A 70,778-nucleotide genomic window follows, 5' to 3' on the forward strand; every position below is an offset into this window, starting at 1 on the left:
GCGCGTGTGTTTGCATGGACACAGCAATGGAAGACAAATGGAAACAAATAAGGGTGAGAGCTCTTTAAGGGTTTGTTCCTCTAGAAAGGAAACAGTATCAGTTTCAAGAGAGCCAGAACTAAGGACACATGCCTCTCTGAAATCCCAACACTTCCAGGTTGAAGCAGGAGGATTACCATGTGTTCCACAACAGCCTAGGTTACACAGTGAGTTCCAAGTGAGCCTGGGCTATAAGGTGGGAACCTGCCTCAAAAAATATATCCAGTAAGTAGACTGGGCGTAGTGGCAGACACCTGTAATTCAAGCATCCTGGAGGTAGAGGCAGGGTGATCATGAGTAGAAACCAGTGAGTCCTGTCTCAAGGACAAAGAAGCAAAACCCCTCCTGCCTCACTAATCTGCCCATTTTCTCAGCACTATGGTCAGCTGGACCTTCGAGAACACTCCACAGCCAGTACTGGGGGGGAAAGCAAACGAATCAGACATGGTGCAAAACCTGTGTTTTCAAAGCTTGATGTTCCTTCTCATTGTGTCCTATGACGAAGCTACCATGGTGGTCTGGAAAGTCCTCTCCCTGTACAGTCTAGTTGTCTCTGCTCTTTCTTTTGTCCACAGTGCTGGGCTGAGTAGCAGTTCCGTCACCACTCAGGAAACCTTTCCTCTGATCTGCTCTGTCTATCAGAACTGTGTGTTTTCTCATCTTTGGAGACACGATAACAGCCAACAACACCATGCCAGTTTATCAATGATGGAAGGTCAGGGTTGAGGGCTTTCTCGTTGCTGGAAGGGTACTGGTTGACAGTCATGGCCCTTTATGACATCTTGTTTTCAAGACTGGGTAATCCTATAGTTGTGTTTTCTCACTGGTGGCTCAAAATAGGGGATGCTGTGGGAACACATTAGAAAAACCACAGTTTCTTTTGGAACTGCCAGTCAGTTTATAATTTGCAGCTAGACGGGCAGTCTTATCTAAAAGCATTTGATTATGAAAGTGGAGACGCTAATCAGAGACCAAAGTGTAGGTGCTTTTGTGCTCGCTGGGCAGTTGAGCCTGAGTCCTATGGGGCGATCACCTTTGTCCAGAAAGCTGATCATCTGACAGAAACCTGCAGACTGAATCCAGGGCATCAGAGTCTGCCATGGGGAGTGGCAGGTAGGGGGGGTTAGGGGCATGGGGGGACAGTTATGAGAAGGTGACACAGGGTGATTGGAAACAGAGACGTGGAGACCAAGTTCTAGAAAACAGAATGCAGATGCGCCAACAAATGCACTTCTTCACAGCAACTGTTTTTGAAAGGCGTGTCCCTGCACAACGTGGATGCTGCTCAAAGAGTCTATGAAATTATTTTTTAAGAATTGTCTTTAAATGCTAACCACCCCATTATATTTCTTTCTGTTTGTGTAAAAATGGATTTTTTTTTTTACTTAAGAAAAAATTTAACATAGACGAGAGTTTGTGTGCATGTGTATCTGTCTGCTTTGTCCATGCCTGAGTGACTCCAGAGGCCAGAAGAGGGTGTCAGGTCCCCTGGAACTAAAGTTAACAGTTTTGTTTGCTAGGAACCAAATGCTGGTCCTCTATGTGAGGAGGGGTAAGTGCTGAGCCACTCTCTGGCTCCCATTATTTCTAGTATTTGCAAAGGGTGGACTTACCCTGAGGGGCTGGTGTTTGGCAGTAACCGGGAGAGGCCTTGAGTATTGGACATGGTCTAAGCTGGTTTGCAGCCTGCACTGATATTTGTCGGTAGCGAGGCACATTGATTATCTGAAGCATTGGATCATTCATTCATTCATTCATTCATTCATTCTTTCATTCCCAAAGCCAATCATTTGGTCAGCCACAGTTGTGAAAGCTTCCAGAGAACCTGGGGTGAGTGCATGGAGGTGCTGGGGTGAAGGCAGCATCTCTCTCCCAATTTCTGTTCTCACCTAGCGATCACTATTTAAAACTATGAAGGTCATAGTCTAGGCATACCGTAGGATTAAGTAATGATGGTAGTTATCTATTGCTACAGAGATGTGACGAAATAGATGTCCATCCCAGGAAGGGAACCGCTGGCAGCCAAAGTAACGAATCCATGAAAGTCCAGATAGCTCCCCTGAGCTCAGTGGGAAATGGAGGATTGTTTCCCAGCAGGGCTTCCTCTTGTCTACCTTATCTGTGGAGACCAACCTCCACAGTCTACCTGAGAAAAAAATTATGAAATCCTTGATGGAAATCACAGGTTCAACTTCCTGGAACACCTCTCCATGCAAATGAAGTGTCCCCAGAACCTTCAATGTCATCCAAGGAGACTTCACCCTAAGAAGAACCCCTTTTCCACTCTCCAAGGTTTATATAGTCCTTGTTCACCCCAATAAAATGTATGTGCACAAGCTGTTTCGTTGAATACTTAGAGAACTGTTTCATTGATTGTCCCCTGAAAGAGCTATAACATTGAATAGCTTAACACTGAGATCTTCGGAGAAGACCTCCTCACTCCAGCATTCACTGCAGATCCAGGATCCTGTTGACCTACCTGTTCGTCTTCTCCCACAAAGTGTGCTTCAGTATCCAGACACCCTGAGGGGAGACTGGGACACCCTGGGGGAAGATTCGGACCCCGGACCTCTGCTCTGTCCTTCCCTGCTTGGTATGCAGGGACACCTGGGAATAGCAAGAGAAGAAGCCAAAAATGGAGCCACACTTCCTCACTCCCATCCTCTGTGAGCAAGGCTCGAATTATCAGTGGAAATACTGGCTCTTTGGAAAGTGCAAATGACATTTTTCCAGCCCCCTTCCTGAATCGGGATTACGGGGGGGGGGGGGGACTGTCACAGACACGGACATTAAAGAGCCTGGTGCTCTGATTTGAGGACTAGAGTCTGAGGTCAGTGCCCTCCATGTACCTTCAGAGAATTCCACCTTCCTATCAGTAAGAACCCACCTCTTCTCGTGCAGCTTCCGTGTGAAACACCAGCTTGGACCCTGGGTCTTGTCCTCTTAGCAAGCTTTACACACGCTTCTGTGCCAGCCCGAGTCACATCAGGGTCACAAGCCCGGCTACCTCTAACAGTTAGTTGATGGGAGCGTTAAGGGCCGCTGCTCGTGCCCCTTCCCTGTGAGAACACAGAGCCCGAGGGCTGGCCACCAAGAAGGAACCGTGAAAGGCACAGGGCTCAGAAAAGGAGTGTGTCCTTTGGCCTTTAGAGGGGTTAAGACTGCACTATGCTTACATGTGTCCTGGGCAGGACTTAGCAGAACTTGGTCACCAGGCCATCTCCCAGCACACAAATAGCCATTCCAAGCACAGCTAAGTGACGTCCTGCCACCCTGCTTTGATGCAGTGATAAATCTTCTTTGTCCTGTCAACTAGATTTAGAGTCACCTAGACCACTGAGACACACCCTGGGTATGCTGTGACAGCTTCTCTAGAGAGGATTAGCTGTCCAATGAAGACCCACTATGAACATAGTTTGATATAAAACCGTGAACTGGGAGCCTAGAAAGAGAGAAAGGAGAAAGCTGTCAGAGCTGGCATCCAGCACGGTCTGAGCTGAAGAGAGCCTTCTAGGGAAACCCTCTGGAGTCCTGAGCCAAGTGAGATAGGACTTCTTTTTCTTGGGTTGTTCCTGTCAGGTATATGGAGACTGCCTGCCGTGTTCGAGCACACACCTGAGTGTTGCTGCACACACCTGAGCTCTGCTGCGGGGGAAGTTCCAGTTTCTCAAGCCAGCCAGGCTGTTTTGTTGAAGCCACTCCAGCTTCCAGTGGTGTTGTTTATCAAATAGGACCAGAAGTCCCAAATCCTAAGTACTGTGGGGACAGTGGTACCAGACGGTCTCCCCGGGGGATGCTCCAGAAGGTCCTAGCTTCAGGCACAGCTGATTTCCAATGCTTAAGTAATGTCAGCAGCCCCCACCCCTTCTTTTCCTCTTATTTTCTATCCTTGCCTGTCATAACAACTCCCTTTAAATTATGGGAAAGAACCCCCACCAGTCAGCTCCCAGCAGGAGGAGACCCAGCCCTTGAGCTCCCAGCAGGAGGAGACCCAGCCCTTGAGCCCCTTGAGCAGGGTAGCCCCGATTTGTTGTATGTTAAGCTGAGGCCCCCTTCTTGGGCCATGTGTATGCCTCAAGATATGTCAAGGTCGGGCTGGTCATCTCTTGATACAAAGAGAGATGATATGAGAGAATTTAGGTGTCAAAAACAGTGATGTCTCTAATCCATAATAGTATGTTAGGGGGTAAAATGTTTGAGAGATGTGAATTTTCTCCTGTTAAAGTTGGCTGTGTCTAGTTCAATATTCACATGGTAGTTCTTTTTACATTGTTGCAACAAAATGCCTGAGAAAAGCATCTTGAGGGAAAGAATTCATTTTGTCTTGCTTGAGGGTGCAGTCCACAGGTGCGGTCTGCAGGTGCAATCCATCATGGTGCAGTCCACAGGTGTGATCCACAGGTATAGTTCACAGGTGGGGTCCACAGGTGTGGTCCACAGGTGCAGTTCACAGGTGTAGCCCATCATGGTTCTGGGGGTGTGGAGCATCTGTTCACAGTGTGTCCAGACAGGAGGCAGAGGGTGCTTAACCCCCTTTCTTCTTTTTATTTGTTGGAGCCCCCAGTCCAAGGAATGGTACTATCCATGTTTGAGGTGGATGTTCCCTACACACAATTAATCCCTGCACAGTCATACCCAAAGCTGTGTATCCTAGGGGAGTCTAAATTTAGTCAGACTGGCGGTGCAGATTAACTATCAATGTTAGATCAAAACATTTCTTTTGTTATTTGTTTGGTTTTGAGGTGGCGTTCATATAACCCAGGCTGGCCAGGAACTTGCTATGTATCTGGGGCTGGCCTTGGACTCCTTATTCTCATACCTCCTGCACTGTGACCAGCACTTTGCCAACCTTCTGAGGTGAGTATTGTCAGACCACACATCTCACCATGGGAAGCAGAGGCCGGGGGAATCTCACACCCAGCGTGGCTGACCCTGTGAGCTCAGTGACAGCCTCGAAAAGCAAGGTGGAGAGAGATTGGAGTATGCCTTCCACACACATGTGTACCTACTACTGCAGCTTCACTTGCACACACACCTACATACAGATGAACATGTACACGCACAAATGAATTTTAAAAGGACATTCACTTTCCCTCACTGAGGTGGGCAGTATGGGGTGACATTACTAAGAGTGCATAGTATCTCTTCATGGGGCTCATGGCTGACACTCCTCATCCCACCCTGGCACAATGGCAGGGAAATCTATGCCCAGAGCACTGTGTTCCCTTAGCATGAGCAACTGTTTATGCACATATAAATTAAATTTATGCCATCAAAACCCCAAGGCTTTCAGCTCAACTATAAGTGGAAATTAACAAGAGAAGTTTAGAATAAAAGATGCAGGTTTGAGCTACAGAGCTACAGGTTTTTTGTTTGTTTGTTTTTTAAAGACTACACACACACACACACACACACACACACACACACACACACACGCACACCCTATCTCCCAGGTATTACTGGTATCGTAACTATTACTGGAGCTTTAGATTTTGAGAAAATGATGGCTTATACACATTGGAACTTTCACGATTACCAGATAAACGACAGAACGTATTGTGGACTGGAACATGGAAATGCTGTGGTTCTGTACCTAAGGTCTGTGTTGGTTAAGGGAAATCTTGATGCTGTGTTCGTTGGGTACATATTCCAGAAGATCCCCCAGAGAAGAGCTTTCTCCACAGCCTTCCTTCATTAGCCTCCTTCTCAGCACTCGAACTGAAATATCTCCCTGGAGGGTGGGGGTGGGGTAGGGTGGGGGACAGTGGTGGGGGGAACAACACCAACCTAAGAGGTACAAAGGTTTATTTTTGTTCACTGTGTCAGAGGCCTCACCATGGTCACTGAGCCCTGTCACTTTGGGTCTGTTGTGGCAAAATCTACCATGACAAGAACTTGAGGTAGGCAGATACAGTTTCCCACACAATAAAATGTGAGGAAGGGCAGGGTCCCAGTATCTATGCCAAGGGCATACCCCAGGGACACAGCTTCCTCCCACTAAGCCTCACCTCCTACAGGCTCCACCATTTCCCAGTAGTGTCAAAGGTAAAAGACAAGGTCTGATACATGGACTTTTAAGGGACATTTAAGATTCAAGCCATAACAAGAGAAGCTCTGTATACTTCTATGTGGTTCCATTAGCCATTGGCTATTTTCCTTTCTGCCCCATTTCTTCAGAAAGAGGTGGCTCCACAAACTCATTTCCTTTCATTTCACGTGCACGAGTGTTTTGCCTACATGTATGAATGTGTACCACGTGTGTGAAGTGCCCAAGGATGCCTTCCCACAAGCTGGAGTTAAAAATAGGTATGAGATGCCCAACATGGGTCCTGGGAATTGAACCCAGGTTCTCTGCAAGAGCAGCAGGTTCTCTGTAAAAGTAGCTTTTGAGCCATCTCCATGGCCCTAGGGATGTACTGTTTAGTTTTTTGTCAACTTGACATAGGCTAAGGGTCATCTGGGAAGAGGAAACCCCAGCTGAGACAATGCCTCCATAGACTGCCCAGTGGGTGAGCCTGAGGGGTCTTTTCTTGAGTAAATATTTGGTGTGGATGTACCAGCTTACCAGGGAGTGGCACCTTCTCTGGGCAGGTGGTCCTGAGTTTTATTTAAACAAACTTTGTTTCTGTTTTTAGAAACAGAGTTTAGCAGCTGTGAGGAGCAAGCCAATAAGCAGCATTCCTCTAATGCTTCTGTTTCCCCACTGATACATTGTGGCCTGAGAGTTGCTAGATAAAATAACCCTTTCCTCCTCAGGCTGCTTTTGGAAGCCCTGTCTTACCAAGCTGTAGAAGCCCTAAGACAGCAACACTGACAGTGCGTTCCACAAACAAGTACTCTGCAGATTTCCCCAAACTCCCTTAAATCTGCGTCTTGAACTTACAAACCACCTGCTGCAGTCCCAGGCCCAACTAGGCCCACTAGGCCCAACTAGAAGCTGTGCTGTTAAGGAGGATCAGGAACTGATTACAGGTAATCTGTCGGCTCACTGTGATTTCTGTTAGATCCATGTCTGCTGGGCTGTCCATGTCAGTGGGAATCATGTTCTGTTTTAGTACCAGCTTTCGTCTGTCTCTTCTGGAATTTCTCAAAGTACCATGACTGCAACCCTGATGGTGGCCTTCCTGGGCTGTATTGAGCCCCGGGTAAGTGTAGCCCTGTTCTGGTCATCCTGAGTGGAAACTGAAAGTTTGCTTTGTTTTCTGACTTGCTGACTTTAATTCGTGGGCTGCATTTATCTCACTGGTGTACAGAAAAAGTGTAAGGCAAAAGCTGAGTCTCATTAAGACACTATTATAATAGCTTTCAAAGAGGGGTGGTGCACATCTGTGATCCCAGAGTTGATAGGTAGGGATAGGAGGATGAAGAAGTCAGGGTCTTCTGTGGATATCCAGCAAGTTTGAACCCAGTCGGGGCTGCTGGGACTCTCTCAGAATGCAGATGGGGACAAAGAGCTTTTAAAAACAAACGCACATTTGAGGTGTCATGAGTCGCTCGACCTCTCTATGAGCAATTGTTTCATTGTTAAGTTTTAATTAATGATTATTGTGTGCAGCCATGTGTATGATATGAGAGCCACACATTTAGAGGTCTGGGATTCAACTCTGAGGAGTCCGCACTCTTCCACTCTGGATCCTGGGGATCAAACTGAGGTCAGCAGGTTTTACCTGCTCAGTCACTCCACCGGCCAGGAACAATCATTTTGAAAGCAACTACCTCAATAAGAAAAAAAAAGCATTTTCTTTTTCTGTTCTGTTTATTTTTTTCCTCTTGCTGATTTTTTTCTTTCTTTCCTTCCTTTCTTCTTCCTTCCTTCCTCACTTCCTTTCTCCCTCCCAAATTACTTCTTTACTCCCTCTCTCCCTTCCTCCTTCCTACCTTCTTCCTCTCTCTCACCCTCCCTCCCTTCCTCCCATGCTCCCTCTCTTCCTCCCTCCCTCCCTTCCTTGTCAGTTGGATTACGGGATTTTTTTTTAAAAGCTCAATTTAACTTTTGTCAATGAGTCCACAGCTTTTAGTGTAGCCGAGCCCATCTTGGATTCAGTGATCTATTAATTAAACACATGCGGTTTCAGCATTCATCACTTTGTCTTGCACTTCCTGGAAACCAAAAAGCAAAGCAGGCTGGCATTCCCATCACACAGGCCCTGGGCGCCAGGTCCCCGTGTGTTGGCAGTTGGCGACCCCCCTCAGGTCCCCCTCAGAGGCTCCTGGCTCGCCCTTGTTTTCCACTTTTGCTCAGCCCAGTAACAGCAGATCAACAGCAGACCAGGCAGGCCCAGCACCGTAGCCCAGAGGCAGGCACCACCACGGGAACATGGGGCGAAAGCCGGGCCCGGGGGCTCAGGAGCTGGCAGAGGAGGAGGCAAGGACCTGTTGCGGCTGCCGCTTTCCGCTGCTGCTGGCGCTGCTGCAGCTGGCCCTGGGCATCGCGGTGACTGTGCTGGGCTTCCTCATGGCGAGCATCAGCCCCTCCCTGCTAGTCAGAGACACTCCGTTCTGGGCTGGGATCATTGTAAGCATCAAGTCTGTTCTTCAGTCTAAGCACCAGCGGGCATGCCAGCCGCATGGTGGAGTGGAGACTAACCCAGCTGCATGCGCCCCCACCCTGGCTGCACCCCTAACTGCTTGGAGACTGACTGTGGGCACACTTGGGCTCCCCCAATCAAGGCCGGGAGCAGGATTCTGGCCTTCTCTTGCCTGAGGCTTCTTGCTCCTCCCAGGGCCCTCACTCAATCTACTGGGGAGGCCCTGTGGACATCTTGCACAGCCTCAGTGACAACTGCAGGCCCACCCCGTGTGGCTTGGTCCTTGTCCCAGGCCCCACGCCTGCTTTCATAAGTAGCACAGAGTGAAGTTCATCCTTTGAAAAGCAGGGTAGGAAACCTTACGTTGGAGTTGACACACTGGTTTTGTTAAACTACAGTTCCTTGTAGGCTTTGTGAAATCACTTTCTAAGAGTGGGCCGGAGAATACAGAGAACACAGCCTTAATCCTCACAGTGTAACGCGGGCTAAAGCTTTTCTGGTTACAGCAGAGTGCATTTGGGATTATACTAACTCCAGACGTATGGTGCTCTGAGTTGTGTGTGTGTGTGAAACAGGTACGGCGGCATACAGAATACCTATTGTGTGCCCACCCTGCCAGAGATCTTCCCTGTGTTTGCACCTCCACATCTTATAGGACAGTCCTCAATTTAGAGAAACCAGGCTGGCCCCGCCCAAGGTCATGAGCTGGGAAAGCAATCAAAGGCCAGGCTGGCTTCTCTGTAGTCGAATTCTGGCTATTCTAATGCTTACTTTACTATTTAAAGCTAATGCCAAATTCTCAGGCTGTCTCATTTGATCCATGCAACGGTGGGGATTGTTATGCCTTTCTGGACATGAGGAGGTCCAGTAAGATACAGTAAATGCCGTCCTCAAGCCCAGAGGGTCAACGTGGCAGAGTCAGGAGACATGAGCATGAACCCTTGGCCTTCCATCTCACCTTGACCATTATAGTTGCTGACCACACACACACGGGCGCGCACACACAAACACACACACACACATGCACACACCCCACACACCCCACATACCACATACATGCCACATATATACACACCAGACATACCACACACATATACCACACACACCAGACTCACACACACATGCAAACACCACACATACACATACCACACACATACCACACACATACACCAAACACACACACACACACACCACACACCACACACCACACACACAACCACACACACAACCACACACACAACCACACACACAACCACACACACAACCATACACCACACATATACACACCAGACATACCACACACATACACCACACACACACGCGCGCACGCGCACACAAACACACACACACACATGCACACACCCCACACACCCCACATACCACATACATGCCACATATATACACACCAGACATACCACACACATACACCACACACACACATGCGCGCGCGCACACACAAACACACACACACGTACACACACCACACACATACACCAAACACGCACACACATACACCACACAACACACACAACCACACATACATACATACACCATACATACACATACCATACACACATACCTCACACACCACACATACACATACCACACACACACACACACACCAAACTAACTTTGCATAGGATAGAACTCGGAGTCACCTGATGCATATGCATAGGTGCAGATATTTTTAAATTACGATTATTTCAAACTCACAAACTCTTTGCAGAGTAATTTCAAATGTTTAATTTGTGTACTGAGAATTCCCTTGAAATTATCGTGATTGGAGTTTTCTAAGCCAAATGATTTTAAAAATAACCTCTCACTTAGACATACTGGATATTTTGGTCGCCTCGATGGTTGTCAACATACTCCAGGGGAGAATATCTGTCCTTGAAGGCCAGGACAAAGGGAACAGCAAGGAGAGAGATTGGCTTTGAATACCGGCTTTTATTTCAACTTCAGAAAGACCAGTTCCAAAGAAAGGAATTCATCAGGGGGACAAAATCGTGTCTTACTGTTTATGACTGACGCACAAACCCTGGAGCTTCAAGAGTCAAAAGCTCCAGCGAGCTTCCTGGTGGCTTTCTGGGTGTGGCATGAGGAGAGTTCACACAGTGGACAGCTCTCTTCTCCTGTTCCTTCTTTCCACTAGGGTTGATTTGAAGTTCACCCATAGAATGTGTCCTCCTTGGCTTTTCTTTCAGTAGAGAATCTGGGTAGAAAGGAGAGCTAGCAGAGACTGCCCCAAACACCCCTCCTCCTGGAATTTCTGAGAAGCCATGTGGGGCCATGTCTCATCTCAGCAGGATGAGGGCTGTGGGCAGTGTGTCCCTGTCTCTCAGACACAGGGTCCCTGTGTCTGTCCACACCACGTGGTTGGTCTCCGGACACTCTTCCTGGCTGTCAGGAAGGGAGAGACAGATGGTGAAGGCAGGTGTGTAAACACCGCACCTGGTGCTGAGTCCTGGCTTAGATGTTATTTGCTGAATAACTGTGGGCAAGTTATTTAAAGTCTCTAGGTTTCAATTTGGGGGTGGGGTGTGTGTGTGTGTGCGTGTGTGTGTGTTCGTGAGTATATTCATGTGCTGAGAAGGAAGGCATTGGGTTCACACCTATGAAGGTCAGAGGGCAACATTGTGGTGTCTCCCTCAAACACTTCTCCATATTTTTTTTTTTGTTTTTTGAGACAGTCTCTCACTAAACTAGTGGGCTAGCCCAGCTGGCCATGGAGCCCCCAGGGCATCCCTGTCTCTGCTTATGGAATGGTGAGGTCACAGACTCTTGTAGTAACGCTGATCTTTCCACCTGGCTACTGGCGACCAGAGCTCAAGTCCACATTATCTGTGTGTCAGGTGCTTCACCCTGAGCTGTCTCCCCAGCCCTGATTTTCGTTTCTTTATTGAGATAATACAGTAAGTTCCAGCCCTCAGGTTCAACAAGTTATTCTGTGTAAAGCCCTTGGCACAGTGCCAGCCCATAGTTAGCAGGTAGTGATCTACCTCTCTGCTTTAGCTGTTAGGGGAACAGTAACTGATGGTGGACTTCTTAAAGGTTGGAGCACCCTTGGCACCTCTCCCGGGTGGCAGAACAGTCCCTTTTAAAACTCTGTGTTTCACGGATCGCTTTGAACTCCAAAGGAGGCATCAGTCTGGCTATCTCGACTTTCTCTGTTCCCAGCCATGGCACCATTTAGCAACCTCAGCACTGTGACATCAGCCTAGTATGTTCTGAATCTCTCTGGAGATTGATGATAATGAACGTGCAGGGGAGGATCTCCCAGGGGTCATTTTTCCTCTTTGAGGAGTGATTCTAATTTGGTATATACTAGGGGACCCGGAGAAGTCGCCCTGTGAGGAGGGCACACTACCAAACCCTCTGCTGAACAGAGCCACGCCCACTTCCTGAATGTGGGCGGAGCCTCCCATGAGACTCTTCTCTTGGGGTCTGCTTCAGTTCTCAGACTTTCCTCTCCTTAACTTCAGGTGTGGATATTGGTATTTCCCTAACACAATTTGGATATCTGGGCAAATCCACACAGGTAGGCTTCTCTTTGATCGGATCCTGTGTAAGTTGCGCAGTGACCCCGTGCTTAGAGACTTAAGAGGGTGATTTATGCTCAGAGATTTTAGTCCAGTGGAATTGTGGGAAACCAAATAGGTTACCTCCGGTCCTCTACTGTATCTGGCCATAAACGTGACTCTACTTATCCTGAATCGGGCAAACGGCCGAAACCTTTTTACTTCAGTCACTAAGGATTTCTCTATAGGAAAGGGAAAAGTAGACTGGGACTGCAGTGGAGAACATGGCGTTGGTTCAGAGCCCTTTGTAGATGGCAGAGGTTATAAATCATCAATGTTAGTAAGAAGAGGAGCGTTCTCTCTGAGAAGAGGGCTGCGGGCAGAACACCTAGGAAAGAGATGCTCTTTCTTGGGCTTTTTAAAGCTGTTTAGTGTTTGAACCAGATCATCATTCTAGATTTTACTTTTATGTTTGGATTTTGAGGCCAGGTCTCATGTGTGAACTTTGAGTAGCCAAGTCTGGCCTCCCACTCCCAATCCTCCTTTCTCCATGTCTCACATGCCCGAGCTGTTTCAGTTCTTATGCTGTGAAGGGATCCAAGACTGTGGCACTTCTAAATTAGATGCCGTGGGCTTATTTTTCTCTGTTCAGCAACACTTGTTAGGGCTGTCTGCCTGAGTCTAAAATGACGTTTCCATAGCTGGGGGAGATCACCAGTTGCACAGTAATGAATACTGCCCATTAGAAAAGTAACTCTGGTGTTTTCAGATCCCCGCCAACCTCTCAGAGAGCCCAACAGTGGATTACTTCCTTTGGCATCTCTGTCTTGAAGTCAGTTTCAGAGCTTGCTGTCCCTCCTCACCTCCCCAAGGACTCTGTGATGTTCTTCTATCTAGGGCCCAGTTGGCCTGTTTGTATTTACCAGGTAGACCAGGCTGGGGAGAACTTACAATAATCTTCTGGCCTCCACCTCCTGAGGGCTGAGATTGCAGGTGGATGCTGCCACCGTCTGCCGAGTTCTTTAGCTTCTCACCTCATCTCTCCGCCCATCGTCCCCAAGTCCAGCCCACTGGAACCCAAACTCCTAGATGTGTGTCACAGTGATCGTGTCAGAGCGTTTAAGTCAAGAGCTTAAAAGGAAGGGAGCCATGTTTCCTGTATTCAACATCCATTACGAAACTCATAGTCTGAATCTGTAATGGCTGAAAGGCATAATCGGGTACTCTAAGAACAGTGCTGGGTGTTGGGGTACATGCCAGTCATTACAGCAGTGAGGAGGCTGATGCAGGAGGATTGCAAGTTCCAGGCCAGTCTAGAGAACACGGTGACATCCTGTCCCAAAATACATACACGAAGAATTTCAATATGACTTAAATTTCAATATTTCAATATCAAATTTCTCTGAGGGACTAGAAATACAGGTGCGTTCCGGAGTTTCAGATCTGGATGGAGACGAGGCAATGGCGTAGACAGGTCGACTGTCTATTTTCAGAGAGAACTTTCAGCACCAGAAGCACTAGAACACATAGCAAGTCAGGGTGAAGGTGTAGGTATCAGTTATGGTTTATAACTAGAGGAAGCCGGGAGAACAGAAGGCTGAAGTTTCCATCAAGTCAGAAAACGAAAGGAACTGCCGGTTTCCACATAAGCGTTTCGACATTTGAAAAATTAAATCCGGAATAATATTTTTAGGAACACCATGCACTCCAGTTCATTGCTTTTCATACTGGGACCTTTAATATGTGCTCCCGAACCCAACACAGCACCTCACGTCCCAGCGGGAAATATTCTTTTATTACACGACTGTCACAGGGCTGCTGGAGCTAAGGAATAATAATTACAGGGCTGATTCAATCCCCGTGGAACGCATACAACAGATGACTAGTAAGAAAATAACTTGGTACCACGTGAGGTTCTCGCATCAAATATAAAAATTAATTTTAATGAGAATGGCATGGGGTATTTGAGGATTCCAGGAGTAAGAGTGAGGTTAGGACTGACCAGAACCCTAAGATGTTCAGAATTGTGTGGGGGAAAGTTTTGCCTCTGCATCCAGCTTTACAGAGTTCAGCCTTGGTGGTGGTGGTGGTGGTGGTGGTGGTGGTGGTGGGAGGGCAGAGAGACAGAGAGAGAGGAGAGAGGGAGGGAGAGAGAGGGAGAGAGAAACAGAGAGAGCGAGGGCAAGAGAGCGCTAAAGATGAGTCCTCCAATAGCGAGAAGATGGTGATTCCGATCTCATGTGTGGCCATCTCACGTGTGCCCATGTGCCAATCAGAACGTCCACCCAGAAGGTTCGTCTCCAGAATCATCCGAATCATCTCAGTCTTGATGTCTTGGCAAGAGTAATTCTAGTACATAGACTTTTGGGGTAATCAGGATAAAAGGGAAGTAATGTGTTATTTGCCCACGGAGCTACTGTGTGTCCCCCAACACATAATACACGGCGACGACATCTGTTCCTCTCAAGTTTGTTATTTCTAAAGCGTCTATCTAAACTTGGATATGGCCATTTTAGAGTCACAGAGCTGGACACTGAAATACAGACAGATTTTATTTGCTATTCCTGCATCGTGGCTCAGGGCTCCAGGAATATTCAGAACGCTAACTCATCATCATCAAGTTGCTTTGTAGTGACCTGAGGCTGGAGGATGGCCTGGCTTGCTGCTCTTTCAGACGAGCAGAGTTTGGTTCCCAGCACCTAGGTCAGGGAGCCCATAACTGACTGTAACTCCAGATCCAGAAGTTCTGATACCTTCTTCTGGCTTCCTGAGGTACCTGCACATACAGTTGCACACTTGCATATGCATACACACATGCACACATACATGTACACATATACACATGCACAAACACACTTGTACACATGCACGAACACATGCACACACGCATACGCATACTCACATACACACACATGCATACACATGCACATGCACACATGCATACACACACATGCCCACACAGGCACACGCATTCACATACACATGCACACACATGTGCATGCACACACACACAATAAAATAAATCTTTAAAAAATATCCTAAGTAGCAATAGCAAACAGATGAATCCACCTGCCTTATTGGCCTCCACTAATAGACGAAATGACTCCTGGGTAGAAAACTCACTTGTGCTAAGCTCTCTGGGAGAGGAGCAATAGGGTCACTCTAATTCTTGGTGTAGCTGTTCACAGGTTTCCAATACGCTGGCTGTTCACTTCTACCTTGCTCTGAGGAAATGTCTGGGTGTTCTTACCTCGCCTCCCTCCACCCGCAGTGCTGTCCTTGCCATTTTAATTAAGATTGCTGTCTAATCAGCCCTGCTTGCTGGTGCTGCGTCTGGAGACAGCAGGCCAACATAGGGATGTATACAGGCCACACCAGAGCCAGCCTGCAAGTGACTTCAGGACAAGAGTGAAAACTAGTCACTGGACTTGAACTTGGTACCATTTCACTGGAAAGTATAGATTATTTTGGGAGCCTAGGTCATGTCAAACTGAAGTGCTAATCACAAAAGCCAGTCAGAATGTGGCGCTGGATGGGGTCTTCGAATGTCATGGCTGTTGTGTTATTCTCCCCATCCTGCTTTGCATGGGGGGTGTCTATGTGCACACACGTGTGTGTGTGTGTGTGTGTGTGTGTGTGTGTGTGTGTGTGTGTGTGCGCGCGCTCATGCCTTAGAGGAACATTTGGAGGATGTTGGGGTTTTTTTCTATGATTATATCATTTAGCCCATTACCTACCTTCCTTCCTCCCTTCCTCCCTTCCTCCCTTCCTCCCTTCCTCCCTTCCTCCCTTCCTCCCTTCCTCCCTTCCTCCCTTCCTCCCTTCCTCCCTCCCTTCCTTCCTTCCTTCCTTCTAATTCTTCCCATGGCCCCCCTCAAATTCCTGGCCTCGTCTCCTTTTATTGTTATTCTTACATACAGGTATATGTTTTGTGAACATGCGCATGATTGTATAAATACAATGTCTGTTGTTATTGTCCGTGTTCAGGTCCTGTTTAGGAAGCCATATTGTCTGGGTATCGTGGGTGATGCTTCCCAGTCATTTCTAGGAGACACACGGGAGTCATCGCAGATTTCTTGGTTCTCTTGCAGTTCTTCCGGTGCTCCCTGACACTTGGCTGCAGGCACTGTGTCATGGATGATGTATCCACAGGTCTGAGCACCCCAGGATTAGCTGTTCTCTGCATCTTAACTAGTCGTGGTTTTCTGCAATGGTCTCTGTGTGTTGCAAAAAGCTTCCTTGGAGAGGGGCAGAAGCTACACTTACAAAGGGCATAGCCCTAAGTACTTAGGATAGAGTTGGGGATTATGTTGCTTTGATGGCATGGTGGTCATAGGTTTGGGGAGCAGTTGGGTTTGGAGAGCGGTTGCTCTCAGTGCAGTTACCGATCACATCTTCGTCAAGTTTCTATTAAATTAAAAATCAAAGGGATCCAGCTCGTGAACATGGTCATGAGAGCAGCTGAAGGATCTCACCGGCTGCATAGCTCTCACAATGGAGCATGGGGGTGAGGGTAGGGGTGGGGCTGCAGCTCAACAGGGTCTGAAGTCATGTAGGAGATTGGCCTCTATGTCTACCTGGGTGGGGGATTATCTCGAATACCTTAATTGGAATGGGAAGACGACGGGCCCAATGTGGTTGGCACTGTTCCCTGGTTGGATCCTGAGCTGTGTGATATGGAGAAAGCTAGCTGAGAACCAGCATTTGTCTCTCTCTGCTTCTTGGCTAAGGATGTCATGTGACCAGTCCATGTGACCAGCCCATGTGACTGGTCCCTTCACTCTCCTGTTGTTATGACATCCCCGACATAATGGACTGTAATCCGAAACTATGAGCCAAAATAAACCCTTTCTCTTAAGTTGCTTTGGTCGGGGCATTTTATCACAGCAAAGGAAAATAAACTAGGGTGATCCTCAGTGTTCTGGAACTCAAGGGAATTCACCGCTCCACTCATCTTTACAACTTGCAGTTTTTGATGTAGATACTGAAAATCCCATCGGTATTTCGGTTTATACAATGTGGTGCAAGTCCTCAACTTGGTCTCCCTGCTGGACTTCATTGTATCCCAGCCTCCGGTCTGGGTGTACTTCTGGGTAGTGCCTGCTTAGATGTGAGTCCAAGGACATCTTGTGGGATTCTGTTTGTCCATCAGCAGCACGCCAAGCAGGTTTTGCTTTTCCTCTTTTGAGTGCTTGACAAGCCTGAGCCATCTCAACACAAAGCCATTCAGGGCAGTCGGCCCGGCTCTATTCCCAAGTCAGTTGCGAACAGGGGGCACAACCACTGCTGAGGTTCAAGGGCCTTCCTGTCTCCTTTGTGGTGTGCATGTGTGTGTGCGTGTGTGCATGTGTGCGTGCATGCGTGCGTGCGTGTGCAGTGCCAGAAGTTGACACTAAGTGTCTTATGCAGTCCTAATCTTTACTTTGCGAGACAGGGTCTCTGATCCTGAGGCTCACCAAATAGGCTAGATTGGCTGGCTAGTGAATCCTAGGGACCACTTTTCCTTAACTTGCCAGTTCTAGGATTAGGGACACGTGGCCTTAGGGACATGTGACCTTGCTGGGCTTTGTGGTGTATGTTGTGTGTTGGTTCTCATGCTTACATGCAAGCAACTTACTTACGGGGTCACCTCGACAGCCCTCTCCTTTGGTTTTCTGACCTAATGTTGATGTTCACCCATGTAATGTCTTCAAAGTCAAAGCTCTTAACTCTACCGAGGACAGGAATGCCCCTGAGCTGCCTTCCCTGAGGTGGCAAAAGGCCTATAGGTAACTGGTTATCAGCCGTAAAGGGTCCCCTGGAGTACTGTGAAGAACTCTGGGGTCTGTCAGTACAGAAACAAGCAACCGCCCCCTGGCTGGGCTACTCTCATTCTGAGAGCGGCTGTAAGAGCCCTGGATGAAGCCCTCGGTGACTTCTCACTCCAACACTGTTTTGAAGGTGTTTGATTCAGTGGTCACTGTCACATCACCGTTATCGACCCCTATATGATAAGCTGTGATCAAGGCCCTCTCTTGAGTGGGAGATGATAACAGGGAACAAGAGAAAGAGGAGAATTACTGTTGTGTTAGCCACTCTGATAACTAGGGGAGAATGTCACCCTTCTTCGGTGTCAGGACAGGGACTCTGATTGGACCACTGGGCCCAGGCTGCTGAACCTTATCTCCTGCTCAGCTGTGTAGTAAAAACTGAGGCCCTGTGAGGAGATTTGCTGGGGAGAGCAGGCAAAGGTGGGGAGGAGGGGAAGGCAGAGTGATGCTACCTTGGGATGGACACTCAAGGCTGCAAGAAAGGCAAGGGAAGGCGTCAAGAGAACTGCATGGAAGGCCGAGTTCTGACATTGTCCTCGGGAGCCCCGTCTCAGGGGACCCGGGTTCTTTTGCTGTCTGTCTGTCTGTCTGCCTGTCCTCTAGCCTGATTCTGAAATGGTCTAAACACTCCTGGAAAAGTAGTTTATTGGATGTCTGTTGAAGGCTTTTGGTCTTTGCTCATGGTTCCGAGAGACCAGCTATAATTTTTAAAATGAGCGTGCTTTGGGTAACCAAAGCAATTGTGTCCCAATAAATAATTGTGCCCTCAATAAATAATCCTCACTCAGTCATCAAATCTAGTGCGTCACAGATTTTTCCACGCCGAGACCTCCCCGAAGCCCTCGCTCCCCTTCTCTCTGCCTCACACCTACCTCACAAAAAGCCCTGTGTCTGGCTAGCCACGTTGTGGAGAGAGGCACGCAGGACAGACTGCCAGCTGCTGGGGACATTAACATCTTCACACTGAAAGATTCTCAAACACGGGGTTATCGAGGCTTAACGTCCACTTAACAACTAGCTCATGTTTTTAAGACGTTGTCAGTTAGAGAAGCCCCTTGAGAATATTTTAAAGATCAAACAAGGTGATTCTTATCGATTGACTCTACATGCCATATGTTGTTCTTTTGAGCGATTTTCCGTCAACTGTGCAGTTCTCACGTCTGAGCTCGGGAATGTCAGACCTTCAGTGCTGCGGTCAGGTCTTCATGCTCACAGGTCAGACACTTTGCTGACTGATGTATCACTCCAGCCTTATCGTTAGGGATTCCTATGGTTTGGGGTTTTGTTTGCAGGGCATGGACATAAGCACAAAAGTACAGGTGCTGGCCTTCATTGATACATTAACTCTTTGTGATACATTAACTGATTTCGGCTTGCCAGTTCAACTTCTAAGAGGCGTCAGCGATAACTCGGTCTGGCCTACTTGAATGTATCTTCCGTGTAGTTCGGTTTTACCCAGCATCCCAATGGTTTTATAAGCTTATATAACCTCTTCTCTCAGCACACTCATCACGAAGACCCAAGCAGACTCAAAAGAGACAATGAGCTTCTGTGTTTCTGCCACCCAGCTCTGAAAATTATCAACTCATATTTACCCCTGTTTGCTCTGTTTCTTCTCATGATCCACTATGTACCCCCTTAAAGTTATTTTGAAGTAAACCCCAGTCTTGACATCATTCTTTCCATAAATATTTTGCTATTTAGGTCAAACAGTAAAGATCATAACAGAATCAAATTCTAATATCACACAACAATTAATTTCTTTTTTTCGGAGCTGGGGACTGAACCCAGGGCCTTGCGCTTGCTAGGCAAGCGCTCTACCACTGAGCTAAATCCCCAACCCCAACAATTAATTTCTTAATAGGAATTAGCTTGTATTTCTTTACGGTTTGATAAAAACCGAGATCCAGTTGCAATTTGTCCATCTGATTTTTATGTCTCCTTTACTAAAAGATTTGCCCTTTATTTCCCGCATCCCATAATTTATTTATTGAAATTATCAAGTGTTAATCAAGGTCATTTTCATGTCCATTTTCGTAGGTTCCAGAATCATGCAAATAGTTTCAGAGACCCCACCCCGACCCAGGCCCCATCATCTGAGACTCAGTTCTGGGGCCTTCTGGGACTTGTAGTTAGCCATTTTGTAGACTTGCCAGGGTGTAGCCATGTTAAAGGCAAACCCGCCTGGCAGTCTTGGTTTCTTGGTTCTATCTTTATGCCTAAAAAGATGTTCAGACCCGCCACGACTGTGTGTTCAGACCCGCCATGACTGTATGTTCAGACCCTCCGTGACTGTATGTTCAGACCCGCCACGGCTGTGTGTTCAGACCTGCCACGGGTGTACATTCAGACCCGCCATGGTTGTATGTAACTATTAAAAGCAGTCTCTTCTCACCTGAGAATGGGCCACATCCTCCCCCACTAAGCACCACTTCTCTTTTTAATACCTTTGCTTCTCACAACTTTTGCTTCCTTGCTAGTTAATAGAGTGGATATTTGCTGTGTTTAATCCAGTATTTTAAGATGTTTTTAAGGAGTTCTCATGTAATTTAGTCTTTGGTATTATTAGACAAAATAGAACCTCTTGGTGCTTTTAAAATCTCTTTTGAATCAACTTTTAAATTTCAGATCTTTCTAAGTCACAGTTTTGTATAAAGGAATATAGTACTTCTTTTTTTTAAACTTACTGCATTTCTGGAAGCAAATGACCTAATATATAGAGTCAGGTCACTTTCTTTTTTGAGTAGAGAACTTAGCAGAACGTGGTTTAAATAATAAATGAGTAGGGTTGATTTTAGACAAAGGCATTGCTCTAACCCCAGCAGATAAGGAAAGAAAAGGACATTCTCACTCAAAGCTCTAGTTGCTGTCCCGTTGGCATTTAGCTCGCTTTATAGTCATCCCCTGTTCTGTTGCTTCAAGATCCTGTTGTCTGTATTTATTCAGTCTTTTGAGGATGTAATTGCAAAATTTCCCAGTAGTTCCCATGAAGTATGAACCTTCACCCAAACACACAAATCTGTGTTACACTGAGAGAAGACACCATGGGGAAGAGCTTCTGTGTGGAGGCTTCGGCTGTAGCCCAGACAGACTCTAGGATAGATGTGTATTTCTCAAGAAACACCCAGCCAGAGAGCCCGTCGGCTTAGAGCGATGAGTCACTTAAAATAGTTTTCAGACAAGGCTTTGAAACGTCCGTGCCGGGGCTACTGAGTCCTGGCTCAGTTCTCTAGCATCTCCCCAGTTGTCTTTTTTTTTTTTTTTTTTTAAACAGAAATCTCACTTTGGCAGAAGCATCAAGGAAAACTCAGAGTTTCCATAGATTTAGGGGACTCCCACTCCCCGATCCAGCCAGTGTTGCGCATTTCGTCTCGTCATTGTGAGCTCTGTAGGAATCACTGTGTACCATGTACAAAAGGCAAGTTATCTACCCACACAGTGCCGTGTGCTGGGAACAGGGTAGTGACTTGCTGAGCACATCTTCCTTCCCACTCGCAAGCTTGTGTAACAGATTTGGCTAAACACACACCAGCGTACATTTCAGAGCCTCCAGGGTGGAAAATACTAAAGAAAAAAAAAAAAACAGTTGTGCTTATTGGAGTGTCAAGTCATGATGAAGCCCATCTCTTTGAGTTGGACAGAGGTCCAGGGACTGGAAGTAGCAGGGGCAGCACTGGTTTTAAAGGTTCTCTTAGAGGCTATGAACTCATTCCCAGCCCCACAGAGCTTTGATCACATCAGAGTAGGTGACCCTTTGTTGCTGTCACTGTTTGGGCAATAATGCCTTAAGAATCACTCGGTTTAAAAAAATAAAATCTCAAAAAGTTTGTTCTCATGATTTGGTAAAGAGTTGTATGTCTAACAAATCTTTGGGTGGGGCCGGGTTGGCTTTTATATTTTAAGGAGATCGCCATATTATTAATCTCGGTTTAATGTCACCGTCTTTGCATGCTGATTTGTGGAAAGTGTGTGCAGTTATTGTAAGTCAGCCTTGTGTGTGTCACACAGACACTCTTAAGGCAAAAGGACAAGAACTAAAGGAGAGAAAGGGTTTCAAGCTGTCATGGCTGTCCTTCCGTCTTTTCTCTCTAGACCCTGAGAGGACTCGCTTAAGCTATTTGTCATGTAGACTGGCCTTCAGACAGAGACGTTTTGACCCATACCACTAATAGTTGCTTCTTTTAAATGTAAGGCACTATCTGGTGTGCTGGAGCACATCTATAATGCCAGCACTTGGGAGGTAGTGGCAGGCCAGAGGGTCAAGAGTTCAAGGCTACCCTCCACTACAAAGCGAGCTCCTTGCTAGCCTGTGCCTCATGAAACCTTGCCCACCTTACAAACTGAATATCGTAGCATCCCCAACTCTCCCCTGGAAGACTGGGAAAGGCAAAGCCAAGGGCCGTGGGCCACAACTCAGACTTTCATGAGAAATCAGAGATTTCTCTGCCAGGCTTCCCATGGACAGCGTCTGCTCCAAGGACAATTAAACAAAAAAAAACTTAGGAAAGATAAGGAATAAGATGGGTGCAGCCTAGAACTGCAGCTTCTGGAGGCAGATGACGGCATGACCCTCCCTCCGTCGTGTCCTTGTAAATGAGAGGCACCTTAGCGACCATTCCCGGCTGGATGGTTCTTTCACTATATAGATCTGTGTGATAGAAAGAACTCGCTATTCTGAGCCTGGTTTATGAAACTGAGACCTTTTATCCCAGGATTATAGTGAAAGCCCTGAGTTTAGTGCCCGTGCCTGATGCTTCCTGTATCTTTCTGTTTGGTTCAACCCTGAGCCGGCAGGCCAGATTTCAGCCCTTCTCTCTGTTCCCTGTCACCTCTGTCCTCTGCTAACAATGTCTTGTGCACTAAATTTGGCTGAAACTATTGTTTCCAAAAAACAGCAATACTGACTTTGGATCTAGTACAGCCAGAAACGATTTTTTTTCACTGAACAGTTGCTCTGTCTTTTAGCATTTATTCATGCCTTTATAGCATCATCACAGGGTCATCAGAAATTGCAAAACGCACTTCGGTCACTGAGCTCGGCATCTCTTGGGCACGTGTGGTAATAAACAGGCCTAGAGCCAAAACAGAACAAAGCAGAAAAGGAAGCTTCCCTCTCCAGATGTCTGCTAAATGTTCATGCCAGCGTTAAGGAGAGGTGTCTGAGAGGTGCCCGTTGCAGAAGGCCAGGTCACGACATGAATGGATTCATGTGTTCGCTTGACACTGTTCATCAGCTGCCTTGTGTGTGTTGGGTGTTACACTAAGCCCTTTCCGTATGCTGCCCCTTCAGTAGTGTAGGAAGCCAGCCTCACTGGTGTCTGAGACATGATAGAATTGCCAGACCTCCATGATAGAATTGCTAAGTCTCCATCTATAGCTGGGTGGCCCATCTTATCATGGATCCACGGGCGTTAACATTTCGTCCTGTGCCCTTGGTCCTTGCATGTCCCCCTGCGTGTCACATCTGTGGGTGTGAAGTCTCAGGTGGTTTGCAGTGGCTCTGTGCTGTTGAAGAAGGGGAGCTCAAAAGACCCTTGGAAGAAGCAACTCCACTGTCTCTGTGCCCACGCCAGGCCTGTGCAAGCTCTAGCGTTAATCTTGTTGAGGATTACCAGTTCTTTTGTTTTCCAGGAAAAACTATCGTTTAAAAATGAATGGCCTCTTTTATGTCCTGCTTGATGAGGAGGATGTTGAGGTGTTTGTTGTCTGTAGTTCTCGGCCACTGCCGCCTCGTGGGCCCCTCTACTCACTTAAGGACACCTCAGGACTATGGAGGTAGAGATCTGGGTCTTGACTCCTCACTGAGGATTTGCAAGCCTCCAGGAGTCCGTGGTGCATAATGGTGTCACAGTGCACACTGGCTAAACAGAGCGAGGCTGTGTCTAGGATGTGGTAGGGTGCTTTTGTTTATTTGCATATATTTTCCCTTTTCAGCTCAGACTTCAGGGTACGTTACTGGCAGAAACTGAGGTCACGTGAGATGGGAAGCGAAAAGAGTGCCTGCTGTGGTTCTAGGGAGTTACTTAGCAGTCTTTAAAACAGTTTATACCTTAGGCATTGACTTGGACCCCCCAGGGCTTCACACAGGGCTCAGCCATTCAGGGGAGGAGCAGGCTACACAGGTCCTCTCTGTGTCACTGGTTGCCAGGATTCCTCCAGGGAGATCCTGTCGCCCCTATGGTGGCAGGGACAGTTGGTGTGCTCTGCTGTTGGATTGGTGAAGTTGATTCCCGGGCTTCTCACTGAGTTTTCTGTTCCTTGTCTACAAAGCAGAACTACTAACAGTGATCTCCCAGACACTCGTGAATGTGAAGTAGAAGCCTGGTGTGGTGCACACTTGAGGACCCACCACTTGGGAGGCAGAGGCAGGAGGATCGGGAGCTCAAGGTCGTGTTCAGCTGCAGAGGGAGTTAGAGGCCAGCCTGGATTCTGCAAAACTCTCTGGAAAGCAACAATAAAACAAAACAAAATAATTTGCTTGCACAATTTGCTTACTGAGGTACCTGGCATTGAAATTGCTTGTTCTTAGCAGTGATTGTTAAATCATGCAGGCTTTTCCTAAATTAATATCAAGAGAATGGGCAGTGACCACTTACACAGATACTAATTAAAAGGCACAGTACTTGCAACCAACAGTGTCGACTTCGACCCTGGCTATCCCGGCAGTACATTCGGGACCTTTTAATAGACTTTAAACTTGATCTCTGACAGCCACAGTGATGATGGCATTAGTAATCACCAGCTGATGATATATCGGCGATCGATAGCGGCCTCAGGCTGTACAGAAGGATTACCCCAGGTGCCTTCTTTACATCCCTATTAGTCATCAGATTAACCATCACGACCAAGCATGCACTATTGCTTCCTTTTGCAGAGGGAGGAACTGGGAACGCGGAGAATGGGTTAGAGCCAGGCATGGTGGTGCATGCCTGCAGCCCTACTACTCAGGAGGTCAAGACAGGAAGGCCGGAGTTCAAAGCCAGTCCTAGCTACTTCCTAGTAGTGACTTCCTAGCCAGCCTGGGTTCCATGAGACTCTGGCTCAGACGAAGGTGGGGATTGTACTTCTCGAGCAAAGAGATGGAATAAAAATTGAAGCTCTTTCCCCCCCCCCATGCAATGCTGATACCACCCGTACAGTTCCATACTTGATTTTTAATTGAACCAGCAAATCAGTTCTCGCTTGTTGAAGGGACTCTGACTCAGGGTCTCGTGGTTTTGTCTGTTATTTTTTTTCTTCTTCTCTGTGTGTACTCATTAAGAAATATGAAGGACGTATTTCTGTGCCTTGTTATTTTGCATTTACCTAAATCTGTAGTGAGGAGTGAGGCTGTGCAAACAGACACAGAAGCTGCCCGTTGCGATCCCGTTGCTCTTACACCCCATTCTGTCAAGCCCAACAGCTGTATCTTCAACGGATGTACACATGTTTAAAAGATATGGCTGTTTCAGTGACTGTAACATTATGAAAGGGACAAAGGGTCCTGACATTAATTGGAAGGGAAGCACGGTTTTGGCTGTGCTTATTCCACAAAGGGATGTGGGTCATCCTGATATTCAGTGTTTCCATGGTGTATACGTTACCCACCCATTATCCACTTAGCAGAGGGGCAGGCTACCACATCAACTGTCATTTTTATTTACTAGTGGTCTTGGCATACTAGAATATCGACACTAATAATTTTATTAGAGTATATTGTTATAAGTGTTGTATTTTGTGATTACTATGATGTCATGCATATATATATATATATATATATATATCACATACATGAAGTATTTTCCATGCATAGATAGGTAGATGGATGGATAGATAGATAATGGATAGATAAGTAGATGATAGATAGATACATAGACAGACAGATAGATACTGTCTGCTGTCTGAAGCATCTAGGAGGGTCCTTATGTCTCTCAAAGACAAAGGTGAGCAGAGTGTTTAGTGGGGTTTCTCTTTGGCTCTCTCCTGTGTTCCGCTGTACTGAGTCTCTGCCGACCACAGAGATTCTGTACAGCTGGTAGAGCTTTATTTGCCGTATGTAGGAATAAACCAATCTCACTGGGCGAGCAGATGCTCCCATCAAAGCAGAGGCAGAAGATGTGGGAGCGGGTACAGGAGTAAGTCCAGCTGTCTCATGAGAACTGCGGACGGCCATGCCCCTCTGCTCAGCATGCCTCAGTTCAGCACTCTGGCATTTGCTCTGGCAGAGTTTACTGCATGGAAATGACTGCATGTGGTAAACAGCTCTGGGCCGTTGTTGGACTTTGCTGCCACACCCCTGAAGACATGGTCCAGTTTTGCAAAGGATTTTTTGCTTCGGTTGTGTGGGCGATAACCACTCCATGTTTCAGGGTGACTTGCCACACAGGATAATAATTCAGAGATGCTCCCAGAGCCTTCCGGAGGATGGAGGGTACAGGCTCTGGAGTGAGGTTGTGTTTAAGTAGCAATGAAGACAGAAGGGCTCTGCCTCCAATTTAAAGGGTTCTTACATTAGGAAGCACTAACTTGTCTCGTGGCGCCAACGCTTTTATTGTGTATACATTATGAATATTAAAAATTCATCTTGCAATAAATGTACGCCTAACCTTTTACATTCCAAAGTCTCAGAGGACGAGGGGGAAGAAATATATGTAAAGATTTCCACACTGGGCTGAACACACTGTAAGTGGCCATCGATAACAAATCTGTTTTCACGCCTCATAAGAAAGGGCTCGATACCGTGTCCCGCCATTCTGATAGATTCCACTCGGGCACTCAGGGAGCTGCTGTGTTTGTGCTTAGACCTGTTCTCAGGATGTGGCCCCAGGACCAGCAGCCTTGGGGTTCGTTAGGGATACAAATTCTGGGTCTCAACCCTAGATCTATTGAATCTTAAATTGTGAGGATGGCACAGCCCGTAAGATGATTCTGAACCTTCTCGGCCTTGTCTAATGAGGAAGGGGCAAGGAGAATGAGTAGAGAAAACCCTCCAACCATGTTGACGTGTCCCCTGCGATCCTGAAGTCTTGACTCTGTAAGCAATGTTAATGGCTCTCTTGCTGATTCGTATTATGTATTCTCCCGGCTCAGTATATGCTAACAGCTGTCTTGACTAAGGCCACATCATGCTGATAGACTACAATACATTTATCAGTTGTGGAAAATGACTCTGAGTAGTTTACCTTAGATCATGGATGCGGGTGGCCGGCTGTAGAGATTTTCTTCAAGAAGATGCAGCAGAGAGCAGTGCCTCTGCTCTCTGTGGTGGTCCGTTGGCTTCATGACCGTAGGCAGAGGTTAAGTTCCTCCTGTTACAATATTGATCGGATGAAAGCCCTCTGCATCCAAGAGTTACAGAAATAGAGTCACGTTTCCAGTTTACAAGTGATCGATGGGGCCGAGAAGGGAGGAGAGATAACGAACGGTATTTGGCAGGAGAAGGTTGTATCCCCCAATACCCCTGTGTAGCAACACTGTCAATGACGGGAAGAGGGAAACAAAGAGGTTGAGGTAGTGAGACTGTTACAAGGCCAGACTATACACATCGAGAGAGGGGAATGATAATAATTCCCGTTTTTGCAGACTATCTTGGAAAGTCATTTATACAAACATCTCACCGTGTTGGGTCTCCCTCCTGCTCACAGTTCCTTACCAGGCACCTCTGCAGTCCATTAGGTCAAATAATCAAAGCCACCGTGTAGCAAGACCCAGGACCCCTCCTCCCGGAAACAGACCTGACATTCAGAGACCAATCCAGCCCTACTTAGCTCTCCAGCTCACAAGAGGCAGTGCAGGCTTGACCACATACAGACAAAAAGGTCTTTCTATAGATGGGGAGGGGGGTTAGAAGCAAAGAACTTGTAGACACCACATATGTCTAAAATTAGATTAACGTGATTCCCTTTGCTCCCTTCCATTCAAAGGAACACTTCAAGATTTTCTTATCAATACAGTCGGTGATCTGGTCTCTCCAAGCGTTCGGAGACAAAGGCCCTCTTGCTTCTGGGCACTGATGTTCAGGCCCTGTGTCTTTGTGGGTTTTATATAGTGTGGTACCAGCTGGCCCACTTGGGCCTTGGTCTGGTCTGGTAACTTCTTAAACACCTCTGCTAATGTCTGCCTCGTGTTCTGTGGGCTTCCTCTCATAGATATGAGGGGAGCTCTGGCCCCAGTCCAGGAGATTCATGCATGAGCTTGCCCTTCTCTCTTTTGCCTGAAAGCCAGAGCACCCTGTCTTCTGTACATGCCTATACCCTGCCATCTCAGGAAGCAGGCCCTTCCTTCGGACTGGCAGGAGAACACTGTTTCCTTTCCCTGTGGCCATAAAGCTTTCTGCTTGAGGTAGTCAATAAATATGATTTTTCTAGAACATCCTTGTACATGCTACCAATAAAGAGATAAAAAAATTGTTAGTTGTGCTGTGGGTACAAACTCTCAGCCAGCTTATTAACATATGCTTAAGCCCTGTGATGACGTGATATGATGTACCAAAGTTAAAAGAAGTACATTTGAGGTACTTTTTGTCCAAAGTGGGTAACTTGGACTTTTTCTCCATTTTCACAAGGTTCTGTAGCCAGGCCAGTATTCCCTACAATTTTAACTGCTTCATGTAGGTGCATGACAAACACATCCTCAACCATCTTCCTCCCTGGAGCCTCTCTGTCAGGTCAGTTCCGCCACCTGCAACGCACGGCGGACATATTGTTCACACCTCCGCTGTACTGCAGCCTCTCTCTGGAAGGCTGGGTCAGCCTCGGAGTGAGCCTGTGGTCTTCATCTCTCAGTCTCCCAGAGTCAGAGAACAGTACGGCACAGACTGTGTAAGTCACTGAGTTCAGTGGTGGTCGAGGACAGGCAGTATGCTGTTGACCATGGCTGGACATTGCTATGCTACACTGTGCCTTGCTGGAGGTCAGGCCCAGTGAAGCAGACAGAGTGGCAGCTAAGGAAAAGAGGCTTTTCCGTTGGGGGTGGAGCAACTGTGATTACTTTTAAGATGCCGGTCAGTCAGTCTCGAACTTTTGAGTGCCCGCATCTCATAACAAGAAGGAGGGAACTCTCGGCAACTAAGATTTCTGTCCAGCAGCCTCCAGGGACAAAGACAGTTGCGTGGGGGAAACTCTTGATGCTGCTGACAGAAGCCGAGGAGAGAGCCCAGGCATGTGCTTCAGGATATGACAGAAGTAAGTTCAGAATGTTCTGTCTGGCTCGCCGCTGCCGAGCAAAACAAGGCCTTTGTTCCTTTGCTTTGGTTCCTCAGGCCCTCCGTGTGAGGATGCAGAGTGAACGGGTGCTCCATTGGCTTGTTTAAAAATGTATTTAAAGAATTGGAAATAGAAGCGGGGCTGGTTGGGAAGAGAAAGGAGGGTGTCACTGGAGTTGGGGGGCAGTGAGGGTAGAGGGTGATATGATTGAGCAATACCATTGTGTGTGTATAAAAACGTCATGATGAGACCTGCCATTGTGTGTTAGTAACTCACACCAGTGAAATAGTAATTTAAAAAGTTCCTTCAAGAATAACCTGCTCCCTGACTGAGAAACACAGGTGCACAGTGTCCGTCTCATCCAGAGTCACCATGTGGTACTGGACAGCAGGACTCACGTCTTCTGTGGTACAGCATCACCTCCTTGAGAACTGCTCTGGTTCCCATCCACATCTCTTCAGACCAGTGTGCTCATGATGTGTCTCTTTAGAGATGTCATCTGAGCTGGGTGTAGTGGCCCAGGTCTTTAATCCCAGCACTAGAGAGGAAAAGGCAGGCAGATCTCTGAGTTCGAGGCCAGCATGGTCTACAAAGCTAGTTCTAGGACAGCCAGGGCAAAACAGAGAAACACTGTCTAAATCAATCAATCAAGCAAGCAAGCAAGCAAGAAAACAAACTAACAAACAAAATGTCATCTGGACCTTACAGTGATCCTCCTGCCTCAGCTTCCAGAGTATTCAAATTACAGGCATGGACCACCACACCCAGAATCCTAATAGACTAATCTTGTTCAGACTGGTTGAATAGTATCACAGTACCCTTAACAAGTTATCAGACATCTCTACTTAGTTTCCTAAAATGTATCTGAGGCTATCCCACTCCCTGCTGGAGAGCCTGTATCTGAGGCTATCCCACTCCCTGCTGGAGAGTCTGAGGCCATCCCACTCCCTGCTGGAGAGTCTGTGTCTGAGGCTATCCCACTCCCTGCTGGAGAGCCTGTGTCTGAGGCTATCCCACTGCCTGCTGGAGAGCCTGTGTCTGAGGCCATCCTACTCCCTGCTGGAGAGTCTGTGTCTGAGGCTATCCCACTCCCTGCTGGAGAGTCTGTGTCTGAGGCTATCCTACTCCCTGCTGGAGAATCTGTGCCTGAAGCCATCCCATTCCCTGCTGGGGAGTCTGTGTCTGAGGCTATCCCACTCCCTGCTGGAGAGTCTGTGTCTGAGGCTATCCTACTCCCTCCTGGAGAGTCTGTGTCTGAAGCCATCCCATTCCCTGCTGGGGAGTCTGTGTCTGAGGCTATCCCACTCCCTGCTGGAGAGTCTGTGTCTGAGACTATCCTACTCCCTGCTGGAGAGCCTGTGTCTGAAGCTATCCCACTCCCTGCTGGAGAGCCTGTGTCTGAGACTATCCTACTCCCTGCCGGAGAGTCTGTGTCTGAAGTCATCCCATTCCCTGCTGGGGAGCCTGTGTCTGAAGCCATCCTACTGCCTGCTGGAGAGCCTGTGTCTGAGGCCATCCCATTCCCTGCTGGGGAGTCTGTGTCTGAGGCTATCCCACTCCCTGCTGGAGAGTCTGTGTCTGAGACTATCCTACTCCCTGTTGGAGAGCCTGTGTCTGAGGCCATCCCACTCCCTGCTGGAGAGTCTGTGTCTGAGACTATCCTACTCCCTGTTGGAGAGCCTGTGTCTGAGGCTATCCCACTCCCTGCTGGAGAGTCTGTGTCTGAGACTATCCTACTCCCTGTTGGAGAGCCTGTATCTGAGGCCATCCCACTCCCTGCTGGAGAGCCTGTGTCTGAGGCTATCCCACTGCCTGCTGGAGAGCCTGTGTCTGAGGCTATCCCACTCCCTGCTGGAGAGCCTGTGTCTGAGGTTATCCCACTCCCTGCTGGAGAGCCTGTGTCTGAGGCTATCCTACTCCCTGCTGGAGAGCCTGTGTCTGAGGCTATCCCACTCCCTGCTGGGGAGTCTGTGTCTGAGGCTATCCCACTCCTGCTGGAGAGTCTGTGTCTGAGACTATCCTACTCCCTGTTGGAGAGCCTGTGTCTGAGGCCATCCCATTCCCTGCTGGAGAGCCTGTGTCTGAGGCTATCCCACTGCCTGCTGGAGAGTCTGTGTCTGAGGCTAACCCACTCCCTGCTGGAGAGCCTGTGTCTGAGGCTATCCCATTCCCTGCTGGAGAGCCTGTGTCTGAGGTTATCCCACTCCCTGCTGGGGAGCCTGTGTCTGAGGCTATCCTACTGCCTGCTGGAGAGTCTGTGTCTGAGGCTATCCCACTCCCTGCTGGGGAGTCTGTGTCTGAGGCTATCCCACTCCCTGCTGGAGAGTCTGTGTCTGAGACTATCCTACTCCCTGTTGGAGAGCCTGTGTCTGAGGCCATCCCACTCCCTGCTAGAGAGCCTGTGTCTGAGGCTATCCCACTCCCTGCTGGAGAGCCTGTGTCTGAGGCTATCCCACTCCCTGCTGGAGAGTCTGTGTCTGAGACTATCCTACTCCCTGTTGGAGAGCCTGTGTCTGAGGCCATCCCACTCCCTGCTGGAGAGCCTGTGTCTGAGGCTATCCCACTCCCTGCTGGAGAGCCTGTGTCTGAGGCTATCCCACTCCCTGCTGGAGAGCCAAGCCACCTCTTTGTCACCCACCTGCTGTGTTTTGTATCTCCACCATGCCTTTTCTACTCTACACCTTGTTACAGTTCTACTGTGGGTCTGTTTGTCCCACTTAACCTACCTTATACGGCTCTATGACAATGGCATGAAGTTAGGTATGGAAAGCCCTTGAAGGAGCTCCAGCCTCTACAGGTGCCTCTTGCTGTTACTAGCAAGGGTCATTTCAAGCCTTCTTTTTAAGCAAATCCTCCATATTTCCCTATTAGCCTTAATTCCTTTTAGAATTCTCTGAGTGGCGTGTAGCCAATAGTGTCCTGCCTTAGAGTAGTGTGTGATTTTATTCTGGCCCTGATTGGACATACACTAATAGAATAGATTAGACTTTATTTATCATTGTATATGCTCTGAACTATCTTTTAGACTCTTGGGAATACAGAGGAACTTAATAAATACTGGTTAAGATGATGGCTTTACTATTTTAAAGCCACGTCCCATTGGGCTACAGAGACGGCTCTGTGGTTCCTTGTCTACTGCTCACCCACAGGACCTACCTGCGTGCAGTTTCTCACCCATGTTGGATGGTTTACAGCTGCCTGCAATGCCAGCTCTGAGGGATCTGACACCATCTCCAGGCCTCCGAGAACACTATGTTCATGTACATATACCCACACATGCACACACAAACACGCTCTCCGTTAAATGTAGCGAAAATGCATCTTTAAAGTTGTGCCTCACAGGTTGAGAGAAACACAAGTCACGAGCAAGAGAAAAGGTTCGGCAGCAGGGATGGCCCCTGTGGGAGACACTGACTGAGCCGTGTGTTGCTGGCATCCTCGTAACCCAGTCCTGTTTCTTTCCTGCGTCCCCTGCTGCAGGTCTGCGTGGTGGCCTACCTTGGACTGTTCATGCTTTGTGTCTCATACCAAGTTGACGAGAGGACGTGTGTCCAGTTTTCTATGAAGGTAAGTTGTTTCTCCTGTTTTCGGAAGCATCGCATAGAGAGGAATGTGACTGCAGACAAGAGGGAGCTTCTTAAGGTGCTACCTATCTGCTGACACCAGAAACTCCATTTACAGGCAGATAAAACATGTTCCGGGAGGGCGTTGGTCCAGACATAGAGGTAATGCTAGGATCTTTAATTAATTTCCATGAGTAGGGTTGGCCTACAGCATATGAAGTGGGACCTTTAATGACCCAGAACAAATGCTGAGCAGTGCAACCAAACACTATGCCAGGAAACAGTGTCTCTCTGGGTGCTCATTTTCATATCTTGGGGGTATTTGGAATATCCCAGCAATAAAACAGTCCGACTGTATGCCCCCTTGTAGGTGGGGTGCCAACACAGAAAGGGTTCACTGGGTGTGTCCGGCGGGCCCTGCTTATAGTCTGTGGGAAATGGCTAGGCTGTGCAAGGCTTGGCTGTCACGTGCTATGAACTTCCTGTCTGCCAGGGGAGTGCGTTTGATTGCAATCCTTTCAGGCACACAGCGCCGCACTGTGTAAAATGTCATCTCCAAGGAGAGGCTCGGACGGTCTCCCCTCAGAGGTGGGAAGAGGCTTGCACACTCCTCAGAGGTGGAGAACGTAAGGTCATAGGATAAACTGAGCACCCCTGGCTGGTGGCTTCACTTGGTGCCATAGTCCAGAATGAGAATGTCCTGTGTGTTTCTCTTGTCCGTCTGTAGTTGACTTCCCTCTTTGCTTCCTAAACCCGGGAGACATAAAGCCCAAGAATAAGTCAGTAATGTCATTTTAAAATCACAAAGGTAAAAAATAGGACGTGCTTAAAGTATGGAGATGTAGCTAGTGATGGCCCAGCATGGATGAAACCCCAGATCTGACCCCCAGCACCAAATCAATGGGGCATGGTAGCACATGACTGTGATCTCACCACTCAGGAAGTGGAAAGCGGGGAGATCAGAAATCCAAAAGTTCAAGGCCAGCCTCAACCGTATACTGAGTTGGAGGCCAGCAAAATTACATCATGGGATTCTGTCTGGAGGAGGAAGAGGTGGGAGAGGTGAGAGAGGAGAAGGAAGAGTTGTAGGAAGAAGAAAAGGAGGAGGAGAAGGAAAAGAAGGAGGAGGAGGAGGAGGAGGAGAAGGAGGAGGAGGAAGAGGAGGAGGAGGAGGAGGAGAAGGAGGAGGAGAAGAAGGAGAAGGAAAAGAAGGAGGAGGAGGAGGAGAAGGAGAAGAAGGAGAAGGAGAAGGAGGAGGAGGAGGAGAAGGAGAAGGAGAAGGAGGAGGAGGAGAAGGAGAAGAAGGAGAAGGAGAAGGAGGAGGAGGAGAAGGAGGAGGAGAAGGTGGTTGTATACTCCATGATAGTGGTATAAAAAACAATCTGCTCACACTTTTTAACAGATAACTGCGAGCCACCATGTGGGTGCTGGGAACTGAACCTGGGTGTTCTGGGAGAACAGCAAGAGCTCTCGACCCTTGGACCACTTCTCCAGCCCTGAAACTCACCTTTTTGATATGAGGTCTTGGTCTTTTTTTTTTTTAAGAAGAACAGACACCTGCTCAGACTCCTTTTCTGTGAGGTTGACCAAATAACAAGGTACGATGATGAGAAAAGAGAAAGAGAAAAGAAAAAGAAAGCCAAAAAAACCTCATAAGAAATAGCGTGCCAAGTCTCAGGGGCTTAATCCAGAAAGTAAAAACATCCTAACCTGGATTTTTCTGCAGTCACGGAAAGCACCCAGGCCTCCTTCCTTGCTTCACTTTCAGTGAGACCCCCAGCAGACCCTCCAACATCTGTACCATAAAATAAAATAAAATAAAATAAAATAAAATAAAATAAAGGAGATGGGGAAAGAAAAGATTGAAGCAAAGCAACCAGCAACTGTTGTCAGGGCCAGCAAGGCTGCAGATCCCCACTGGGAAGCCCTCCTTAGCTCTATCCTCTCTTTACCCATGACAGAGGCTGACAGACAAGAAACTCTTTCTCCTCTCCTCAAGGTGACCTTCTGCCAGGCTGCTGCCAGCAATCCCAGACATTCTCTGGCATCTTCAGTCCAAAAAGAGCTTCATCTGGGCTCCAACAGGGCATAGCGGATGTCCCCTGAGCTTCTCACAGCGTTTTAGGGGGGATGAAAGGGGCTTTTAGGCGGGACTCATCCCTGCATGGCTGCATTTTAGCCCCCACCCCTGGGCACCCTGGCCTAAGCTTTTTCTGAGAATGTATTGGGTACCTAGATAGACAGGGCAAGCCTGCGTGTTATGGTGATGGACTTTTCTGTTCTCTCTCTCTCTCTCTCTCTCTCTCTCTCTCTCTCTCTCTCTTTCTCTCTGTAACACACACACACACACACACACACACACACACACACACACACACACACACACAACCTGCTCGTAGACTCCAGAGACCACCAGCACTTTCCTGCTTTCTCCCTGGACTCTGCCTCTGGGCCTGGCAGGCCACTGGTGTGAACCCTCTTACCTGCCCTTCTGAGTGTCCCCCCTTTTCTGAGAGCTCTTGTGCAGTTGTGGAACCCCTGAAGGTCATGTGCCTGCGGACACCTTGCTGGCATTTCCCTGGGCTGCTCTGTGGCATCCACTTCCCAGCAGCAGCCAGGCCTCACCTTCTGGCCAAGGGGAGATCATTAAATCCAAACAGAACCCCCTCCTCCCAGAGCCACCAACTGGGAAAGCCACAGCGGGTTCCAATTACAGCAGGGCAGGAGAAAGCCTGGGGGTTACATAAGCACAGAGCTGGCCTCCAGAGATGTTCTGCAGGGACACCCACACTGGCTGCTGTCAAGGTCCCAAGGTGACTCCACATGCCTGCCTTCATTGTTTATTCTTGTCATGCGGGCAAAACAGAGCGCTTGGTTTTAAATTATGGGTTTTACTGCAGGAGCCTGTTGCTGTCAGACTTAACATCCTGAAAGGAAGGTGCCACCAGGTGCCACCAGCAGGCCTGAGTGTCTGTAACCTGACAGACAGGCAGCTTGCCTGATTCTGAGAGTCACTAAGTGTGAGCTGTCACTTGGCTAAGGGAGGTGGGTACTTTCCTTCTGTCCTGGAGCTGCTGGGTTCTGTAGTTAAGGATTGAGATTGTAATTAAGCAACCTCTGTGTGCCTTGCTAATGTTTACACCCTTCTGCAAGCCAAGTCTGCACTGCTCCTCTCACAGGACAGAGAGCAACCAGGCAGCAGGTCTCTGCTGAAGGATTCCTGGAACTGGCAGTGCCCCCCCCCCTTGCTGGTTTAATTCACAAATAGCCAGCTAGGGCTCCTGTGCCCTTCAAAGGTGGCAAGTCTGTATCCTTCTAATGACGATGTAAAGTCAGGGTTACAGGTATCATTCTGAATTTACAAGTAAAGAAATATTGCTTAACATGGCAATGGATTAGCTTCCCCCTTCCTCTACCCCTCCCCCCAGGAGCACTAGGGATGAGCTCCCCCCTTCCCCCAGGAGCTCTATGGATGAGTTCTCCCTCCCCCAGGAGCACTATGGATGAGCTTCCCCCTCCACCTCCCCCCAGGATCACTATGGATGAGCTTCCCCTGTCCCTTCCCCCACCCCAGGAGCACTATGGATGAGCCCGACATCCCCCTCCTGGAGCACTAGGGAGTGAAGCCTTATTTAGGTGGCCTGGCCTGCCGGTTCATGCTCTCATGGTTGTGCATTTGTTCCATGGTCTTTGGCAAAACAATATTTTGAGTCAAAATGTATCCTTTACATTTTTAAATTATACTTTATCACTCATTTATTTTTTGCGTGTCTCCATGCTATGATATGTGTATGTGGAGGTCAGGGGACATCTTTCAGGGAGTTGGCTCTTTCCTGGGTATTGAACTCAGGTCATCAGACTTGGTGGCAGGAGCCACCCATTGAGACCTCTTGCCAGCGCTGTTTTCTTTAAAATAGACAAACTTCTTGTTGACAGTAAGTGAACTTTCCCAGTGGTAGGTATTATGACTAGCTACAGTTTAAGGACACGTGTGTGCATCTGGGTGTGACTGTGCTTATGTGCATCTACGCAGTAGATGGGAGAGCAATCACATTGGTTGCCAAAACCCATAGCTAAAAATGCTGTGGTGAAAGTTCAGCTTGGGGCTCTTCTACTAAGAGATGACTACCCGGAGGGTAATGACACTTTAACTGGGTCTCTCCTGCTAGCAGTTGCCCGTGGCCAACACAAACCCGCTTTTCACACCGGGAACTTAAATCTCAAATGTTTCAGAAAAATCCATAGTACTTTCAATATTCTAACCCATTAGCCTTACACAGTAAATCAATATTTTAAAGTCCACTTTCACATGAAACATAGCCACTGAATGCTTTGGGGACAGGAGCAAAGCAGTCCTTTGAATATCGCAAATTACACAAATCCTTTCTAAATTTTATAATGCTGTCATTTTGCATTTATCTGATTCTTTCCCTCCAAAGAACATGAAATATGTCAAATACAGAATACTCCGGTTACGTTTCTAAGGCATAAGTTGTTTCATCCAGGCAAGGTAGCACCTGCCTGAAACCCCAGTACTTGAGGGGAGGAGGCAGGAGGATCGTGAGTTCAGGACTGGTCTCAGCCACACAGCAGAACTGCTGCTAGTAAGGGGTAGCTTTTTGTCTCCATTGCAGCATAAATCTTGCCCTACAAACTGTAGACAAGAGTTCCAATGTCTGTGGAACTGGTCTGTATCTGGACCTCACGTGGGGGAGCAGTCAGAGGTCTGTGAGCCCAGTCACAAGAGCATCTCTCTTGCTGTACGGTAGACCATATTGTGGCCATTGCCAGTGAGAACGTACAACTTTTGCTCACAGTGGTCCAGACGTCAGTGAACTAAGACAGAGATGTTTATGGAGAGTCCGCCATCCCTTGCAGTTAGAACTTTAACCAGTCACGTCCAGTCCCAGAGCTAACACGAGTCATCTACTTTTTACAGCCACGTTTTGTTTTCCTCCCAGAGGCCTCTTGGTTGGGGTTCTTGACTATCACCGCTGTAGAGCGCTGCCACGCTAAGCACGTCTGTTTTTCATTAACCCTTATTGTTAGTTGATCAATTTTTAACAATTTTGACCAGTGTGATGTTTTCATTACAGAAACCTGTTTTTTGCTTTCATATCTTGTCTCTACCCTGTGACTGACTTTTCCCAATTTTATAGATAAGTGTGGGGTGCCCTCTGGAAGAGAGGGCTTCTTTGGGATTCATTTGCGTTACTTGCTAAAGCTAGACATAAACAGTTCGCAGGCAAGCGAAGAGGTCGTTGCAATCCATAAGAAAGGCCGGCTCTGCATGATAAAGGGTTAAGGACTGTTTCCCAATAAATAAGTATAGAGCTGTCATGGCGGCACACATCTACAGTCCCAGCACTTGAGCGCTGGAGGCAGGAGGATTGGGAATTCAAGCCCTTCCTCAGCTTTAAAGATAGTACGGGTCAGCCTGGGGTACGGGAGCAAAAGCCGGTGATTTAACTGATCAGCGTGGGAGTAAGATCCGCGTCTTGGGTGTTATATTTTGAGAAGAGAATGGCCCGTGCCTCAGAGAGCTCAAACAGTGTTCACTGGTTTGCTTTGCAGTTGCTCTGGTAACAGGAAGCGCTTCTTCTCTCTTGCAGGTGTTTTATTTCCTGCTGAGTGCCCTCGGCCTGATGGTCTGCACGCTGGCCGTGGCCTTCGCCGCCCACCACTATTCCCTGCTTGCACAGTTTACCTGTGAAACCTCCCTGGATTCTTGCCAGTGCCGGCTGCCTTCCGCGGAGCCTCTCAGCAGGGCCTTTGTTTACAGGGATGTGACTGACTGTAGCAGCATCACTGGTACTTTCAAATTGTTCTTAGTCATCCAGATGGTTCTAAACCTGGTCTGTGGCCTGGTGTGCTTGCTGGCTTGCTTTGTGATGTGGAAACACAGGTACCAGGTCTTTTATGTGGGTGTTGGGCTGCGCTCCCTGATGGCTTCTGATGGCCAGCAACAAAAGGCCTAACAGGTTGGCTCCGTGGGAGACAAGCTCAGAAACAGCACACCCACCGGCCAGCCGAGGCGAAAACCACAATTTTTTAAAGGCAAACTTTTGACAACAAATACCTTTTCATTCTCTAAATGTGTATTTTTAGATTTTTTTTCCCGCAGAAAACAAAAAAAAAAAACTTATTTTTGGATCTCTATTGTACTTTAAAAAACAAAACAAAACAAAACAAAAAACTTTTTGTGAGGACAGGGGTGGAGAGACACGGCTCACAAGGGAAGAGGACTCACTGCTCTTGCAAAGGACTCGAGTTCAAGTTCAGTTCCAGAGCCCAAGTTGAGTGGCTCACAGCTACCTGTATCTCCAGTTCCAGGGACACTGGGTGCTGTGCGCATGCGCGCGCACATACGTAATTTTACAAGCCAACTTATTTTTAACGTTCTAATGAGAAACAAGATTCAAATTGACTTGGTGAACACCAAAAGGAAAAGAACAACAGACAAGGGACGAATGACCTTGAGCCGGTGCTAAGCTCTGGTGCTTATTTAGCCCTACGGCTCTCCCATCCCCGCCCTCCTCTGCCTTTGTGTCAGTCCAGTGCGATGGTGTGAACTGGCAACGCAGGCCATTCCCTAGACCCTAGATTCTTCTAGCTCTTTCTGCCGCCTGCCATTATCCCCTTGGTGTCTTGAGAAAGGTCTAAGGAAAGCCGGGTCTCAGTTGAGAGGTTTTATTTTTCACAGTGGAGATGTCTTCAAGGTATGAAATGGCTTTTTTAAAAAACCTAGTAGAACAAGAAGGCTCAGTGATTCTGAACACCTGGGCAGGGTGCAGCCTTCCGGTTGCCTTAGCTCTGATCCATGAGTGGGCTGCAGCCTCGAGAGGTCTGATTCACCATAATTGAAAGGTGGTGCTGTTGTATTCTTAACGACGTAGAAAGTTTAAAAATAATTATATTATGCCTCTAGACTGTCATCTAAAACAAATCATTAAGACTAATTTCCAGCTAATTGTTCATTAAAATTATGCTCAGGATTCTGTTTAATGAGCTCTGGCTGTTCTTAGGCAGCACCGCTGGTGTTAGGAAAAATTACAGCCACAAGGGAAGATGTCTGAAGATCTACTTTTCCTGGAAGATAACCACCACAAAAAAAGAAAAGAAAAGAACACTCAGGTTTAAAACACTCTCAGAGAAAAAAACAAGAGCATTTGTCATGGGAAATACTTCTATTAATAGCTCGTCTGTGATACATTGAGAAAAATCTCCCCTTGACCACTAAGTACCTTTAATGGGGATTGGGAACTACGGGTGAGTCCTGTCAAACACATGGACTTCCTGTGAAATCCTAGTGATGATGACTTTTACAGTTGACCTAGAGACAGAATGCCTCGAAGTCCTTGTTTGGGTGATATGTCCACAGTTAGGGCATTTAGGTTCAGTTTAGACTTAAGTCACAGTACTGGTTAAGACAGGCTTTGCTATGTAATTGGTACTACCCAGGGCAGACATGCATCTGTGGGTCTCAGCGAGTCCCAGGTCCCAGCTCAGCCAGGCTTGCCCCCACTCTGCCTATCCATATACTTTCCTGTCACAAAATTCCCCCCTAGAGAACACATACCCTTTTGCCTTTGAGGACTTTATATGATGCTGATAATGGAATCAGTCCTTCATGATCCACACACCCTACCTGAAGGAAAGGGATCACCACTGACTCTTATTCCTGATTAACAGATGCTTAAACTTTTTGCATTCTGACTTGCTTCCCGATCACTCGATCACTCGATCACTCGGGTCAAGGCAGCCCATCAGAGAGGATGGTGAGTAAAATTCCATCAGAGGAACAGGGGTGGGGCGGGGGTGGGGCAGGGGGCTGGTACATATCTTTAATCCCAGCACTTGGAAGGTAGAAGGAGATGGATTTCTGTGAGTTCAGAGCCAGCCTGGTCTACAAAGAAAGTTTCTAGGACAGCCAGAGCAGACAGAGAAACCTTGTCTTGAAAAAAACCAAAACCAACCAAACAAAAACAAGGGAAAAAAAAAAAAAAAAAGGACTGATCTCAGACAAAATTGCATGAACACAGCACGAAGTTTCCTGATACCAACCTGGGATACCTTTAGTGTTTGTTAAGAATAACCAGCTCTGGGCTCTGAAGATAGTTCAGTAACCTAAGTCCTTGCCATTCCAGTAAGAACTTGATCCCTTATAGAAAGGCCAGGCATAGTGGCGTGGAGGAAGAGAAGGCCACATCCCTGGGGCTTCCTCAACAGCCATCTCTTTTTTTTTTTTTTTTGGTTCTTTTTTTCGGAGATGGGGGGACCGAACTCAGGGCCTTGCGCTTCCTAGGTAAGCGCTCTACCACTGAGCTAAATCCCCAGCCCCAACAGCCATCTTTAATTTAGCATTTGAATTCTGGGTCCATGATGAGAGAGTTTGTCTCAAGGGAAAACAAACAAACTGAAAATAACCCAGAGTGGATAGCTGACCTCTGGCCTCACACAGTTAAGAGGAACCAAATTCACATTGACCTGGGATAGTGTCTATAGAAGCAGGAATGTGGTAGAGGATCCAGGATGTCACGGGCTGTCCTTTCAAAGTGAAGCTATCCTCCAGTCCGTTTCTGTGCACCCAGCCCGGCTGAAAGCACACACAGAATGCCTTTGTCCAACAAACTCAGCAGGGTTTTGTTTTTGTTTTCTCAATGAGAAAATGAAGATTCCCCGCCCAGTTAAGTTGCGCTATGATTTGCAAACGACTCACGGGGTGGTGGGGGTGGGTGGGCATTTTAAAGGGTAGAATAATTTTAGCCTGCGGGTTCCTACTTTCTAACACAACCAAGAGTTGGGGTGGTTTCAGCTCATGATACGACGTCTGCGCAGAATGGGGGATTTTACTGTTATGATCAGATATCCTTAACTCCCCAGAGAGGGGAAACGTTGTAAGTGAAGAGAAGGAGCAGAGCCCGATGATGGGGCCCTTCGCTGGAAGCTTGCTATATGCTGGGATGTGTAAGGATTGGGTTGCATGAAAAACAAATGGCTTTGGGCTGGATTTGGAGTATTTTGACGTTATGTTTTGCAAATATTGAAGCTTCAGTAAGGGCAACAGAGAAGGAGCAGGCACACAGCTTCTCACTTAGCAAAATGTTACACTTCAAATCTGTCGCAGAGCCAGGACGGTGACTGTGCCTTCCAAACTGTAGAGCAGTGAGCTTTGAGCAGCTCCCCCCTCCCCCAGCCTCCTTCAGGAGGATTAAATGAATCAAGACTTTTCCAAGAGGAGAAATGGCCAGGGCTTGGGATAGGAATACGGCCACCTGGGTTTACAGACTGTAACTGAGCCCACTCAACGGGTCTGCGCCTTTACGGTGACTGCCATCTGTGGCTCCAAACTCCATCCAAATTGGTGTAGGCAGCACCTTGGAGCCGTGCCTAAACCGTAGCTACTCAAAAGCCCTAGAAACTGTAGTCAAGTAACAGGCATCACATGCCCCTATTTGGATGCAGAACTTAGATATTCTCTTTCGACCGCCTTCCAATGTGTTCCTACAGTGGAATTCCATTCTATATTACTTTTATCCATGTCCAAGACCTGAGGATCTCCTGATACTTCTTCACTCATGTCTCTGTGCATTATATCTGGGGCATATTTATGAAACTGCCTTGATAAAAGCGACCCAAGGGGTGTCAGGAGGGGCAACTCTGAAGGGGCTACTTAAAGACGATCAGAAATGAACTTGAAAGCTGTCCATCACTTGCAAACATGAACTGTGTCTTGATATTTCCTGATGACTGTCTCTGAACTATTACCGTGTGATCACCTCTGTATAAATATGCCACTGGATTTTACTCTTGTTAACCCAGAATGTGCTTTAGCTGTGTAGTGTAAGTTCAGCCTATCTGACGGCCAACTGCTTAGTGTTGAAGTCACTGAAAAGAACTCACGTCTTCTAATTTTCTTGTCTCAAGTGAGCACTGCCTCTTTCAGAGCCATGGGTCTGCATTACGGGGCTGTAATCTCCTTTCCTGGCCTTGATCAAATCAAGAGTAGAAGATGGAGTGTTTCTATACACTTGAGGTGGTTATTTTTAAAGGGTGTGTGTTTCCTTTCTTAATAAACTTTTCATAATCCACAAAGACATGGTGTTGAATACGTTTTATATTGACCAGGTGGTGTGTGTGAACTTGTATATGTAAACTCTCTCTGGTTAGTGTTTGCTTCAGAAACACGGCTTGGAAACCTCAGATCATTATGTTAAGTGAAATAAAGCCAGGTTCAGTAAAACCAGTATTGCGCGTTTTCTCACGGACATGGAGACTAGAACATGTGTGTGTGTGTGTGTGTGTGTGTGTGTGTGTGTGTGTGTGTGAGAGAGAGAGAGAGAGTAGCTCATTAAACTTCAAAGAGGACTATAAGGGAGGAGGGAGAGATCTTAATGAGGAGGGTGAGGGGAAGGGAGGGGATGAACATGGTGACTGGAAATTAATTATCGCAGTGAAACACATTCTATGCTAACTTTAAGAAATGTGATTTAGGGGCTAGAGAGATGGCTCAGTGGTTAAGAGCACTGACTGCTCTTCCAGAGGTCCTGAATTCAATTCCCAGCAACCACATGGTCGCTCACAACCATCTGTAATGGGATCTTCTGATGTGCCTGAAGATAGCAACAGTGCACTCACATAACTAAAAATAAATAAATCTTAAAAAAAAAGAAATGTGATTTGGAAAAAAATTAAAGAATGAAAAGAAAAAAAAAAAAAACCAACCTGTCTTGGGAATAGAGAAGAAGCGAGGCAGTAATACCGATTTGGCCCAGGCGGTCCGTATGCCACGCTCTACACTAGGGTAGAGGTCAGCGTTGTAATTGGTCCCCAGGTAGAACTCGAGCTGGAGGGAATCTTGGAGGGGCACCTGGGATGCTGATTCCTATTTTTTTATTTTTATTTTTTTTTATTTTCTTTTTATCGGAGCTGGGGACCGAACCCAGGGCCTTGCGCTTGCTAGGCAAGCGCTCTACCACTGAGGTAAATCCCCAACCCCGGGATGCTGATTCCTAATTTCTATCAATCAATGTCAAATAAAGCTGACTGGCTCTGAGAATGGGATAGGCACTCATAAATCTTCCACATTGATATGTGTGCGCCTACGTGGAGGTCTTCTCCTCAGATCTGGATGCAAGGGCCTCCTCTTACCAACTAAGCAGCATCGTAAGAGGCCCTCACACTATGCGTGCAACCCTTATTGATTAGTTCGGGAGGCATCTGAAATAAAAAAAAGCAGGAGATAAGTAAGGCTGTGTATCCCGAGCTGTGTATTCCTGGTGTTAAGGCCCCCAGGGTTAGGAGCCTGACCGCCATTTATTGCCCTAAGGTTGAACAGCCATTTGGTTTTTAGTTTCTGCATAGGTGGTTTTCAATTTCTTACCTAAGAGACTTCAGTGCATGCTTTCTTCCTTCTGTGTTGACATAGCCTATGGTACCCTTCGATGACGCCATACTTGTTCCCCACGAAGCTGGTCATTGTGAGGTACGGGACGTGTAGTGCCATGTCGTTTCAAAAATTCACAGTGCAAGCAGAAGTCGGGACATCTGCAGACGGCAGTTCTGTACAACAACTCATTCACATCTGTCCGGTAGATATTTATACATGTGTGGTCTGGTCCCTTAAAAAGTCTGGGAACTTAAAGGTTGCCCTTTTCGTTGGGGAAGATCATTAGGATTCTTAACCTGAGGGACTATGACATACAATCACATGACGGTTGGAGGACAGTAGAAGGTATATCATCATTTCAAAAGTGAAGGTTCCAGGGACCCTCAAGCTTTGGTGGGGCCATCCATTCCCTGTGTCTGCAGATGGCTTTGTAGGCCTACAGTCTCATCTGTGCAGCGCAAGGCTGGTCCTTAATACCGAGACAAGAGACCAAGGAACAAGAGACGAGAGGTTCCGTGGACTCTGGACCTAAAAACATGGGACGACTGCTCTCTAGGTGAGATGTCTCCGTACTCGGTTGAACTTCCTTCCAGAACTTTCTCCCCATAAATGGACATAGTGTTGTCTCTGTCCAATCAGGTGTGGCTCTTGACAAGAGGCTGACTCAAGGACCCAGTGCTGTGACCAGAGATGACTTTTTTTCTTGTGAATCCACAGCTGTCCCCTCCGCCTTCCTAGACGTGAGTCTCTCAGACCAGTGGTGTCTAAGTGGTGAAGTAGGCAGGCACACTATTAGACTCAGAAAAGCCAGAGGGGAAAGTGTGTAACTGGAGTTATTTTAAGTTCTTCCAGCCGGGTAGAGCCCATATGCTCTTACAAAAGGGCTGTGTCTTCTTGGGCAGGCAGCCTCTTACTATGTCTTTCATCTTTCGGTAATGTTTAGATTGCAGCAAAATGACAAAAAGGTAGAAAATAATTCTCCAGGGAGAGAAGACTTCCTGCATTTAAATATGGGGAACTTAGAATTTCAAACATTGAGTTTGGCCAGGAAAAAAAAGTGTGGGGGCATGATATCTTGGGCATATTTGGGGGCTGGGTGAGGGAACCACAGAGAAACCTGGATTCCGTCTGGCCTGGTTTGGGTTAGAGCAAAAGCAATGTCCCTGGAACAAATTTTCCATCCACCCAGCCTGCAGTGTCAAAAGCTACTCCAGATAACTCTGGGGGAAATGACCAAGGTGATTATTTTTCCTTGAGGTTTCATTCCCTCTTCCCCATGGGCTTTCTGCATTCTAGAGATTTTTGTGCATATCACACACATGTGAAACACACACACACACACACACACACGCGCGCGCGCGCACATACACATGCACGCTGCCCCCCCCCACACACACACACCAGAGCAAACCTGCCTCTCCTTTCTCTGATAAAGTATTTCGAACTAAAATATTAGTGGCTGACATAGAGATTCCCGTGAATGCAAGTTGCACATTAATAGTTATTCTCTCTCTCTCTCTCTCTCTCTCTCTCTCTCTCTCTCTCTCTCTCTCTCTAAAGACTAACAAATTTTTCAGATCTAGAGAAGGGACTCATGATGCCAGAAAGTGGAGACCTGGCCAGCTGCTTTAAACCCAGCCATGTAGGTAGCCACCTACTCTGTCTGGCCAGGATTTTGACAGAGCTCCGGGGTTGGTGGGACACGGAGACTATTTCCCATCAGCCTTGGCTGTGCTATCAGCCCGCAGCCTAAGTGGCTGCAGGTTATAAGGCTGACATATTGAGAGGAGGCTACCAGAAAACGAAGGGGAAGGGGTCGCTCCTCACTCCACTGCAGAGGGCTTTTACTGTGAAGGGAGGGTGAACGAACAGAAGGGGAGAATTCACACAGTAGCTCCTGGCCTGTCTAGTTCCAGGAGCATTGCTGAAAGCACACCAAGGTTGACTAACTTCTCAGACCCCAGGGCTTCTCCTTGTCTCCCACAGAACACCCCCAGACGCTGGCCTGGCTCCACACCAGCCCAGAGGAGGATGCCAGCCAATAAGTGGGAAAAACTCCCAAATTGTAACTTAACAGAGTGATCTTTTTTTTTTTTTTAAATTCCCCAAATGTGTTTTCCCCAGTCGGTGAGCACAGACCTGTGGTTTTCTTCTCCCCTGGCTTTACAGCCTCTGCCTCAAGCCAAGAGACTTGGCTCCGCTTCCCCCTGAGTCAGAGTCTCGGCTGGTAGCTGAACCCAGGAAGCCCCGGCCCCCACATCTCTCCCTAGAACCACCAGACCACACCGCCTCCTGAGCTAGGTCCTCTTGGCTGGGCGCGCTGCCTCCTCTTTGTTTGGAAAGCGCCATCTTACGTAACTCCAGAACCTACTAAATGCTCCATTGTTTTCTACTTGGGAGCACTCAGAACAACCTATTACTGACTTATGACTTATCACCAAGATAGAATCTTTTGCCCACATCTCCTCAGCCCTTGGAACCGGCCTCACCTGCCTCACAGGAATCAATGGCCAGGCTTAAGACTTGTGGTCTTTGGGGAATCACAGGTTCGGAGGAAGGTGCAGGGAATACAAAGGCAGGTTCACCCATAGGTCATGGTGGTTCGCTCCCCTCAGGCCCCACGGGGAAGCCATTTGTAACTCAAGGCCGAGGCGCGCATAAACAATTCTGATCTGATTATTCCCTTATAATCTGATTTTGATAAGTAGCTGATGAAACGGGAGGTGTCTTGGCCCTAGGAGAAGAGATACCCAGGCGATATAATCAGGTTCTCTTATCTCGCCAGGCGGGGGTTGATTTCAAGACTCCTATTAATAGCTCAGGATGGCAAGACCTGCGACCTCTGCCCTGGATCTTCCGAGCCTTGAGAGCAAAGCAGCGACAGCAGCCGATTGGATAAGGTCTCTTCGTCCATCTTTATTTTCTACGAATCTCTGATTGGCCCTGTTGGGGATTCTAGTAATTACTGTAAGCTGGCACCTCCAGAAGAAGAAAAGAAAAAGACCTCTTAGGATTCAATTAAAAATTAAAGGGACCTTTGTGTGTGGTTACCAAGGAGCTTTCACAGCACAGGCGGGATGTGACCTGCATGGATCAGACACCCGCAGGTGACATTTCCACCGGGTTCTGCTGCCTCAGCAGCCCGAGGAAGAGGGGTTGGTGAGGTCAGGGGAGAATGGGCTGCCGCTCTCTCTCTTCCCCCACAGACCTGCGGTCCTCTAGGACCGCAGGCCTCCGTTCTTTCTTTCTCTTGTGGGACCAGCTAGCTGTGTGACCAGGTTCAGGCAGAAGGGTGCTTCTTTTCTTTGCTAATGACAGGGAACCTCAGGCAAGTCTTTCAGGGCGGGTGGGGTGGGCTGAGGTTTTTTTGGGGTGGGGGGAGTGCTTCAGCTTGTCCTGTTTATTTACTGAGTTTCAAAACCTTAGAAGCTGGAGACATGGTTCAGAGTCAAGGGTGCTGTCTGCTTTCTCAGAGGTCCAGACTTGGTTCCCAGCATTTGTACCTGGTGGCCCTTGGGGAATCCAGTGCCCTCTTCTGGCCTCAACAGGCGTCCAAACGCATATACCTGTAGACAGACACACTCCTAAATAAAAATATTTTTTAAATAAAAATACTTTTAAATAAAAATAAATAAATAAAAATAAAATAAAAGTATTTTTAAGTAAAATAATTTTAAAATAAAAATATTGGAGACCTGTTCAACAATTGTTAGGCAGAAGCTTCTCGCAGGAACTACCCTCGTGTCTTGCAAGGGGAAATTTTAGAGCATCTACTTGGAAATGCCTACCCTGTAAAATAGGAGGAAATCTGCTGATTCTGATACCTTCTTTCCTGCTGACAGGTTGAAGTTCACTCACCAGGAGGAAGTTAGGTTGTTTGGTTTTGGTTGAAAACAACTTGCATTCCTGGACGTGCGAGGGCTGCTTCGGCGGACAGGTACACGCAGAGCTGCCCGTGGCTTGAGAGGTTATTAGAGACCTGCTCCTCATTGCTTTCTGTCTGGCCATGACGGGGTCCGCAGACATGGGTGGGAAGCTCCTGAATGAATGCGTGTGGCATGGGAGAAACCCTTACAGGGACCTGGGGAATGTTTCTGTCTGGAGGATAGACGCCATCCTCTGAACGCCCTTCACACCGCACACAGCTCTCTCTGTAGCTGCTTCCTTCGCACGGCACCCAAGAGCTGTGAAAACATCTACTGCTGAAAATCAGGGAAATGACAAGCTAACAGAGACCTTAGCTGTCCCTACTGTCCCCGTTTTAAAATTTGTTTTCTATTGCATATGTGTGGGTGTGTCCCCTGCATGTGTACCTGTGCACCCTGCGAAGGCAGTGTGTCATGACAGAGGGCAGAGAAGGACATTGCATCCCCTAACGAGCTACAGAAGGTTGTGAGCGGCCATGTGGGTGCTGGGAAATGAACCCAGTCCTCTGAACAGCAGCCAGTGCTCTTAACTACTGATCCATCTCTCTAGACCCTGTCCCTCTTCTCAGACCCTGTCCCACAGCTTCTTCTTATCTCAAAAGCTTAGGGAATAGTGAAAGACAAGATCAAAAATGGATTTAAGGGACTTTAGTAAAAGACTAAAATTGGATTACCAAGTATCACTTCAATGGAACAATGAAAATTTAAAGTAGTGAGTCACCTAGTAATAGTCTACACATGTATACATATGTATGTTATATACATGCATATACACATATATACATACATATGTACATGTTCTTTTTTTTTCCAAGACAGGGTTTCCCTGTGTAGCACTGGCTATCCTGGAACTCACTCTGTAGACCAGGCTAGCTTCAAACGCAACGATCCTCCTGTCTCTGCCTCCTGAGTGCTGGGATTAAAGGAGTGTGCCACCCCCTTGCCATATAGCCTGCATATCTTAACACATAAAAATAACATACAAAAGCTTGTTTCTCTTTAGCTAGTCTTAGGAAAGCCACAGATGGTGTTTGGAGGTTCTCTTCTCTGTGTATGAGCGTAAGAGGGCATCCCTGACAGTTGAGAAATGTTCTGAGATAATTCTGGAATCAAACTGTCTGCGTCTGAATCCCCATGGGAGCTTAGGCAGACGACCTCCTCTTTGGGCCTCATCTGAAGGGAGATGAAGATGGCTTGGAATCGTGCCCGCAGCCAGCACGGTGTGAAGGATGTTGATGAAGGTGGTAGAGTTGGTGATGGAGACGCTGCCGCTGATAGCGACTGTGAAGACCAGCTGTCAGCTTGATCTGGAATCAACTAAAACTCCTGGGAGAGGTTTTCTTGATCATATTATCTGAGGTGGTAAGACTCACCCTAAGTGCGGGTGTCGACTTCCTCTGGCAGTCCAGATAGAAGAATGTGGAGGGAGGAAACTGCTTTTCGCCTGCTGGCCCTCATCCTTACTGTTGGCAAGGTCATCTATCCTGCTGCCGAGGAATTCCCTCCGTCACCAGAATCAGAGCCAAACTCTTCATTTCTTTCTTCTTGTTAAGTTACAGTGGCATTTAAAATTTTTATTTATTTCTATTTCATGCACATTGGCATTTTGCCTACATTCATGTCGTGTGAAGGCATTGGATCCCTTGGAACTAGAGTTATAGACAGTTGGAAATTGTCATTTGGGTGCTAGGAATTGAACTCCGGTCCTCTGGAAGAACAGCCAGTGTTCTTAATCACTGAGCCATCTCTCCCTAGAATCTAGAGCCCAACTCTTATGGGTTCCAATACAGACTGAAGATCGGCAGCTCTAGGAATCCTCTCTAGGCCTTCAGTACCATTCTAGGATTTCTGAGGCATCCAGTCACATGGCCCAAGAAACTACAGGACTCTTATCCTCTCCAGTGAGAGCCAGCCATTGTTGGATTAGCTGGACCATATTATGTAAGCCACTGTACAGTGTGTGTGTGTGTGTGTGTGTGTGTGTGTGTGTGTGTGTGTGTGTGTGTGTGTGTTGTTGGTTCTTCCCTTAGAGCTCTCTGGCTAATACAGTGATGGTGGGTAATAGAGAGATGTGTGGTAACCATGTCCATGTTGAAATTACAGACATAGTGGGAATCCAGAGAAGCCATTTTAGCTCTTGAAGGTCCTCTAGCAAAGCACTCACCCACCACAAGCAGGGTTAGTTATTGTTGATAACCGATCCCTGCAAACACTGCATGGAGTTCTGATGATTGTCTTGGGCCCCTTCTACAGACATGCCTTCTAATCAGTGAAGAAAGTGAAGTGAAGCTTCCAAGCCGTGGCATCTGGAAGCCCCGAGGCTTGGTGCCCTTGGGGAGCAATGCCACGCCAGATGCGCGCAGGCTGTCAGATAAGCAACCCCGAAGGCCTTTCAGGGAGTGAAGAGATAAGTGCTTGGAAGGACGGCTGGGCCACCTTTGCTCTGGAGGCCCTGGCAGGTCTATGAAGAATTTGCATGGATTCATACGGGCCTTTCTCTTCAAACCCAGCTGGGAATATTATGGTCTGGATGTGAAATGTCGTCCACAGGCTCAGATGTTTAAACACTTGGTCCCAGTTGATGATGCTGTTTTAGGAGACTGTGGACCCGTACGAGGTACAGCCTCTCTGAAGGAAGTAGGTCATGGGGGCGGGGCTTAAGGGTTCCTAGCCGTGACCCATTTCCTGCCCACTCTTGGGTCCAGACTCCTGAGTTCCTGGGACCAGCTGCCTCATGTTCTAGTTACCTTGCCTTCCTACCCTGACGACTCTGTCCCTACCTAAAGCATGAGTCAAAGTAAATTCTCCAGTCTTTAGTCACACTCATCTGTCACAGCGACAGAAGAGTGACTGATACACGGTCACTCTCTGTTTACTCATTGTTGTCTCTGTCCCTGAACCCCACACAGCAGTTGTAATTCAGATCCCATAGTGGGGCAGCTCTTTGTAAAAGCCCTACTAAGGACCCTTCTGGGCAAACCAGCATTCCTGGGCTCTGCAGTCTCCCATCTAGACAGTCAAGGTCAGCTCTGGAATCCAAGAGCCCCTTTCTAAAGCTTTGCTTAAGGCCACACTGCCTGTCCCGAGGCACTGCGGCTTGGAGCAGGAGACAAACTATGCCGGCCCTGTTTGTCAGAATCTAAAGGTAGAGGGCTGTGCATTTACTTCCTGTGGACTCCGAGGAGCTAAAACAGATCAGTCATAGATTTTCCACTCCAAACCTCTGCCCCTCCCACTCCAAGGGAGCTTGCTGCCTTCGTTTTCTTTTAAAAACCAAACTACAGAGGAGGGTCCATGGAGGGTCCACAGTGCGAAAACCCTTAGACACCCGCACACAAGCATTTTATGCTTGTTTCTCCCGGAACACAGCAGCGGTTTCTGATTGAGAAAGTGTGGAAGGGTCTGTCAGGTTCCTCCCCGCTTCCCCCGTTTCTATTGTAGCATGACTCCGTGCCTCTCATCAACATCTTCAAAGAAGAGAGGTTTGTTTTAATTCCTGATTTCAGAGATGTTAGATGCCACAGTCAACTCTATCAGTTCTGGACCCGGGTTGAGGCACAACACTGTGGTTGTAGGATTGTGTGACAGGAATCACATGATGGACAGGAAGCAAGGAAATGTGGAAAAGGCCAGGGCAGGATCTAGTCCCTAAGAGCACACTGTTGTTCACCGATTCTCTTTCTCCAAGGGGGCCCCGCCTCCTGCTCCCCAACCCCTTACATCACATTGTGAACCTGTTAAGGCATCAGCTCATCGATTAAGTCAGAGACCCTAGGGCCCAATCACATCTCCAAATCCATCAGTTGGCAATCAACCTTGATGACAGGAGCCTGTGGATAGCTTTCATCTTCAACCGTAATAGAAGGCCACACGAAAGAACGCGTGTGGCACTTCCACAGCGCACTCTGGATTTCCTAAAGGGGTCACAAGTTGCATTGCAAGAGGGGCTCCTGGTGGGGTCTAATGAAACTACTGGACTTTAATACATATATTTTAGAGACTTTTTTTACACCCCGCATTCATATATGAGGGGTACTGCTTGGACCTTGACATAAAGCAAAAAAGAATTTTTTCTGCCAAGTTTTTTTTTTTTTTTATGTTTGGGTCTTGTTTCTAAGAGTCAAAGATTGCTTTTTATAAGCTGTTTGCTTTGAGAAAAAAATACAAAACCAAAAGGAAATATTATTATATTTTTTTTCTTTTTTCGGAGCTGGGGACCGAACCCAGGGCCTTGCCCTTGCTAGGCAAGCGCTCTACCACTGAGCTAAATCCCCAACGCCTATAATTTCTTTAGCAAGTTTCTACACCATTTTTCTTAAGTGGGGAAAGATTCTTCTCAGTCAGATACCAAGGGGGTAAAGCAAGAAGACTCTTAGCCTGACACGCTCGTTTTACACAAGATCAAGCAGGAGAGAGTGGAGATTGTCTGCCCAGGGTCATCCAGCTGCAGCCTCACCCTGTGTAGACTTATGCTAAACACTGGCAGGATTTTCCTTTCCTTTATTTTTATTTTACCTTGGGAATTTAAAGTGTCTTCCTCTTGGTCTGGGAGCTAAATTAGACACAACCAATCTCAGTAAGCTCAGAAGTCCTGGTCTGGGTTCCCGGGACACGGGCTCAGCCTTCCAAGGACACGACGGTTCTTCTACATGGATTCTAGTCATTTGTCCACAGGTATTTCTCCACCTTTATTTCCTTTTTCTTTTTAAATAAAAGCAAGTGAAGGACTTTCCCATCTTGTTCCGGCCCCAGTGCTTTAGAGTAGAAGTTAGGAAAGATGGTGAGATATTGAAACATCTACTACCGAAGCAAAGCATCACCGGGGCTAAGAGGCAGCATCTGACGCCTTACATTGGCTCCGCCACGTTACTCTGCCACGTGACTCCATCACCACCACGTGACCCCGCCCCCAGCATGCTTCTCTTCTGCTTCGCTGTGGTTCTATGGTCTCCCTCAGTGCATTTCCAAGGCCCTTGTCTAGGCTTTGATGCCGTTTTCCGGCTATTTACAGTTGAACAAACTCCCCAACTACCCCACCTAAGTCCCCTCACTCATCAAAGGAGAGGGTTGCGACAGAAGTATTAGTGCTTTGTGAGTGCCTGGGGGTCTTACACGGGCTACCATCTGCCCCCCGCAGGAAGGAGCATCTGGAACATCCTAAGAGTGCAAATTATGTTGATTATCACCATCCCCTTACTAGTCTTGTTTCCCACCCCATATTTGAATCTGGATTGGGTTCAGAGATGAAGAAGAGAGGAGGATTCCGTTGTGATGAATGATGGGAACCAAATTGGTATAGCATCATAGTCCTTTTTTCTTCTATCTGAATCCCATGCACACAACTCAGATGTGCTTACATTTAATATAGGGAACAATTTCAGGGGATGGAGAGATGATTCCATAATTAAAGTACTGGCCTTGTACGCGGGAGTTGAGTGTGATATCCCAGAATCCATGGCTTAAGCAAAACAACCAGCCAAAGTGGTGTGTGCTTATAACCCCCGTGCTGGGGAGACTTAGACAGGCAGACCCTTGGGCTCACTTGTAGGCCAGCCTGGTCTACTCAACAAGGCTGAGACTAGTGAGAGACCTGTCTCATGAAGCAGGGGAGGCAGTGCCTAAGGAACAGCATTTGAAGTTGCCCTCTGGCTTCTACACGGCACTGACAAACGCATGTCCATGCACACCTGCACTCACATGAATATACCCCCTCATTAAATAGCAGTATCTAGAGCACCGTGCCTCAGAAGCACATCTGGATGTCTTCAGCCTTTGAAAAATCTATGCTCTGGCTGTCGTGACCCTTCCTGAAGCCAGTGCGTCCCGCTGTTCTCACTGGGGCAGAGCTGTGACAAGGGATGACGATTCTCCTCCCTATCTACCTGCACAAGGAGGGGTAGCTTTTAGCCTTTGGTCATGCTGCCAGTAGGCATTGGATCCTCCTGCCTCACTGTGCCTCTGGTGGTCTTGTTGTCCAAGTTAAATGTCCTCTAGGTGATAATGCATGCGGACTTCCAAGGAGCTCTGGGGTGCCCAAGCCAACCTTTCTCAGCCGTGTGAAGAGGCTGAGTGGGAAAACAAGAAGTGCGTCTGCTGTAGCCATCCTCCTGCCTTGTGTGGATCACTCCGGAGGCACCACTTGGAGTCAGACAATTAAAAAGGCAGACGAGAGACTGCCTTAGTTAGGGCTTCTATTGTGAAGAGACACCGTAACCACGGCATCTCTTATAAAGGAGGACATTTAATTGGGGCTGGCTTACAGTTTCAGAGGCTCAGTCCATTATCGTCCCGGTGTCATACTGGCAGACATGGCGCTGGGGAAGGGGCTGAGAGTTCTACATCTTGGTCCACAGGCAGTGGGAAGAGACAAATGATTAAGAAGCCCACCCCCTAGTGACACACTTCCTCCCGGAAGTCCATGCCTATTCCAACACGGCCACACCTCCAATGGTGCCAATCTTCAGTCTACAGGGGGTGGGGGATGGGGCATTCCTGTTCAAACCACTACAGGGATCTAGACAAAATTTCCAAAGACAGTCAACTGAACTGACACGGATACATTCTGAGGGCCATTTAATGCCAAAAAGGAAAAGAAACATCAAGGGTCCCTAGATTTGTGCTGCAGAATACACCTGTTGGGCTCTGATTTTATTGTCTCTCTGTTTTACAACCACCCCAGGGCAGCATAGCCAACATGACTGGAAAATGGAGGTCTGTGTTCATTGTACAAACTCAAAAAATCAGATCTTTTCCCTCCCCAGTATTTCCAGGGAGGAGCCAAACAAGCAAGCTACAACACCAGACTTTGGAGCCAGAAGAGAGATGAGTACCACCATTGACTGTCGTTGGCCATCATTGGCTGTCATCGGCTGTCACTGACTGTCCCTCCAGAACAGCTAAGAACATTCTTCACCTGTTCAGCTTAAAAATAAATTTAAAAAATACTTGGCTCCAGCTTATCTTAGCAAGTGACTCATGTGGGCTCAGCTGGGAGGCTGACTGTGGCCTGGGAGTCTCTCCGCCACTCCGCACTGGGCCTTTGACAACAGGACAGGAGGCCACAGGGGCTGGGCGAGGCTGGACCCAAGGAGAGGGAAAAATGGTATGAAATTCAATGCAGCTGTTGAGATTTCCTTTCATTAACTTAAATTATATCAATTTCTCGACTTCAAGTATCTATTGAAAGGCGAACAAGAAAAGCACTAAGGAGGACAATCTAACTGCTTTTACCCTAACTCAAATTGGACAATAATGGAAGTAATTCAGTCTGGGGCTGAGATGGGACCCCGGCTCCTGCTGTTCTCCTGTCTCCTTTCCTGCCTAGCTAGTTTCTATTTCAGCTCTCTGCTTCTGAGGCAGGAAAAAATCGGAGCCAAGGAAGCTGTCCCCAGGACTGTGTCTCTGGCCTTGCCTCACCCTTTACCCAGAATGACTCACTGAAGTAGTCCCTCACAGAGCGTCTCTGTAGGAGTGAGTGCCATATCGCCGTTATAGCCTGCTTAGTCACACTGCCCAAAAACTCTTTTATTACACATCAGCACTAGTGCCTGGACTGCTCAATTATTCATGCGTTTCCCATTCCAAGTATATGTTGTGGGAAGAGCTGATCAAAACGATGTACCCTAGCTGTACTAGGCCAGTGGAGACTGAGGTGGGTGGAAGGAAGCGGGAGCAGAAGCTGTTAGTTAGCCCACAGTCTCACGTCAGTCCTGCTGCTCACTGCAAGGCTGGCACAGAAGTTTCTTACGGAAGAGGTGAGAGGTGAGAGAAACTGGCAGGGGGCGGGTCTCTCGTAAGAGCTGGCCAATGATTTGTAACCACAGCCCTTCAGCTAGAAGTGATGGGGAATGCACCGGAAGTGAGGTAATAGGGGAGAAAGCCATGAGGTTCCTGAACCAGAGCACCATGGTCAGTGGTTTGGGTACCGCTCATATGTCTGAAAGCTGTGTGGAGGGCCACAGAGCTCATTTCCTGTGCGTCGTAATACATGTCATACACACATGTGCATGTACACACCAGCACGTGTGCGCGCACGTGCGTGTAAACACACATACACACGCACGCGCGCGGAATATGAGTTGGTTCTTCTCTGTCAAGTTGGCTGGATCTTAGCCTCACCTAGGAGACATACCTCCGTGCACGTGTCTGTAAAGTTATGTGGGAAGGGAAGAGCTAGACTGAACAAAGTGGAGACAGAACTAGAGTGTGAGACTAGACCCAGTGTCCACCTCTCTTTGTGTCTGTAAATAGCGCCTCCTGCTCCGACCACTACTCCTTCTTACCCACAAAAACCCTTAAGTCACAATCCAAAATTAACCCTTCGCTCCCTAAGTCGAATTTGTTGAGAGTTTTGGCACAGCAACCAGAAGAATGAATAGTACAGGTTGGGAAGATATGTTTTCATAATTGACTGTGTTAGCTTTGTATCATTGTGATTAAAAAAATATCATTTTACAAGCAACTTGATGGAGGAAAGCCTTATTTTAGTTCATGGTTCCAGAGGTTTCTGCCTATGACCCGCTTTCTGTTTCTTTTCTATAAAGCCTGATTATTTTGTGTCTATGGGCGTTTGCCTGCAGGTATGTCTGTGCACATCCTACTTGTACTGATCATGGAGTTAGTAAGAGGACACTGGGGCTCTGGGACGGAACTTACAGGGGGTTGTGAGCCATCACGTGGGCATGGGGAATCACACCCGGGTCCTCTGGAGGGCAGCCTGTGGTCTTCACGACTGGGCACTCTCTCTAGCCTCTCTCTTGGTTGCTTTTAGGTAAAACATCATGACAAAGAGTATGCAGTAGGGTGGGGCTGCTCAGCTTTTGGTGACTGAGAGGCAGAGAGGTGAGGAGCAGGGGCCAGGCACAAGGTACTCTAGGCATGCATCAGTGTCTCCTTTCCCCCATCCAGGCCCATAACATGAGTCACAGTAGGAAAAAAATCTGACATGCTTTCCCATCGAATACACACATACACACACACACACACACACACACACACACACACACACACACACCAGGCTTCTACTGTTTCCCAACAAAACCCCCCAAAGCACGAATCCATGATGGGCTATTCCTCTGACTTTGTCAGAACACCCATGATCCAATCACTTACCCCAAGTCTACCTCTGAGCATTTCCATCCCTGAGCCTTCTGGGAACATTCTCTATCGCTGGTGATTGCTTCAAAATTGACATTTAGAGGGATGGATACTTTCTCAGAAGTATGAAAGGATGGGCTGGGTTGGAAAACCATGTGAGCATTTCTTTGAATCCCTTAATAAAAATTAATGCTTAAATGGAAGAGCACTGAACATACCACACTTGACACTGACCTTTCAAAGCCAACCTTTAAGATTCATGTCATGGGTCACAGTAGGAAAAAAATATGACATGCTTTCCCACCGAATACACACACACACACACACACACACACACACACACACACACACAGAGGCACACAGGCACACAGACACAGGCACACAGGCACACACATACATGCACACACACACACAGAGGCACATACCACACACACATACACACACATACACAGTTGCACAGGCACACATAGGGACATACAGGCACACAGACAAACACACAGGAGCACACATACACACACACACACAGACATATACACAGGTATACAGACATATGCATACATACAAATACACACAGGCACACAAGCACACACACACAGGCACACATATACACACAGGCACACACACATGCACATACACACACTCATGCAGACACATACACATGCACAGTTGCACACACACACACACACACACACACACACACTTACCTGGTAAGAGATGACACAGCTTGGCTTGGAGAAGCAAAACCTTGGAATCACCACTGGCATGGCTGTCTATGATTGCTCAGGGCACAGGTCTGCTGCAGAGGCCCAGACAGGAATCCCATCCTGTAGGCTTATGTAACCACAGGCTGAAAACATTTAGGCCTAGAAGCTTCCAAGACTAGGCCTAGGTTGGCATCAAAAGTCAGTAAACCTCCAAGAGGACGATTGCGTCAGGCAAATGGAAGTACACTTATAGACAATGTCTGAACACTTATGTTTACCTGCTTGCTAACAAAAATGAGCCAAAGACTGTTGAATGAAGTTGGAAAATTCAACTGTATTCTAATCACAGACAGTCTACTGAGTAAGAGGACCAGCTTCGAGAAAGAAACACCGAGTTATAACCCTGACTTCTTCACACCGATTCTCTGAGAGTTCCCTTGAATGACTGAGTAGGTTAAATGAAAACCCGTCCCAGGCCGTGTCTTTATCTTCAGAGCTGGTAACAAACAGTGCGTGGCTGGTGATTCTGTGTGAGACGCTGTGAATGAGTGAGTATGACTCTTCCTCGTGTCATGGGTATAAGTGAGGTTGTCACTGCAAAACGTGAACCTCAGTCAGAAACTGCAGCTGGGGTGAGGGGAGGAGGGAGAAGCTGGGGTGAGGGGAGGAGGGAGCAGCTGGGGTAGGGGAGGAGGGAGAAGCTGGGGTGAGGGGAGGAGGGAGCAGCTGGGGTGAGGGGAGGAGGGACAAGCTGGGGTGAGGGGAGGAGGGACAAGCTGGGGTGAGGGGAGGAGGGAGAAGCTGGGGTAGGGGAGGAGGGAGCAGCTGGGGTGAGGGGAGGAGGGAGAAGCTGGGGTGAGGGGAGGAGGGACAAGCTGGGGTGAGGGAAGGAGGGAGAAGCTGGGGTGAGGGGAGGAGGGACAAGCTGGGGTAGGGGAGGAGGGAGAAGCTGGGGTAGGGGAGGAGGGAGCAGCTGGGGTGAGGGGAGGAGGGAACAGCTGGGGTGAGGGGAGGAGGGAGAAGTTGGGGTAGGGGAGGAGGGACAAGCTGGGGTGAGGGAAGGAGGGAGAAGCTGGGGTGAGGGGAGGAGGGACAAGCTGGGGTGAGGGAAGGAGGGAGAAGCTGGGGTGAGGGGAGGAGGGACAAGCTGGGGTAGGGGAGGAGGGACAAGCTGGGGTAGGGGAGGAGGGAGAAGCTGGGGTGAGGGGAGGAGGGAGAAGCTGGGGTAGGGGAGGAGAGAGAAGCTGGGGTGAGGGAAGGAGGGAGAAGCTGGGGTGAGGGGAGGAGGGACAAGCTGGGGTGAGGGAAGGAGGGAGAAGCTGGGGTGAGGGGAGGAGGGAGAAACTGGGGTGAGGGGAGGAGGGAGAAGCTGGGGTAGGGGAGGAGGGAGAAGCTGGGGTAGGGGAGGAGGGAGAAGCTGGGGTGAGGGGAGGAGGGAGAAGCTGGGGTAGGGGAGGAGGGAGAAGCTGGGGTGAGGGGAGGAGGGAGAAGCTGGGGTAGGGGAGGAGGGAGAAGCTGGGGTAGGGGAGGAGGGAGAAGCTGGGGTAGGGGAGGAGGGAGAAGCTGGGGTGAGGGGAGGAGGGAGAAGCTGGGGTAGGGGAGGAGGGAGAAGCTGGGGTAGGGGAGGAGGGAGAAGCTGGGGTAGGGGAGGAGGGAGAAGCTGGGGTAAGGGGAGGAGGGAGAAGCTGGGGTAGGGGAGGAGGGAGAAGCTGGGGTAGGGGAGGAGGGACCGTTTAGCCTCAAGCCCATGCTTAGCATATGGGAGAGCACGGCTTCAACTTTCCACACCCATTAATTATAATTATAATAACATTATATTAATTATAATAATTATAATAAAAATAATAATTGTAGCTGATCGCACTCTCAGTATTTTATTTATTTGTATTATTTTATGTGTGTTTTGCCTGCACTCATGTTTGTACTCTGTGCATGCCTGGTGCACATGGAGGCCAGAAGTGGGTGTCAGATCCCCTGGAACTAGAGTCACAGATGCTTGTGAACTGCCATGTAGAGTCCAGGAATCGAACCCGGGTCCTCTACAAGAGCAGTCATTTCTCTTAACTGCTGGGCCATCTCTCCAGCCTTACCCATTCAGTATTTAATTGACTGTTATTTCCTGGAGCATGAAACCCATAGAAAAATGTCTGTACAGTATGAATGTCTAACTGATAAAAGAACCCACAGGTTGAAAACCCAGATTTCCAGTCTGGTTGCTTACCTGCGGAAGCCCTTGCTGCCCGCCCCCAACAACCCTTTTATTTTTCTCTCCATCTTTGCATATTAAGGGTAATTGCTATTTAATTTTTAATTCTCTTAAGGTACATGGCAAATATTTCCTTGTTTTGATTCTGATTCAGTCACAAGAGAAGAATGGTTCTGCCCAGACTTGGGAGCTCATGGTCACCCAAGCAAGTTTGGACGATTGACTTCTTATTTGTCCAGAAAGATGGTGGCTGCTTGCTTCCCAGTGGCTTACAGAGTTGGAGAACTGAGGCTTGCTCCTGCATTCCTACCTGCCTCACGTCCTGTATGCCTCCAGTGGAGTATAGTGATATTTATAAAAACAAAAGGAATACCAGAAATTTCTCCTTTTAGAATTGGTCTCCAAGCCAACCGTGTGCTCACATCCAGAGAAGCCAAGGAGCAGGGGAAGGCTTACGCTGCCCTTCTAAGGCTTGGCACGATGTAGAGGGTTTTCTATTTTGTTTATTAATTGTTACAACCAACTAACATTTTCCTCTCACTCTAAGTAATTCTCAACTATGTCTGTCTGTAACAGAAGATAGATCAACAGGAGAAACACAAAAAGAAGCTGACTACTGTGTGTGTTTCATGCCAGCTTGGAAGAGACCCAGAGGAATGTCTAAAGGAGGTCCCAGAGAAAAGCTGAGAGTTCTTGAATACTCTGTAAGAAGGGAGCGGGAGGAAGAGTGTAGGAGAGGTGCATTTGCAGGAGGCACATTCCGGTCTCCTCTGCTCATGTTTAGGGTGACGTGTCCCGAGCCCCGTTGTATCATCAACTCTACTTGAATTATGAGGAATCTGAGGGGAGACGTGGCTGAGAGGGTGACAAAAGATGATCTTAAAACCAGGAAATTATGGTTCTTCCTTGTCATGACACCAGTAAGATATAATCATCCTAAGAATTCCTATTAACAGGAGCCTAAAAGTCAGTGAAACAGGCCAGAACCGGAAGGGGATTTTACAACTGAGGAATTACGGTCAGAGCTTTCAGAACCTTCCTCAGCGATGAGCAGAAACCCTGCACAAAACCATCAAGAGTGGAGATTTGAGAGCACCACAGGCTGCCTCCTCACTGCGCTTGGTGTAAGGGAGGTCCCCCAACTACCACCGAGCATACATTTTTTTCAGGCACACATGGATGACCACGGTAGATAGGACCCTTGATAAGTCTCAGAAGGTTTAGAAGATTAAGATCAAGATTAAGGACGCCCTCTAATAAAGTCAGATAAGGGCCAGAAACAGAAATCAGAGACATTACCAAGTACTGAGAAATTGAAAATACTCTGAGAAAATCACAAAGAAAACCAGAAAATGTTATTAACCAAGGGAAACTGGAATACGGCAGAACAATCCATAATGGCTGAGGCAAGCCACATTTGCAGGAAAGCTTGTATCTTTTGTTACAGGAGTGGCTTTCCCATCTTGGGGAGCCCTCGCAGGCTCTTACGCTTTTGAAGCCAGCGCTGTGAGCACGGGCTATCTTCCGGCCCGCAGATTCGTGATTTTAAGTGCCTTAAAGAAGAAAGCTTTAAATCAGTGAGACTTCCTTTTATTTAAGGAAATTATAAAAAGCAATTTTTAGTAAATTGTTAACTTGTAAAGCTATCTTCGTTGGCTTTCTGTGGTTGTGACAAACACCATGACTAAAAGCAACTAGAGGAGGAAAGGGTTTATACCATCTTAACATCTTAGAGTCCATCATGAAGGGAAGTCAGAACAGAACTCATGGCAGGAACCTGGAGAAAAGGAGGCACAAGTTCAGGGATTCTGGAGTTTGGGGAGCACCAACTGTACAGAAACCGAGAGTATTCTAAGGAAAGGCAATGAGATATCTCCTGCCCACAACTTCAGAACAATGTGATTTAGGAAGAAAGGAAGTATCTGAATAAATACATAATTAAATTAATTTTTTTAAATTTATTTAATACTTAATAATAATTCTTTGGTTTCCGGGCAAACATCCCCCTCCCCCTCCCCTTTTTTATGGGTGTTCCCCTCCCAACCCTCCCCCCATTGCCGCCCTCCCCCCATAGACTAGTTCACTGGGGGTTCAGTCTTAGCAGGACCCAGGGCTTCCCCTTCCACTGGTGCTCTTACTAGGATATTCATTGCTACCTATGAGGTCAGAGTCCAGGGTCAGTCCATGTATAGTCTTTAGGTAGTGGCTTAGTCCCTGGAAGCTCTGGTTGCTTGGCATTGTTGTACTTTTGGGGTCTCGAGCCCCTTCAAGCTCTTCCAGTTCTTTCTCTGATTCCTTCAACGGGGGTCCTATTCTCAGTTCAGTGGTTTGCTGCTGGCATTCACCTCTGTGTTTGCTGTATTCTGGCTGTGTCTCTCAGGAGCGATCTACAACCGGCTCCTGTCGGTCTGCACTTCTTTGCTTCATCCATCTTGTCTAATTGGGTGGCTGTATATGTATGGGCCACATGTGGGGCAGGCTCTGAATGGGAGTTCCTTCAGTCTCTGTTTTAATCTTTGCCTCTCTCTTCCCTGCCAAGGGTATTCTTGTTCCCCTTTTAGAGAAGGAGTGAAGCATTCACATTTTGATCATCCGTCTTGAGTTTCATTTGTTCTAGGCATCTAGGGTAATTCAAGCTTTGGGCTAATAGCCACTTATCAGTGAGTGCATACCATGTATGTCTTTCTGTGTTTGGGTTAGCTCACTCAGGATGATATTTTCCAGTTCCAACCATTTGCCTACGAATTTCATAAAGCCGTTGTTTTTGATAGCTGAGTAATATTCCATTGTGTAGATGTACCACATTTTCTGTATCCATTCCTCTGTTGAAGGGCATCTGGGTTCTTTCCAGCTTCTGGCTATTATAAATAAGGCTGCGATGAACATAGTGGAGCACGTGTCTTTTTTATATGTTGGGGCATCTTTTGGGTATATGCCCCAGAGAGGTATAGCTGGATCCTCAGGCAGTTCAATGTCCAATTTTCTGAGGAACCTCCAGACTGATTTCCAGAATGGTTGTACCAGTCTGCAATCCCACCAACAATGGAGGAATGTTCCTCTTTCTCCGCATCCTTGCCAGCATCTGCTGTCACCTGAGTTTTTGATCTTAGCCATTCTCACTGGTGTGAGGTGAAATCTCAGGGTTGTTTTGATTTGCATTTCCCTTATGACTAAAGATGTTGAACATTTCTTTAGGTGTTTCTCAGCCATTCGGCATTCCTCAGCTGTGAATTCTTTGTTTAGCTCTGAACCCCATTTTTTAATAGGGTTATTTGTCTCCCTGCGGTCTAACTTCTTGAGTTCTTTGTATATTTTGGATATAAGGCCTCTATCTGTTGTAGGATTGGTAAAGATCTTTTCCCAATCTGTTGGTTGCCGATTTGTCCTAACCACAGTGTCCTTTGCCTTACAGAAGCTTTGCAGTTTTATGAGATCCCATTTGTCGATTCTTGATCTTAGAGCATAAGCCATTGGTGTTTTGTTCAGGAAATTTTTTCCAGTGCCCATGTGTTCCAGATGCGTCCCTAGTTTTTCTTCTATTAGTTTGAGTGTATCAGGTTTGATGTGGAGGTCCTTGATCCACTTGGACTTAAGCTTTGTACAGGGTGATAAGCATGGATCGATCTGCATTCTTCTACATGTTGACCTCCAGTTGAACCAGCACCATTTGCTGAAAATGCTATCTTTTTTCCATTGGATGGTTTTGGCTCCTTTGTCAAAAATCAAGTGACCATAGGTGTGTGGGTTCATTTCTGGGTCTTCAATTCTATTCCATTGGTCTATCTGTCTGTCTCTGTACCAATACCATGCAGTTTTTATCACTATTGCTCTGTAATACTGCTTGAGTTCAGGGATAGTGATTCCCCCTGAAGTCCTTTTATTCTTGAGGATAGTTTTAGCTATCCTGGGTTTTTTGTTATTCCAGATGAATTTGCAAATTGTTCTGTCTAACTCTTTGAAGAATTGGATTGGTATTTTGATGGGGATTGCATTGAATCTGTAGATCGCTTTTGGTAAAATGGCCACTTTTACTATATTAATCCTGCCAATCCATGAGCATGGGAGATCTTTCCATCTTCTGAGGTCTTCAATTTCCTTCTTCAGTGTCTTGAAGTTCTTATTGTACAGATCTTTTACTTGCTTTGTTAAAGTCACACCGAGGTACTTTATATTATTTGGGTCTATTATGAAGGGTGTCGTTTCCCTAATTTCTTCCTCGGCTTGTTTCTCTTTTGTGTAGAGGAAGGCTACTGATTTATTTGAGTTAATTTTATACCCAGCCACTTTGCTGAAGTTGTTTATCAGCTTTAGTAGTTCTCTGGTGGAACTTTTGGGATCACTTAAATAAACTATCATATCATCTGCAAATAGTGATATTTTGACTTCTTCTTTTCTGATCTGTATCCCCTTGATCTCCTTTTGTTGTCTGATTGCTCTGGCTAGAACTTCAAGAACTATATTGAATAAGTAGGGAGAGAGTGGGCAGCCTTGTCTAGTCCCTGGTTTTAGTGGGATTGCTTCAAGTTTCTCTCCATTTAGTTTAATGTTAGCAACTGGTTTGCTGTATATGGCTTTTACTATGTTTAGGTATGGGCCTTGAATTCCTATTCTTTCCAGGACTTTTATCATGAAGGGGTGTTGAATTTTGTCAAATGCTTTCTCAGCATCTAATGAAAAGATCAATTGGTTTTGTTCTTTCAGTTTGTTTATATAATGGATCACGTTGATGGTTTTCCGTATATTAAACCATCCCTGCATGCCTGGGATGAAGCCTACTTGGTCATGGTGGATGATTGTTTTGATGTGCACTTGGATTCAGTTTGCCAGAATTTTGTTGAGTATTTTTGTGTCGATATTCATATGGGAAATTGGTCTGAAGTTCTCTTTCTTCGTTGGGTCTTTGTGTGGTTTAGGTATAAGAGTAATTGTGGCTTCATAGAAGGAATTCGGGAGTGATCCATCTGTTTCAATTTTGTGGAATAGTTTGGATAACATTGGTATGAGGTCTTCTATGAAGGTTTGATAGAATTCTGCACTAAACCCATCTGGACCTGGGCTCTTTTTGGTTGGGAGACCTTTAATGACTGCTTCTATTTCCTTAGAGTTATGGGGTTGTTTAACTGGTTTATCTGTTCCTGATTTAACTTCGGTACCTGATATTTGTCTAGGAAATTGTCCATTTCCTGTAGATTTTCAAGTTTCGTTGAATATAGGCTTTTATAGTAAGATCTGATGATTTTTTGAATTTCCTCTGAATCTGTAGTTATGTCTCCCTTTTCATTTCTGATTTTGTTAATTTGGACACACTCTCTGGGTCCTCTCGTTAGTCTGGCTAAGGGTTTATCTATCTTGTTGATTTTCTCAAAGAACCAACTTTTGGTTCTGTTGATTCTTTCTATGGTCCTTTTTGTTTCTACTTGGCTTCAAAATCAGCTCTGAGTTTGATTACTTCCTGCCTTCTACTCCTCCTGGGTGTATTTGCTTCTTTTTGCTCTAAAGCTTTTAGGTGTGCTGTCAAGCTGCTGACATATGCTCTTTCCTGTTTCTTTCTGCAGACACTCAGCGCTATGAGTTTTCCTCTTAGCACAGCTTTCATTGTGTCCCGTAAGTTTGGGTATGTTGTACCTTCATTTTCATTAAATTCTAAAAAGTTTTTAATTTCTTTCTTTATTTCTTCCTTGACTAGGTTATCATTGAGTAGAGCATTGTTCAATTTCCACGTACATGTGGGCATTCTTCCCTTATTGTTATTGAAGACCAGTTTTAGGCCGTGGTGGTCTGATAGCACGCATGGGATTATTTCTATCTTTCTGTACCTGTTGAGGCCCGTTTTTTGACCAACTATATGGTCAATTTTGGAGAAAGTACCATGAGGTGCTGAGAAGAAGGTATATCCTTTTGCTTTAGGATAGAATGTTCTATAAATATCTGTTAAGTCCATTTGGCTCATGACTTCTCTTAGTCTGTCTACGTCTCTGTGTAATTTCTGTTTCCATGATCTGTCCATTGATGAGAGTGGGGTGTTGAAATCTCCCACTATTATTGTGTGAGGTGCAATGTGTGTTTTGAGCTTTAGTAAGGTTTCTTTTACGTATGTAGGTGCCCTTGTATTTGGGGCATAGATATTTAGGATTGAGAGTTCATCTTGGTGTATTTTTCCTTTGATGAATATGAAGTGTCCTTCCTTATCTTTTTTGATGACTTTTAATTGAAAATTGATTTTATTTGATATTAGAATGGCTACTCCAGCTTGCTTCTTCTGACCATTTGCTTGGAAAGTTGTTTTCCAGCCTTTCACTCTGAGGTAGTGTCTGTCTTTGTCTCTGAGGTGTGTTTCCTGTAGGCAGCAGAATGCAGGGTCCTCGTTGCGTATCCAGTTTGTTAATCTATGTCTTTTTTTGGGGGGAGTTGAGGCCATTGATGTTGAGAGATATTAAGGAATAGTGATTATTGCTTCCTGTTATATTCATATTTGGATGTGAGGTTATGTTTGTGTGCTTTTCTTCTCTTTGTTTTGTTGCCAAGACGATTAGTTTCTTGCTTCTTCTAGGGTATAGCTTGCCTCCTTATGTTGGGCTTTACCCTTTATTATCCTTTGTAGTGCTGGATTTGTAGAAAGATATTGTGTAAATTTGGTTTTGTCATGGAATATCTTGGTTTCTCCATCTATGTTAATTGAGAGTTTTGCAGGATACAGTAACCTGGGCTGGCACTTGTGTTCTCTTAGGGTCTGTATGACATCTGTCCAGGATCTTCTGGCCTTCATAGTTTCTGGCGAAAAGTCTGGTGTGATTCTGATAGGTCTGCCTTTATATGTTACTTGACCTTTTTCCCTTACTGCTTTTAATATTCTTTCTTTATTTTGTGCGTTTGGTGTTTTGACTATTATGTGACAGGAGGTGTTTCTTTTCTGGTCCAATCTATTTGGAGTTCTGTAGGCTTCTTGTATGCCTATGGGTATCTCTTTTTTTAGGTTAGGGAAGTTTTCTTCTATGATTTTGTTGAAGATATTTACTGGTCCTTTGAGCTGGGAGTCTTCACTCTCTTCTACACCTATTATCCTTAGGTTTGATCTTCTCATTGAGTCCTGGATTTCCTGTATGTTTTGGACCAGTAGCTTTTTCTGCTTTACATTATCTTTGACAGTTGAGTCAATGACTTCTAGGGAATCTTCTGCTCCCGAGATTCTCTCTTCCATCTCTTGTATTCTGTTGGTGAGGCTTCTATCAGCAGCTCCTTGTCTCTTCTTTTGATTTTCTATATCCAGGGTTGTTTCCATGTGTTCTTTCTTGATTGCTTCTATTTCCATTTTTAATTCCTTCAACTGTTTGATTGTGTTTTCCTGGAATTCTTTCAGGCATTTTTGCGATTCCTCTCTGTAGGCTTCTACTTGTTCTCTAAGGGAGTTCTTCTCGTCTTTCTTGAAGTCCTCCAGCATCATGATCAAATATGATTTTGAAACTAGATCTTGCTTTTCTGGTGTGTTTGGATATTCCATGTTTATTTTGGTGGGAGAATTGGGCTCCGATGATGCCATGTAGTCTTGGTTTCTGTTGCTTGGGTTCCTGCCCTTGCCTCCCGCCATCAGATTATCTCTAGTGTTACTTTGTTCTGCTATTTCTGACAGTGGCTAGACTGTCCTATAAGCTTGTGTGTCAGGAGTGCTGAGAACCTGTTTTTCTGTTTTCTTTCAGCCAGTTATGGGGACAGAGTGTTCTGCTTTCGGGCGTGTAGTTTTTCCTCTCTACAGGTCTTCAGCTGTTCCTGTGGGCCTGTGTCTTGAGTTCACCAGGCAGGTCACTTGCAGGGGAAAAGTTGGTCCTACCTGAGGTTCCGAGGCTCAAGTGTGCTCATGGGGTACTGCCTAAGTCCTCTCCGCGGCGGCAACAACCGAGAAGATCTGCGCCGCTCTTTCCGGTAGCCTCCGTGCACCAGGGTTCCAGATGGCATTTGGTGTTTTCCTCTAGCGTCTGGATGTGCGCAGAGTGCAGTCTCTTCTGGTTTCCCAGGCATGTCTGCCTCTCTGTAGTTTTAGCTCTCCCTCCCACGGGATTTGGGTGCAGAGAACTGTTTATCCGGTCTGTTTCCTTCAGGTTCCGGCGGTGTCTCAGGCGCAGGGGTCCTGCCGCTCCTGGGCCCTCCCCTACGGGAACCCAGAGGCCTTATACAGTTTCCTCTTGGGCCAGGGATGTGGGCAGGGGTGGGCAGTGTTGGTGGTCTCCTCCGCTCTGCAGCCTCAGGAGTGCCCACCTGACCAGGCGGTGAGGTCTCTCCCACGGGGTTTGGGAGCAGAGAGCTGCTGCGGGCCGGGATCCGCGGCTAAATTAAATTTTTTAAGTTAAAATCTTTCTAAGGGACACTTGGGCTTAGGTGCCTGTTCTCTCTGTATTTAAAGAGGTAGGCACCCATCTTTCGCTTGTTTCCCTCAGGAAGTGCGGGAGTGAATATTTTCCAGTTCTGAAGCCAACCCCGTCCTGATATTCAAGCGGAATAGAAACATCACAAGAAAAGGAAGTTACGGTTAATAACCTTTGGGAACTCAGGCCTGGTAATCACTGCACCACACCGGCAAACTAAAGTGAGCAATGCACGAGATGGAGTGCATACGAAGACAAATCACGATTTATAGCCCAGAATGTAAAGATATTATAGCTGAAGATACAGTAATAATATGAGGTAAACAGTAAGATCCTCTCAATAGATAAAGGGAAAGTACTCGACAAAACCCGAGATCCATTCCCGATTTTAAACTGTTCACCGGAGATGGAGAAATGGCTCAGCCTGCCGTATTAGCAGGCTCCAGGTTTTAGTGAAGAGACTTTTGTCTCAGAAACAATGTGACTCTTTCAAGGTCTGTAAAGAATTGCGTTGGAATTTTGGTGGGAATCTAATCGAATCTATAGACTGCTTTTGGTATGGTATGGCCATTTTTACTATGTTAATCCCACCAATCTATGAGCATAGAACATATTTCTATCTTCTGGTATTTCTTTCTTCAGATACTTGAAGTTCTAGTCAGACAGGTCCTTCAATTGCTTGGTACAAGTTATACCAAGATATTTTATATTATTTGTGGCTATTAAGAAGGGTCTTGAGGTTGGGGATTTAGCTCAGTGGTAGAGCGCTTGCCTAGCAAGCACAAGGCCCTGCGTTCGGTCCCCAGCTCCAAAAAAAAGAAAAAAAAAGAAAGGTCTTATCTCCCCAATTTCTTTCTCAGCCTGTGTATCGAATTTAAAAGAGTGTTACTGATATTTTTAGTTAATTTTGTATCCAGCCACTTTGCTGCTAGTGTTTATTAGCTCTAGGAATTCTCTAGTAGAAATTTTGGGGTCACTTATGTATACTATCAATCATCTGTAAATAAAGGTAATTTGACTTCTTTTCCAACTTGTATCACCTTTATCTCCCCATCTGATTGCTCTGGCTAAAACGTCAAGAACTATATTGAATATGGAGAGAGTTGACAGCCTTGTCTTGTCCCTGATTTTTACTGAAATGGCTTTGTTTCTCTCCATTTAATTTGACGTTGGCTATTGGCTTGCTGTATGTTGCCTTTATTGTGTTTACCTATGTACCTTGTATCCCTAGTCTCTTTTCACATGAAGGGGTGCTGGATTGTGTTACAGTCAGTTTTAGCATCTAGTGAGATGATCATGCGATTTTTTTCTTTCAGTTTGTTTATAGGGTGGCTTACATTGATGGATTTTCATATATTGAACCACCCCTGCATCCTTGGGATGAAGTCTACGTGATCATGGTAGATGATATTTTTGATGTGTTCTTTGATTCTGTTTTCAAGTATTTTATTGAGTATTGTTGCATCAATATTCATAAGGGAAATTGCTCTGAAGTGTGCTTTGGGTGTCAGTGTGGCCTCGCAGAATGAATTTGGCAATGTTCCTTCTGTTTCTGTTTTGTGGAGTAATTTGAAGAGTATTGGTATTAGCTCTTCTTTGAAAGTCTGGTAGAGTTCTGTGCTAAAACCATCTGGCCTCATGTAGCAGACGTGCATCTTGGTCTTCATGTGGAACCCCTAACAGCCAGAACAGGGCTGTCTTTGACTCTGCTGCCTGCTTTTTGATCCCTTTCCTCTAACTGGGCTGCCTTGTCTAGCCTCAATAGGAGAAGATGCATCTAGTCCTACTGCAACTTGATATGTTATGGCTGGTTGATATCCATGGGACGCCTCCCCTTCTCTGAAGAAAAGGGGAGGGGAGATAAGGGTATAGTGAGGGGTGGGCCTAGAAGGAGAAGAGGGAAGGGAAGCTGAGATCAGGATGTATAATTAATTAATTAATGAAAACCAAACAAATAAAAAACAGTGTGGTTAGAATTGGTACATGTCTTGAGACCCAGGACTTGAGAGGCAGAGGCAGGGGGATCTCCATGAATTTGAGACCAGCCTGGTCTACATTGCGAGTCCCAAGCTCTCCAAAGCCACATCGTGAGTTGGGTTTTTAAAAAAATGAAATAAGAACAAAACAAAACAAACACATGAGAGCTAGGGTTAGGATTGGGGTGCGGAAGGCATGACCTGGGGTTAGCCTCTGGCTGACACATCCTGTATTCACAAAAGTGTAATCATATACACATGAACTACACTCATCTGCACAGGCATACAGTTTTTCCCCAGGTAAATAGAAAAGAAGGTCCTGTCTATCTGTATTGATCACATGAGTCTCTAAACTTTCTACAATGATTTAGTACACTACTCTTTTTTTTTCTTTTTTCTTTTTTTCGGAGCTGGGGACCGAACCCAGGGCCTTGCGCTTGCCAGGCAAGCGCTCTACCACTGAGCTAAATCCCCAACCCCTTA

At 46.9% G+C, this 70,778-nt stretch overlaps 2 protein-coding genes across 8 annotated transcripts; one reads left to right on the forward strand and one right to left on the reverse strand.

The window, feature by feature from the left end:
* The first annotated feature begins 1,209 nt into the window (after positions 1-1,209).
* Sspn (sarcospan) lies at positions 1,210-47,341 on the forward strand. 4 transcript variants are annotated; one of them, XM_039108232.2, is made up of 3 exons: positions 1,210-4,896; positions 32,559-32,645; positions 38,254-42,884. In XM_039108232.2, the coding sequence occupies exons 2-3, from the start codon at positions 32,589-32,591 to the stop codon at positions 38,617-38,619; spliced, it is 423 nt and encodes a 140-aa protein (XP_038964160.1). In that variant the 5' UTR covers positions 1,210-4,896; positions 32,559-32,588; the 3' UTR covers positions 38,620-42,884. The 4 variants fall into 4 exon arrangements, with proteins under 4 accessions (XP_038964160.1, XP_038964161.1, NP_001102725.1 ...); XM_039108233.2 differs by lacking the exons at positions 1,210-4,896; positions 38,254-42,884 and adding exons at positions 8,140-8,554; positions 46,816-47,341; NM_001109255.2 differs by lacking the exon at positions 1,210-4,896 and adding an exon at positions 8,330-8,554 and having other exon boundaries at positions 38,254-42,737.
* Positions 26,406-35,292, reverse strand: LOC102549898 (uncharacterized). 4 transcript variants are annotated; one of them, XR_005504061.2, is made up of 5 exons: positions 35,125-35,292; positions 34,352-34,436; positions 34,149-34,215; positions 32,235-33,388; positions 26,406-29,616 (listed from the first exon to the last, which is right to left on the reverse strand). XR_005504061.2 is itself a non-coding variant. In XM_063286992.1 (4 exons), exon 4 carries the CDS (start codon positions 30,844-30,846, stop codon positions 29,932-29,934), a length of 915 nt encoding a protein of 304 aa, XP_063143062.1. In that variant the 5' UTR covers positions 30,847-33,388; positions 34,149-34,215; positions 34,352-34,436; positions 35,125-35,292; the 3' UTR covers positions 26,406-29,931. The 4 variants fall into 4 exon arrangements, 3 of the variants coding, with proteins under 3 accessions (XP_063143062.1, XP_063143063.1, XP_063143064.1); XM_063286992.1 differs by having other exon boundaries at positions 26,406-33,388; XM_063286993.1 differs by having other exon boundaries at positions 26,406-33,388; positions 34,149-34,436.
* Positions 47,342-70,778: the final 23,437 nt, after the last annotated feature.

This window comes from Rattus norvegicus, chromosome 4 (assembly GCF_036323735.1).
Source record: "Rattus norvegicus strain BN/NHsdMcwi chromosome 4, GRCr8, whole genome shotgun sequence".
Lineage (NCBI taxonomy): Eukaryota > Metazoa > Chordata > Mammalia > Rodentia > Muridae > Rattus > Rattus norvegicus.

Bases quoted from the DNA above. Each gene is read 5' to 3' on its own strand.
- Sspn (NM_001109255.2), top strand. From the start codon at position 8,357: ATGGGGCGAAAGCCGGGCCCGGGGGCTCAGGAGCTGGCAGAGGAGGAG. The intron at 8,555-32,558 runs GTAAGCATCAAG...CCCCTGCTGCAG, and splicing joins CGTTCTGGGCTGGGATCATT to GTCTGCGTGGTGGCCTACCT. The intron at 32,646-38,253 runs GTAAGTTGTTTC...TCTCTCTTGCAG, and splicing joins GTGTCCAGTTTTCTATGAAG to GTGTTTTATTTCCTGCTGAG.
- LOC102549898 (XM_063286992.1), bottom strand. From the start codon at position 30,846: ATGGCCTCAGATACAGGCTCTCCAACAGGGAGTAGGATAGTCTCAGAC.